Source organism: Magnolia sinica, chromosome 5, assembly GCF_029962835.1.
Source record: "Magnolia sinica isolate HGM2019 chromosome 5, MsV1, whole genome shotgun sequence".
NCBI lineage: Eukaryota > Viridiplantae > Streptophyta > Magnoliopsida > Magnoliales > Magnoliaceae > Magnolia > Magnolia sinica.
Genome location: NC_080577.1, coordinates 2,151,952 through 2,224,040, shown reverse-complemented (window position 1 = coordinate 2,224,040; position 72,089 = coordinate 2,151,952). Strand labels below are relative to the sequence as shown.

Genomic DNA, 72,089 nt, shown 5'->3' with positions numbered 1-72,089 from the left:
ACATATGTTTCATGCTCCATAATAATGCGAAATGAATGCCCAACTCTAAGTTGTTTAAGAACAATAGTATTGAGTTTTTTGACCCTTTATCTTACTATTAGTCAATTCTATTTCTCAATAAGGATAGAAAGTTATATAACTCGACTTAGTAATTGATGCTTAAGAGGGGATCATTTTACATAGTGAATAACTAAATTCCAATTAAACTAAAAATCTTTATGAGGAGTTAATAAAACAACATCAATTCAAATTTTAGATCTTCAAATTGAGAAAGATATTGAGAGGGATCAATAATTCTTATTATTTCTTAGATTTGTAGATTGAACTCAATTAAGTATGATCTTTCACTAACTTTTTTTTTCCAACAAGAACATTGTTAGAAAATAATCTTTGGATACACCGAAAATAAATAAAATAAAATAAAACGAAATTAGTTATCACTAGGCTGAATCACGTAAAACGATACGTTGTCTTTAAAGCGTGATTTGCCCCTTATCAAATACTGATGGGTTACAGGTGAATTACTTCCACGATAAGATAAGCCTGTTTAAATTTGGCGTGCAGCAATCATGATGGGTCTACTATGGAGCAATTTAATGCAGTAGATCTGTTCTGGTAGAATCAGATAGTGGAAATATTCACAGTATGCAAAATGGAGATTTAGAATGTATCTGATGGGAGAGATTGTGTTAAGATGATAAGATTTTGGACCGGAATGGTACAGTTTATATATGCACTAGATAGTGGATCGTGTGGACCGTTGCTAGGTGGCTATCAATGGTTCAGAACGTTTGTAAAACATTTCTAACCGTTGACCATTAATTGCAGCCGTTTTTGGTCATCAGATCACAAGATCTGACCGTTAGATCATCATAGCCCGTTCGTCGTCACGATGCGCATGTATAAAGTACAAAGTGCGCCACTACAGCCACACGCCCGAGCACGCGTGCGTGCGTTTCAGTGCGCAACCCGAGCATCTCCATCTCCAAAACATCCAAGTAAGAATACTCCTCACAAAGCCACATATAAAACATAAAAAGTTTTCTACCATTTCCGATGTGGGACTAAAAGCACATATCGCACTTTTGGATTTGAATTTCCCGAAAACTATTTTTGCAGCAAAATTCTGAAATTTTAAAAATTTTGAATATTTTCAAAAAACCATAAATTTCAACAATCGTGATTTTAAAATGGCTGGCATACAAATAAACCTAGCTTTTTGAAAAATAATTTCTATAACAAATAGGTGGTTTTTTGTAAAATTTCCTAAATTTAAAAATGAGTGGCCTACAAAGAAAAGAAACAGTAAAAGATACGTTCCATAATCAATGGCCAAAAAATAATAATAATAATGAAGTTAAATTAGCAAACTGATGAATACTCTAATACAAGAGTTTCATTAATAGTCGTCCTTCATGACGTGGATGCCCATCTTGTGAATGGTTCCGTTCACCGAATGGGCTATGGTCCTGATGTATCCAGTATCAATGCTTAATTCGTCGCGATGTATTGGGGCGTGGATTGGGTACTACCCCATCAGGACCCAGCCATAGACCGACGGTCCTGTGAAGGGATCAGTGGGCCCTCCTTGATGTATGTGTTTTATCTACACCGTCCATTCATTTTGAAAAATAATTTTAGTTGACGTGACCAAAAATGAATTAGATCAAATAATCAAGTGGATCACACCCCAGGAAACAGTGGGGATTGAAGTTTACCACCCAAAACCTCTTAGGTGCCACATAAGTTTTGGATCAAGATGATATTTATCTTTTACCTTCGTCCAGGTATATGTGATCTTTTGAACAGATTAGTTGGAAAATAAACATCATAGTGGGCCTAGGAAGGTTTCAACGGTGGGTTCATTGTCATCACTGCTTCCTGTGGTGTGGTCCATCCAAGCTTTCGATCTGTCTCCATTTTAGGTGCATTCCCTAAAATTATCTTTCAAAATGGATGGATAGATTGGATAAAACACATATGGCATGGTGGGCCCCACATAACCTCTGACAGAACCGTCCATCTGTAGTTAGGTCCTGGTGGGGTTGGTATCCAATCCGCTCCCGATGTATTCGGGCAAACTTCTCTTACAAAAGCTAAACTTCAATCATAGTTCACAATTTCAGAAATGGTGGTGACTCACATGGCGTACGTGTCTGGATTGTGGAACATAGATCGAAAATGACATTTATCATATGATCTTAACCATCTGATTCTCCTGTTGAATTTGGACTGCTGACCACTCTAACTAACCATGATATGTAAATGACTGTGATCAAATGGACCATGGTCCATCCACAATGTGTCCCGCAATATGGATGGTCCAGATTACTGTACATGAATGTCACCCATTCAATGCATAAACACCATCTTCAAATGGAGGTAGACTAGCACGGTAGCGTTGGTGAACAATCAGGAAGGGAGTTGGGAAAGGGCCGCTTTTCCCGTGAATACATTTCAATGGCCAGAGTAGGCAACCTAACACTCAGCTGCCGGTCAAATTAGGGGAACGGCAAGTAACTCGCGTAACCACCCTAAATCGTAGCTCTCAAGCTTTCAATTTACATGGAACCACCTTTGATTTGGTCAGGTGGACCCGATATTTCAGGTCTGTTGATTAGAACCCAGATCTAGTTAGTACGATCTTATTGGTGATCGTATTGGATTGGGTCCATCATGATCTGATTGAAATAAACGGTAAGGGCTAGTGTGGTCCACCCAAAATATGTACTTTTGGGATGATCATGCCCAAGTTCGAACTTGCATTTTTGGGTTTTATGGTTAGGTCTAGTTGCTAAGTGATTGAGATCTATCATCAATGTGGACCCAAAATTGGATGGACCATCATACTATTGCGTGCACTTAGGACTGGCTTCGCTAGTGACCCCTCCAGTACACACGTCGGTGCTGGTCGCTAGTGGAAAAGACGTGTGCGCCCTACCGTGATGTATGTGTGTTGTCCCCATCATTCATCCATTTTGAAAGAGACAGATCTAGATCTCAAGTAGACCCATCGTAGGAAACAAGGGTGATTGAACGCCCGACCAATAAAAACTTCTCAACGGCTATAAAAGTTTTGAATCAAGCTGATATTTGTATTTTCCTTTTATCCAAGTCAGCTAATTAATTACTAGATTAGATAGAAAATAAACATTACGTGGGCCCTGAGAAGTCTTTAATGGTGGTCATTCAATCACCACTGTTCATGTGGTGTGCCGTCCACCTGAGATTTGGTTATACTTCATTTTTAGACTCAAACCCTAAAATGATTCAGCAAAATGGATACATGGCGTGGACGAAACACATACGTTATGGTGATCATTTTATTAGTGTGACACGTGTATAGTATCTACAGGGAAGGCTTAATTGGCCAGTCCTTACTGTGGGGCCACTTTGATGTATGAATTGTAAATCCATGCCATACATCCGCCTTGATGGATCCCTTTATGGCATGAACTTAAAAATGAGGCAGATTCAAATATCTGATGGACTATATAAAAGGAAATAGTGCAGATTGACCATTAAAAAGAAAAAAAATTGTGGGCCACATAAGTTTTTTATTAAACTGATATTTTTTATTCCCCTTTATCCAGATTTTTTTGACCTTATCAACAGGTTGGATGTAAGATAAACATCACATAAACAATAAAGTAGGCCTAGGAAGTTTTTAAGGGTGGGATGTTCCATTGCCACTGTTCCTTTCCATATTATCTACCTGAGATTTGGATCTGTTTCATTTTTAACCTCATGCAACAAAAATGATGGATAAGATAGAAATCGGACACATACATCAAGTTGGACCTTAAGGGCCTATTTGACTTCCAAAGCTGGGGTAAATACTCAGAAAATGAGTAATTATTACCGTTTCATCCGTTTGAAAAAATATTCTGCATTGGAACTGGTCCAAATAGTTATTTAAAATTTTTGAACCTAATATATCAATTCCGTCCATATATTTTACCACAATATTTTGAGATATGAGCTAAAAAATGAGGATGATCCAACACTCAAGTGGCTCACACCGAAATAAATAGTGGACTCACGAAATTTTTAACAGTAAGCATTCGATTCCTGTTTTCGTATGGCATGGTTCACTTGAGTTTTGGATATACCTTATTTTTTTGCTCATACTATAAATTCAAAAGGAATAACGGATGAACGGGGTGGATAGACGAAATGCATCACAGTGGAACCCATATATATTTTGTCATGTTTTCGTAAGTAGACAAATCAAGTACCTTGTAAATGCACGGGAAATAATTATTATTCTTTTACCAAACAGGCCCTATGGTAATGGCCCTCAGGTAATGGCCACACCCTCTTGGGTCCCAATAGGGGCCCACCTAATCCACTCCCTACTGGCCAGTGCCAAGGTAGATCATGTGACGTGACAGTTTTTTTGGGTTAAAAAAAGACATGCAAAATCAAGATATTTTCCTAGTCTTTCTTTCCATCATGCCGAGTTGACTCAGACTAGATTAAATCAGATCCAATTCACACCAGTCTCCTCTAAAATATTCTTGATTGGACAAGTCGTTCTCAATCCCAATTGAGTGGAAGCTATTGTCAAGACCCGAGTGGATCTGATACCGTCAAATAATAATAATACAACTATGATTTAAAGCTCTCGAGCCAAACCCACTTGTGTTTAATTTCAATGCCAGCTAGCCGGACTGGACCGACTTTCATGCCCAAACAAAGAATGGGCCTGGCCCGTACTTGGACTTATCAACATTTAATATTCAATGCTTATCCTTAGACTGAATCTACGAGCTTGGCTAGCCTAACTTTCAGATTCTTGGGCCAAAAAACAATTCCAATCGTACTGTCTAGCCGTTGGTTAAATGTGGGCCCGGTTTCGAGGTGGGTGCGATCCTTGACAGTGGGCCCACAGTGATGTACTTACCTTACATCTTGTTGCCCATCCTTATTTAAAACTCATTTTATGGCATGTTCAAAAAATGAAGCAGATCCAAATCTCAGGTAGACCATATCACGGGAATATCTTGACTGAATCTCCATCATTAAAAACTTCTTGAGGCCCATCAAAATGTTTATTTGCCATTCATAAGGTCAGAAAGACCTTGGTGAAGAGACCACACAAATATAATCTTGATCCAAAGCTTTTGTGGCTCACAAGAAGTTTTTAAGGATGAATTACTACTGCTTCCTGTACTATAGTTCACCTGAGATTGGTTTTTTTTTTTTTTTTTTTTTTTGGATAATGCTCTAAAATGAGCTTTCAATGTGGATGGACAGCCTGAATGTAAGGAAAATGCATCTAGGTGGGCTCCACAGTAAGTGATCCAACCACCTCGGTGCATATAGAGATCCACCGAACCCACGCCCGTTAAATGTGCTTTTGCAAGTTATGTGAAGCATTACCCTCACTTTCATTTTAACCATTCATCCATTGGCCATGGATGGTTAGGATTGTCCAGCAAGAGTAATTATTGTGCTAAAGGGTAGATGCGATGGACGCGGACTATCACGTGGTGGTAGTATGGTAGAAATGCTCCCATCTCTGGCGAAACAACCTCATTTGGCAGGCCAGAAAGCAACACACTTGTATGGTATAAACGCTCATGGCAACGCGCATGCACGGGAGGATTGGTCCATCCGGGCAAGTGCCTCTCTGGTTGGTTCAGCTTGCTTACACCTGCATGTCAATCCAGACTCCTGGATAAAATAACTTGCTCTGGGATATAATTAGTTAGGTGCAGCCCTCACCGTGTGGCCCACCTTAAGATGTGTATGTTATATCCATGCCAGTCCATTTTGTCAGATCATTTTAGGACATGAACCCAAAAGTAAATTATTTAAATACAAATCTCATATACACAGTTAGTATAGAAAGCAGTGGTGATTGAACATTAAAACTTCTTATAAGCCACCAAAGTTTTGTATCTAATTGATATCTGTTTTTTCTTCCCTTCATTCAGATTTGTGCGACTTTATCAACAAGTTAGATGGCAAATGAACGTTACCAAAACATTTTAGTCAGCCTTAGAATAATCTTAATGGTGGAACGATCAATCACCATTGTGTCATATAATTTAGTCCACATGAGATTTGTATTGCTTAATTTTTCGACCGTGCTTAAAAATAATATGGCAAAATAGATGGAGAATGTGGATATATAATACATATATACAAGTCATTATATCTTCTCGGGTGAGGCTGGCTCATAGCATATATAGACTATGATGGATGTATTGTACAACCAACTAGAGACTTTTTTTTGAACCATGTTCACTTCATTAATCATTGTAAATATGTTGTCTTCTAGTACACTAGTATTTTTCTTAAGGCTTTTGTGGTTACTACAAACTCAAGTAAAATGCCCGATCTTTCTGCAATCAAACTAATACATTTTGAATTTTCCATTCTTCTTCTTCTTTTGAGGATTCTTTTCCATTATTTTTATTAGGTTTCTGGGATTCATTCTTCTCAAGGTTATTATTGTTTTGGAATGACATTCCTACTGCATTAATCTTGGATGAAGATGCACCACTGGTATCTTCTTTCTTGTCCCAATTGTAAGATTCTTCTTTGATTCAATATATTTTTGAATTTTATTCTAAGGTGAAGACTTCGGATTTATACATTAGTTTCTTCCTTTAGTCTTTTCGGGAGGGGCATTTTTAGCTATTATGGCCTCAACTTGAAAAGATTTAGATAAGTCAAATTTTTGTCTTTATTTTATTTATGATCAGTTGCAATTATTGGATATAAGCCAAAAGAGACTTATTATCAATCATTATGAAGTCAAAGTACCTTTTTTTTTTAAAAAAAAAAAACTTTTTTTTTCACACGCACGCAATAGTGGAATTTCACCACCTATGGGTACTCAAACCCTTGACCCGGTGTTGAAACTCCTAAGAGTCTACCACCCGAGTAAGAGTAAGGACCCAGTTAAAGTACCTAACAATTAGGAATTTCTTCGTTTCTTCTCAAAGTACTTGGCAATTATGAATTTCTTTATTTCTTCTTCTTCGGCGTTATACTTGAATTCCAACTCATTTTAAATTTCTTTATCCAAAGATGTTTCTATGTACAGGTCATATAAGTGGTCAAATAAGGCGTTCAAGATATAACCACGACACAACAATTCATCTTCTTGATATTTGGTTCTTACAATAATCTATTCGGCAGTGCCATTGTCAGTTGCTTCTAAAAGTAATTGTAGGTTCGGGTCAATAATATATAAGATCTTTAGAACATTGAGAAGGAACTTCAACTTATCTTGCCATCTGATGAAGTCGGTGTGTTGAACCAGCCTAGCTTTATTAAGTCTTGGTTCATCAACTTGATTGATTCAACGCTCTTAGTATTCTTGTCTAATCACACTTTAAGATTGTTGAAAATTTTTTAAAAATAATAATTTTGAATGCCAAAAAATGAAATTGATTAGATTCATGTTGAAGCACATATTAGATACATTGTTCTTAAAGCGTGATTCACCCACTCTTCTCGGTGATTAGAGATAACCAGCGAGCTGTTGACGAATTACTTTTAAGATATGGCAAGCTTATCTAGTCATGTGTATAGCAATCACAAAGGGACTACCTCGAGAACTCAACTAATACTGGCATTGTCTCTGACAAACTTAGTAAGTTTTCGGACTCAGTAATTCAATAAGTTTGAGAACTCAATTTTATTAAACATAATTAACTTAGTAAATAAAAAATAAAAAAAAATAAAAAAAAAGCTTTTGTTTTTGTAGAAGAGATCAAGCTGGTTTATATAGATAGAGGGAATGGACCATTGCAACTAAACGTTATCTCATTACTCTAGACATAACACGATACAAACATGCGAAGTGCAAAGTGCATCTCCATGACCACACGGCCCGTGCATGTGTTTTGGTGCTCAGCACGAGAACAACCAACCCCTCTTTTCTCCAATTAAGCTATTCACAATAAGCTTTATAAATTCTAAACTTTTCCCATCTCTAAACTGTGGGGGACCCAAAAATAAAAAACTAATTTTTTATTTTTCTTAAAAAAAAGCTATTGAGGGAAATAAATTTTGATTTTTTTATTTAAATTTTAAAAAACATATTTTTAATTTTCACAACAAAAAAGAATTCTCGATGACTATTGGCAAGCCCATATCTCTACCAAGTGAGCCGTCCACCCAAATTTCTGAAAAGAGTGGTTCCACCCGTCACACGAGGTGCATATTAGGTACAATTAATTAAGTCGAAACAACAGCTTTGCCAGTTCCACGCAAGCCCACGTGTGTGATCTAAGCTTTGTATCAGGCAACTTACGACTATTTAGGCCTTATGGTATAAAAATCAGGTAATTTTACACCTCAAACCTCATGTGGACCACATCAAAACAAATGAATGGCTGAAAATATTACTCTCAATTTACTTCTAATAATTTTGCCCAACTGAAGAGTAAAATCGTTGGATTTTAGTTAGAAGATAGAACATCGTTATGGAAAGCACTTGAGAGAGAGAGAGAAAGTGAATGTAAAGTCCGGGTTGCCACCTAAACATGGTGGCGGAGTTGCCCATGTGTTCAGCCCCGTCAACACGGTAGAAATAGAATAAAGAAAGGAAAAAAAGACTAAAGAAAAAAGAAATGTTGTAACTACTCAAGAGAGGTTTGATTGAAGGCTTGAATGGCAGCACGAGTGCAAACATGACACATGTGAGCAAGATCCAGGCCTACCTACTAAATGGGCCACATCCAGGTTCATTTCATAGGTAGAGTGTCTAAGTCAGTGCTGATGATATCAGCTGACATTAGTTGGAAAAATATATAGAATATAAAAAATGAAATAATACATACACATTTGTAGGAAATATTAGTATTTCCTCTTTCATACACCAATTTTCTGTGGATCCCACCATGATGTATGTGTTAGATCTATACCGTCCGTCCCAATTTTGAATATTAGTTTAAGGCATAAATCCAAAAACGAGACAGATGCAAAGCTAAAGTGGACCACACTGCAGGAAAGAGTGGGATTGAATGACTACCGTTGAAATGCCTTCCAATCCAATTCCCATTTTTTGCTGTATTGTGGCGCATTTGAGTTTTGGATCTGCCTCAATTTTAGTCTCATAGTCTAAAATTATTTTACACAAAATAATGTGAATCTAGCACATAGATCATGGTGGGGCCCCCCAAAATTCCACATGTGAAAATTTCCGGTTTCTAGAAGGTGCAGTGCACAGCAACCAGATGCATTGATTTGGTTGAATTTTCGTGGCCTTGCAATGATGTATTTATTAGATCTGCACTCACCATTCATTCCAGTAAATAATTTTAAGACACGAGACAAAAAATAAAAGCACATCTAAATCTTAAGTAGACAACATTAGAGGAAACAATGGGAATTGTATACATATTGTTGAAAACTTTATTAAGCTACAAAAGGCTTGGATCAACATGATATTTGTGTTTTCCCTTCATCAAGTCCGTGTAACCTTATGAACAGGTTAATTAGATGAAAAATTAATGTCATTGGAAGGTTACAACTATAGTTTTTCAATTTCCACTGCTTTCTGTGGTATGATCTAGCTGGAGCTTCGGATCTCTCTTGGCTTTAATGCCCATCCTTAATTTTATCTAGAAAAAGGAATTAATAGTGTGGATCTAATAAATACATTGTGGTGAGGTTAGACGAAATTCAACCAAGTAAAAACATGCGGTTGGTGTGATGTATCTATGCATTTTTATTACGGAGAGAATAAAAACAAAAGTTTTGAAGCAGGGAATTTTGGTGGGCCCAACATGATTTCTATTATATCCACACTTTGTATTTAATTTGCAAGATTATGTTTTGGCATGAATAAAAAATGAGGTAGATGAAAATTTCAAATAGACCACACCACAAAGTTGGAGTTGGACGCATACAGTTGAAAACTTCTTAGAGCCACAGAAGGCTTGGATTAAATAAATGTTTTTGTTTTCCCTTCATTTCATCTGGATCCATGTGACCCAATGAATGGGTTAAATGGCAAATAAGCAGCATAGTCAGCCATAGGAAAGTTTCAACGGTAATCCCTACTACAGTCAGCTTAAACTTTGGATGTACTTAATTTTTTGGATAATGCCTTTAAATTGATATGAAAAAATGAGACAGTGTGGATCTAATACATACATCATAGTAGGTCTATAAAAGATCAGCACATCAAAACGTCCATTGATGCTTTGTGCAGTTGCAAACCATTTGTGGGGAGAAAATTTTGGTGCATGAAAGAAGAACTATGGAAATATTTATATATTTTCCATTTTTATTTTTTTTATATTTCCTCAATGGAAGATGGTAGCAAAAAGCAACGACATAGGAATCGCCTCAGCCTTCAACACAGACTATCTGCACTCAGTCCATGTTCCTCAGGCCAGCAAAACCATTTGACCATTTTAGATTAAAATGCCTACTCTATGTACCGAATCATTTCACAATAAAACAGGTGTAACCAATTCTCATTCTCCAAATAACGAGGACATGGAAATTCAACCCCCATTCTCACGTGTCAGTCCACATGTTGAATCACATGCGCCAACCCACATGTATGAATAATTGGTTGGGTAAGATGCTCAGGAGTTCAATTCTTGTGTCCGTCATGATGTCATTATAAAACACCCCCTTTTAACATGTACCAAGCTTTCCTGGCCTCTACAGCAGTATTTGATTGGGGCACCACCTGCTGAGATGAGTGTTTGAAAGTTATTAGGTCAAGTACATACTTGATATGTCCCATCTCTAGTAGCAATATGTGGTCCAATTACATCCCATCAGGTGAGGCCATACAGCGTCTGCAATCCACATTAGCCCTTTCCTTTCCCATTATTAAAAATATTAACAAATGACATCATTTATTCAAAAGTCATAGGTTTTCTATTCTTGGAAATACCCTTCAACCTTAGAACTTTCTTAATAACTTGCGCAATTTTACAACTAATAAAGATAAAGTTCTCTACCATGGGATTTTATACTTACACGTGGATTTATTATTATTATAATAGAATATGGCTAAGTTGATGAGCTTTGTACCTTGATTTTAAGCATATATATGGTATGTTCACAAAGTGATTACCCAATAAATAGCCCCTATCTATAATGAGTGTGACATTAACTAGAATCCTTGACACGTGTATTTTGTCCCATTACATAGGGCTGCTATTCATCGGATCACAATTTCTTCCCTCAGAGTAAATAAAACTAAAAGCTATGGGAACAAAAATATATAGCCTATTGAATGTATGCATTTGTATGGAAAATATACGAATAAAATAAACATGATTTTAAAGGAACTCTATACCTATAATGTATATTAAAAAGGCAGTAGCAACACAAACAACAATGATAATCAAGAATCATTATTAGGTCATGGCAGGTATGATGTTGCTATCTTTAATATAATTCAAGCTCCGCGGTGTGAAGAATCGATGTGGAAGGCTCTCAATGCATTGATCCTATAATACAAAGGTCCAACGAATGCATTCTCATGTTATGCATAAATTGTGGAGAAATTCCAACTCCAAAACTCTATAAAGAAAAAACCATCTTCATTTTACCTTGAAAATAATAAAAAATTGAGAAGAAAACAATCAAGTTTTAGAGACACAAAATGAAAAACATTACCAGGTTGCATTGTAAACTCTATGGGCAAAAGAAGAAACCTTTTTAGAAATATATATATATATATATATAATGTGAGTTTAAAGACATTAAAGGAAAAAGATTGTTGGGTTGTGTTGTAAACTCTAAGAGCATTAAAATATATTTATAAAAATGTAATTAAAGAAAAACAATAATGCAGGACATGGAAAATTAAATATGATATGCAAAATTTCAGGCTTAGATCCTACCGATTCAGAAACAATCACACAAATTCCACATCCCACATGAAAATCCAAACATTCAATTAAAGGGGAATCTATGCGGGTCCAAGCCGACACAGGCTAGGACTGGACCAATAAAATTATAAGCCAAACGATATCAAAGGGAAATAAAATCAACTACTCATGCATAAAAATCAGTCCCTAATCCAAGGGATTCCCTAATTTCAATTCAAGGAACCCTAAGGTGATAAAAATGGACAAATCAATTAGGGATCATGTAATATAGGGTTAGGATTCATGAAAAAACGGCTATGAGAGGATAAAAGAGGATAAAAACCTGAGCTAAAAGATGATCCCGCGTGTGGACAGCAACAATGGCCCAGACGGACATGCGTGTGATCCCCGGTCGCACGTGTGTGGGGCCTACTATTCAGAAAAAGGCCACCTTGGCCCTGGTCGGCCAGGGATGGACTCCAAAACCCCCAAATCTCAGCTCGATCCGATGTACGGTTTGTGCGTGGTGCTCCACCGAAGTTTCAGCTCTCCTGCAGGCCGAAATCTAGAAACCTGCTTCAATGAAGAAATCTGATGCAACAAAAGAACAAATTCGAAGTACGGATGGTGGGGGAAGATAGAAAAAAAGATGATGGAAGATGGGGGTGAATTGTGATCGATGTGGCTTCGCACCACGGTAGTTAGCCCTTCGAAAAGGGAGGGCTTCGCACCCACTTTTGAAGTCTTCCACAACTCACGAAGAGAGCAGAAAAATAAAGCAAGAATTTTTTATTAACTTCAATTAATGAAAAGAACTACAAAGGGTGCCTATTTATAGGGAGAATCCTATACCCAAAAACTCGCACCATGTGCGACACCTATTACTTGGCGATGAAGTAAATTAGAATAAAAACCAAACAAGAAAATCTAAAGCGTTCACAATGTTCTAAATAATAACAATAAGCAAAATCTAAAATATAAAATTAATCCGACGAGTGGGCCACGATCATGAGATCCCATGGTGGGCTTTTCTTGACTATCGGGCCACTTTTCTAAACCAAAACTTATCTTTTAAGTAGGAGACCCTCTCTGGATGTCATCATCGAGCCAGATCGATGGTGGGGTCCTCCTTCTGTGTACGCACGTGCGTATGGGTGGTGGTGTGCAGGCGTGCGTGTGCACGATGTCCTCATCAATTCTCCCCAAGTGCGAAGATTTTGCCACTGGCGAAATAAAACTCCTGAACCGCTCTAGGATGTCGGAATCAAGTCTCTGAAGCTCCTCCTAAGTGAGCCACGCGCTATCCGAAGTTGGGCGTGACTTCCATTTAACTAGGTATTTCTGAAACCCGCCATCCGACATGAAAATTATCTCATGGTTCAGGATATCCTCTATTTCCTCTTTGGGTGTGTGAAGGCTAGGTATGGGAAGCAGAGGCTGGGATGAAAGGTCGGGAAGAGTAGGTATAGGAGGTAGAGGCTGGGAAGAAAGGTTATAAAAAGTAGATATGAGAGGTAGAGGCTGGAAAAATGGGTTGGGAAGGGGCTATAGTCCAAGGGATAAATATGTGGAATTAGGATGGGTGGGCAAAGGGCCAAACAAAGTATCAGTGGTCCCCTGAAAAGTAACTAAATCCTCCACATCGGATGTGAAACTAATTCCCATGGAAAGTGGAAGATCTACCTCATACACATTGAGACCATTTCGTTTTATAATTTTGACGGATCCAACGCTACACGCGTGTAACTTACGAACGGCCCTCGAAGAATACCGCTCAGGCCTGATGCAGACCATCACAGAGTCCCCAATATTGAATCCTTTGAAACCTTTATACTGGTCTGTAGAAAATGTGCAATGTTCATTTTTAGTCATGATCTTCTGCCTGATTTCTTGATGCCATGAATAAATGTGATGCGCAAAAGACTTTGCAGACTCTGACGGCCTATGGGACAGTGACATAAGGACAAGATCAATAAGTTTCCTAAGTTTATAATCAGTATCGACTTCACGAGGACTTAGACCTGTGAACCTATCGACAAAATTATTCAACATAAACTCGGTTGTAGGTATTACGGTGTCTTATGTTCTGATATGCTCTATATCCCTCCTAGGGGACTCATTTGGTAGATCATCAAGACAAACATCACGAAACTCATCCACTACCGGAATGACCTCAGTGAGTAACTCTACACTAACATCTAGTGCACTCTCTCCAGTCACAAGGCTGCACATGTTGTACCGCTCAAAATAGTGGTCTTGATGTCCCTCATGAGGTTGGTATACGGGTGCACGCCCATAACTGATTCATTGGCCAACTTCATTCATTGGTCTATCCTTCAGGCCACCTGCTGAGATTGGACATCTACCCTAATGGTGGGGTTTGTCCTGGCGATGGTCTTTAGTCGGGTAATGCGTTCATCAAGCTGCTCAAAGCATTAGCCCATTTCCAAGCGCTTAATCATAAACTCAAACTTATGGGACAACTTGTTTAGTAACTTTTACAATTATTCCATGTTTAGTGTAGGGTGCCAACCAAAATTCAGTAATATAGTTGTCAAAATATAAGAGATTTTTTTTATTTTTTATTTTTTAAAGAATCTACCTAGTATCTAAAAAAATGAAAAAGGAAAGTTTTTAAAGAAACAAATTAGGAAAGCTTCTAAAAAAAAAAAAACAACAACCTAATTTCTAAAGAAAAAGAAAAAAAAGAAAAAAAAGGAAAGTTGCTAAAAATAGAAAGTAAGTTAATTTCTAAAAAAGAAAAAGGAAAGTAAATTAGTTTTTAAAAAAGAAAGAGGAAAGGAAGTTAGTTTCTAAAAACAGATTAAGAAAGTTTCTAAAAAATAAGTTTATAAAAAAAACAGAAAAGAAAAGTTTCTAAACCTAGAAATAGAAAACTAAGTTAATTTCTAAAATAATTCAAATAAGGGGTAATAGAAAATTTCAGCAGCTTATTTCAGGGTTTATGGACCTCTAAACAGCCATATATGATGAGAATTGATGCGTAATGGATATAAACAACCAAACCCTAAACATGGAATGAATTCCCCTACAAGAACCCTAGGCTTTGATACAAAATTTAATGTAGAACATGGAAAATTAAATATGATATGCAAGATTTCAGGCTTAGATTCTACCAATTCAGAAACAATCACACAAATTCCGCATCCCACATGAAAATCCAAACATTCAATTAAAGGGGAATCTATGCGGGTCCAAGCCGACACAGGCTAGGACTGGACCAATAAAATTATAAGTCAAATGATGTCAAAGGGAAATAAAATCAACTACTAATGCATAAAAATCAGTCCCTGATCCAAGGGATTCCCTAATTTCAATTCAAGGAACCCTAAGGTGATAAAAATGGGCAAATCAATTAGGGATCATGTAATATAGGGTTAGGATTCATGAAAAAACGACTATGAGAGGATAAAAGAGGATAAAAACCTGAGCTAAAAGATGATCCCGCGTGTGGACAGCAACAATGGCCCAGATGGACGTGCGTGTGATCCCCGGCCGCACGTGTGTGGGGCCCACTATTCAGAAAAAGGCCACCTTGGCTCTGGTCGGCCAGGGATGGACTCCAAAACTCCCAAATCTCAGCTCGATCCGATGTACGGTTTGTGCGTAGTGCTCCGCCGAAGTTTCAGCTCGCCTACAGGCCGAAATCTGAAAACCTACTTCAATGAAGAAATCTGATGCAACAAAAGAATAAATTCGAAGTACGGATGGTGGGGGAAGATGGAAAAAAAAGATGATAGAAGATGGAGGTGAATTGGGATCGATGTGGCTTCGCATCACGGTAGTTAGCCCTTCGAAAAGGGAGGGCTTCGCACCCACTTTTGAATTCTTCCACAACTCACGAAGAGAGCAGAAAAATAAAGTAGGAATTTTTTATTAACTTCAATGAATGAAAAGAACTACAAAGGGTGCCTATTTATAGGGAGAACTTTATACCTAAAAACTCACACCATGTGCGACACCTATTACTTGACGATGAAGTAAACTAGAATAAAAACCAAACAAGGAAATCTAAAGCGTTCATAATGTTCTAAATAATAACAATAAGCAAAATATAAAATATAAAACCAATCCGACGAGTGGGCCACGATCATGAGATCCCATGGTGGGCTTTTCTTGACTATCGGATCACTTTTCTGAACCAAAACTTGTCTTTTAACTAGGACACCCTCCCTGGATGTCATCATCGAGCCAGATCGATGGTGGGGTCCTCCTTCTGCGTACGTACGTGCGTAGGGGTGGTGGTGTGCGGGCGTGCGTGTGCACGATGTCCTCATCAGACAAACATATAATTAAATTTAGGTTATGTAAAAGAGAGATTATGGATTTGGACAAGATTAAGCCCATCAAGATTCAACTCAAAGCCTATTTGTGTGCCTGAATATTTGTCAATAAATAAACACCTATTTATTTAAACAACTTTAAAAATCAACGCTTTTTAAGAACTTCTTTTTCTTTTTCTTTTCTCTCTTTTTTTTTTTTTGTTAGCTTGTTAGTACACCCCACTGTAAGTTCACACTTCGCTATTAGCTACCACCACTTGGAAATTGATACCATGACCTCAATGTTAAAACGTGGAATCTTTCACTCATCTACCACCTGAGCTACTGATTGGGGTGTAAGCACTTCTTACTCTCTCTCTCTCTCTCTATTCAATGTGAGACTAAAGTTGTTAATTTGAAGAGCAAGATACAGCAAAATTCATTTTCCCTTTTCTTTAGAAGTTTTTAAAATGGTCTTCCATGCCCAATTTTTATGCAACAAGCAAAAAGCACGAGATCCTTGGGATCAACATATTGTGCACATGAAATCCATTCCGTCCATCAGCTGATAACCATCTCGTTCATTGTACATGTAAAAGATTAACTTAAATGGGCAATATTAAACGGAACAATGTTAAATTTACATCTAAAAACTTTACACTTATTGAGAACAATTTTCACATCAACACCCAAAAGAGAAGCCCTCTCAAATAACAACCCAAGTTAGGTTAAAAAAAAAAACTGGTATCAAACTAGTAAAGTTTTGATGTATATCATTACAATACTCTGGAAATCCATTCAAGCAATTTTAAATGCATGAAAACACATTTTCATAATTTAATGAGATAGATTGCTCACATGACAGGATTTAATTGAACCACTTGCTACTGTTGGAGATAGGCCCACGTGCATCTTGTTTAAGAGATGCGGATTAGGTACTACCCTTCCGGGGACTTGGTTAGAGACAGTCCTGGCGGGGGCTCTGTGGGGCCATGGTGATGTATGTGTTTATCCACACCATCCATCCATGTTTACAGATAATTTTAGGGAAAAGTCTAGAAAAAGATGTAGATCTAAGCTCAAGTGGACCACAGTAAAGGAAGCAGTGGGGATTGAATGCTTTCGTTGAAAGATTTTTAAGAGCTAAAGAAGTTTTGAACAAAGTTAATATTTATATTTTCCTTTCATCCATATCTATTTGACCCTATAAAGATGTTGGATGGCAAATAAATATCACGGTGGGCCTTAGGAAGGTTAGAGCTGTATGGGCATCATTGTCAGCACTTCCTTTTTGTGGTGTGGTCCACTTGAGCTTTTAATCTATCTCTTTTTCGAGCTCATGCTATAAAATGATCTGTAAAAATGGATATACGGCGTGGATAAAACAAATATATCACGGTGGGGCCCACAGAAACCCTACCAGGACCGTCCGTCTCTAGCCATGTCCCAGACCGCCTGTCTAAGAGTGGTGCATTTGTTCGTCTGACGTGACATTTGAGCTATACCAATGGGAACCCACCACGTCAGAGAATCCGGTTCCCTCTTAAAGCGGGGTAGTACGGTATTTTGAAGCAAAAAGAGAGGCATTTTCGTCAAAGAAAAAGTTAAGGGCAGATTTATCTCTTGCTTTGTACACATGTCGTGTTTATACGTCGAGAGCGCCTCGTATTTAAAGAAGGGAGGCCTTCATCTTTCGTCACTTTTTATCCTGCACTGGTTTTGCGAACTAGGGTTAGGGTTGTCTTTGTTGTTCTCCCTCCTCCTCTTGTCTCCGGCGCCTGATGCTCTAGGGTTTCCAGATCGGAGAGAGAGATGAAAGAATCGGGCGCGGATCTGTTCGATCCCCGAACGATCATGGATTCGGATTTCTCTTCGAGCGGTGGAGATAAGGTCGTCGTCGGGTCCGATCGGGACTTCGCCTTCGCTTTCAATAACGACATCTTCTCCGATCGGGTCCTCCGGATCGAGATCGCTGCGGAGCTTCCCGAGTGCAAATCCGATGGCGAGGGTTGCGGCAGTATCGCCGAGTGGGCCAGGAATCGCAAGAGGAGGAGAGAGGAGATCAAGAAAGAAAATGGTAACGGACGTTCGTTTTCCATTTTGGAAAATTCCTCCTTGTTTTCTTTCAAGTTATCCTTCTTTTTCTTTTAATTTATGATTCCATTTCTTGTTTTTTTTTTTTTTATAAAAATGCTACAATCAGGTGTACGCACATCTCTATTGCACACGCACGTGTACTATGATCGACGCCGTTGACTTTGTAGTCCACCATGTGGATGGTCGATATTCTAGAAAGCAAGGCAATTGATGGTGGTAACCATTTGATCATTGGCCTGACAAGTGGATTGCTAATCTGGAATTGAGTAATTCGTTCCCTGAAAGGGGATGCAAATATGTCAAAGAAAAGAAGAAAGAGATTGTGGGAAAGAACACAACAATTCTCTAGGCAAATGCTACAGACCGAAAAAAAAACTCTCCAAATCTTCTACCAAAAAACCAAAGAAAAAAAAACCGAAAACTGAATTTTTTTTCTATAAATATAATAATAATGCATCACACCTTCATAACATAGCCCAAACGACCCCAGAATTGCATGATCTTGAGCTTGTTTGAAGGCTTACCCAATAGGCTATTAAATTGGACGAATTTCATTTCATTTGGACATCTTTTGGTACCCCAAAAGTGGGCCACCAAGAAAGTAACGAAAATACAAAACAAAATTTATGAACTAAATCATGATTCAATCTCACCCTAAAGACTAATTAAATGAATAAAACCTACGAATTTGATGACTATAAGATTGATCCCATAGGCCCAACAATTTGACCGTTGATGTCATCCAACTGATCATTGAACCATTGATTTGGTCCAGATCATCAATCAAGACAATCTGAATTGTAGGATTGATAATATCTTTGATCAACCAGCTTTTGTGGCCATTTCGTTGCATCATCAATCAACATTCCACGCCTAATGGATTAAAACTCAAGCCAATTCTATGGTTAAGAGTCATCCTATAACTATGACTTCTGACATGTAGACCATCAATATAGTGGCCTAGTGGATCAAACAGCCACATGTATGATTGGGTTGGCACTATATAGAAGTTACGAAACAGTCTGCATGATAGCATCTTTTCTTTTTGTTGGTTAAAATTAGTGCTTCAGTATGCTTTTGCTACACTAAAAGGGATTATTAGCAGCAGTGCAACACATCGACGGTACACATGGCGTAGATGTGCATAAATCCAGACCATCCCAATCATGGGTCTCATTGTGCAAGCTGTCTTTAGTAGGACATGCACAATGATCAAACACTTCAAGACTCGGGATTTGTAAAGCACAATTCAAAACTTTGAAATTAGGGATTTCTTGGAAAGAAATAAGAAGGGATGTTAGTTTTGGAGTGAGAAAATGTGGACATCAATCAAGAAGATACGTTGTTATGTCCTCTCATCATTTAGAATCTCAGTACTGGATCAGCACACATGGGACAGCTATTTCAGGCATTAGATGTTTCATTTGTTCGGGAGTGTGTTATATGAGTTGGAAAATATTTTAGGGCATGTTTGGTTGCACCAAATATCATGAAATTATTTCATGATATTTGGTGCAACCAAACCCACTCTATACAAGTTAAAAGCATGCTGGAATGAGATATTCATTTGCTCAGCACTAAAATGAGTTGCAATTTAAAATACACTATGCATGTGAATGCGGTAAAATTTTGAGATCAAACTGCCTGTTGGTTGCATCTTTTTTCCTCTTCGTCATTCCTTACATTAGTATTTCTATTTACACTGTCTTCTGCTCTGCTTCCGTGACATTTAGTGACACTGTAGCGTCCCTGCTGCACCCACAGTCTGTTTTCTTTGAACTAATTTGTTTATTCACTCTTGTTACACCATTTGCTGGTTCTGCATGAGCATCAATATGTGGGCTGCATCTTCTATCTTTTTGCCAGTATGCAATGGGAACTGACTGTTGATCACCACTGCTTTTTACCCCTCATCTCAGCTGTGGAGCTTTCTGTCCACCGTGAGGATCATATTTTGAACTGCGACCAGCCTGACACTGTAGATGGCGTGGTATATGAAAATCAGGATGAGGATGCTGAGGCAATGATTGAAGAAACGCCTTCAGGTATTAGAATACTCTGCATTCACTCATTACTCTTCGTTACCTACCCACCCACACACCCAAAAAAAGAAAAAAAAAACCGGTGGGAATGGATGGATTCCTGTAAGTTGCATGTTGCACAAGCCAGTAAATGCCCACTCATTTCAACATCACTTGTATCTGCATGAATGCCAGTCCGTGGGTTTTTTGTTCCTTTTTCCTCACCTGAAGCTGGAAATCGTGGTTCGTTTATATATTTATTCATTTCCTAACTATGAAGCTGGAGACAGCTGTTAATTTCAATTTCCTGCCTATTTACTGGAATCTAGAGTGAGATTGTGTTGTGTGAGCATTAACCTTGTTATACAGAAATGATGGATTTTTATTATTAGAGTTACTAGAAGAGACTATTAAAAAAGGGCAGGGGGAAGGCCCAAAAGGATGTGGGTGGAGGTAAAATGGACCTGCAGGCCTATGGTTTTAACTGAGGATATAGTCTTTGATAGAGTGGGATGGTGTAACTGGATTTATGTAGCTGACCCCAGTTATCTAGGATAATAAGGCTTGGATGATGATGATGATGATGATGATGATGATGTACTAGACCTGGAAGAGGCTATATCAAATGACTATTAAAAAGGGGCAGGGGGAAGGCTGAAAAGGATGTGGGTGGAGTTAAAATGGACCTGCAAACCTATGGTGATGCAGGACATAATTTAATACTAGCATGCAACGTGAAGATTATGAAAGAGTCCATAAAGTAATTCAATTAACAAAATATGCTAACCCACCAAATAATTAAGAGCAAATAACATGAAATAAAATCTAATTGGACTTAAATCACATCCCCACATACTAAGAAATCACACAATTCAATTAAAATTAGGCCCGATTGAAGGATAAAACTTTCAATTTAACATAGGCATGTTCCACACTCAATGAACATATTTGTAGATTTTATGATTAGGGTTAGGAAGGGAAAAATCTGAAAATTGGAAAATTATGGTTATTGGGAATTTTGTATTAGGGTTTTTTAAAATTGAGGAAAATAGAAATTTAGGGATCTAGGGTTTAGGGTAGGGTTATGGATGTGGAATCAACGGGTTTTAATGAGGGAAGCAATGGAAAATCAAATGATTGAGCGGTTGTCCATACGGTCAGCTTAGGGGCTCTCACGTGTGGGTTGTTGGCTAGGGTTTTTGGGTCCTCAATGGTTGATTTCAGTTGTGGTTGAAGTTGGATGATGAAAAGTTGAAGAAAAAAATGATTTGGATGGTCTTGGATAGGATGAAGAAGAGAGATGAAGTTTTTTTTAAAGGGAAATACCTCTTTCGACAGAAATGAAGAGAAAATGAAGATGATAGATGGAAGCTTGAATGGGGAATTGAATCACACCACACCCAAGCTCCAAATTATATGGAGTATTCTTCAAATCAGATGAAGAGGAGAAAACACAGCTCTTTTCTTTTTCAAAATAATGGCATTGGAGCTTCACACATCCATCTTTCTCTTTTATAGTCTCAGAAAAGTCTTTTTACAAAAAGACGCTTAATAAATTAAAGGTTGTTCCTAATTCCCTAATCTAAACACAAATATAAGGTATACCAAAAATAACAAGCATATAAACAATCTAAACAACTAAACTATTTTGTGGCCCATGGAAGTCCACGATCAAGATGTCCGATGATGATGATCCAATGGTCTGATTATCATGTCCGCTCAATCCAACGGTCTGATGTGTCCATCAAGCTCCTATATGCAGCCCACGTGCATCTTCTCAGTGTGGGATCTTTAAAGATGCACGAACATGCACATGGAATCTTCAACGTGGCTAGGAATGTGAATTGGACCACGTGCGCTCCATGTAATGGTCTTTTAACCATAAAGAGACTAGCTCAACCCTCCTCTGGTGTGGTGCTTGGATGTCCTCATCATATGGTTTTAACTGAGGATATAGTCTTTGATGGAGTGGGATGGTGTAATCGGATTTATGTAGCTGACCTCAGTTGGCTGGAATAATAAGGCTTGGATGATGATGATGATGATATACTGGAACTGGAAGACACTATATCAAATGACAGATAGAGAAACTAAAATCCTGAGCTTCCAGTTTTGCAGTAGAAGACATAAATCTTGAAAGAAAGAGCTGAATATGCTGTTGTGTGGCCATTAAACTTGGAATTGCCGCCCGAATCAAGTTCTGTTTATTATTCCATGCTTGTAAATTTGTCTACGGACCAGTCCTCATTGGCAAATTCTTACGAAAAGGCATACCTTCTATAATAATCATCATCATCATCATTAGTTTTGGTGACTGAAAGGATATTCTTTCACAATAAACCTGCACATAGCCACCAAGCGGTAAAGGTGAATGCAAATCCTGAAGGTTTTATGCACTTTTCTTGTCCACTACCAGAGCCTATAAGCCTGGTCAAATTGTTTAGGACTTGCACTTGCATGGTATTAAAATGATCAGAATTTTGATTTCTGCAATAAAATCTAATGGTATCGTGATCCTTCCTTACCAAACACGCATTGCAGACCCAAAGCAAACCAACACAATTTTCAGTTTCTAGTTTTTTTCCCCTTATCATATAATTCTGTGTGCAATGCTTTGTTATTTGCTTTGTAGGCGATGAAGCTGCCAATAGTAATGATTCATCTTGGAGTATGGATTGTTCTACTGTTCTGAGAGTTAAAACGATACACATCAGCTCACCAATTCTAGCTGCCAAGAGTCCTTTTTTTTACAAGGTAAGATCTGAAGTTTATTTATGTCATCATTCCATCGTCCCTCTCCTAAACAACTCAATTCCCTGCTACTCTTTTGAAGCTTTTCTCAAATGGCATGCAAGAAACAGAACAGCGACATGTTACTCTACGAATTAGTGCCTCAGGTAATACAAAAGAATTATATTACTATTGCTCCTCTATTTCTCCTTCATCATAACATACAAGCTTTATTATTTGAGTTCTATTTTTCTAGTTGTTTGCTGGCATATGCTGCTATAAAGTTTGTTGCTTCTATCAAAACTTCATAATCAGTGCATAACTGTCTCCGGCATTTCTTTTTTTACCTGAATTGTAGTTTCCTTTTATTATATAATATTAGGCAGTGCAGTGAATCAGCGTACATCACAATGTTTTATATGCTTCAGTTTGGGTAATTGAGCATGTTATATAGCCATGCTCATCTACATGTGCAATATACAAGCCATACATCAGCTGATCAGCTGATCACATTACCTGGGCCTGAAAATTAGGTTGGATAGTCATAAGGTGGGCTAGTGTAAAAGACTAAAAAAACACGTTTCAGCCATCCATTTGTTTCATACACTGTTTAATCATGACCAGTGAACCAGCTTGACTTTCGGGTCGCATCTTTAGTGTAACCCGACTGTTCAGATCTTGCAATTTTTGTTCATATCGCAGCGTGCCACTTGTATAATTATGTACACACATATTATTGATGTACATACATGTATACATACACGTGTGCAAACTTGGTCTTAGTGTGCTTCTAATAAGAAAAATCAGCATGTAAGTTAATTGTGCAAAGAAACACTAAGCCTTACGAATATGCAATTGAATTGGAAACTAAAAGTTGGCTGCCATAGCTTTCGAACGGCTTCATGTGGTTTACTATGTGCTTGTTGTACCTGAGTCCTTGAGTTCATAGACTTCAGACTGCTGAGATACAGTTGAGTTGGGTTTCTCAATATGCATAATCTTGTATTACATTGTATACTCTTATGCATGGTCGCATGTTGTTTTTGTGGTGATCAAAAGCCGAAATGCGGATTCAGTGGAATTAATTTGCTACATTTTTATCCCTGATACAGAGGAAGCTGCCCTCATGGATCTTCTGAATTTTATGTATACTGAGAGTCTCACGACAACTACAGCTCCTGCATTGTTGGATGTGCTAATGGCTGCAGACAAGTTTGAGGTTGCTTCATGCATGAGGTACTGCAGCCGGTTGCTGAGGAACTTGCCCATGACACCAGAATCTGCATTGCTGTATCTGGAGCTTCCCTCCAGTGTTTTGATGGCAGATGCAGTCCAACCTTTGACTGATGCAGCCAAGCAATACCTTGCCACACGGTACAAGGACATAACCAAGTAAGTCCCTAGTCCCTTCAACTCCTTGTTCCTTTTCATTTGACCTTTTGCTTTCTAGGACAGAATTCATCCTTGAAAAGTATGGGTTTGGTGAAAGAATTTGGTGATGCATTAGCTGTGAATCCAGAAAATCCAGAAAAAGCTAATCCATGGAGATTTCCATGATAATGCGAGACACATCTCGCTGTTGACCATCGACCTTGGTTGGAAAAGCTAACAACCTACAGTGACACCTGTCCTTTCTCCGTTTCCACATGGACCAATTCTCAGAGGGGGGTTTTCCACATCCAGGTTTAGATGTCACCACCATTCCCAAGAAGTCCCTAAGGAAACAAATGAAATTTCTTTTTGTTCTTTCTTCTTTTCACTTTTTAACGAGTGAAGAACTACTAAATAATTTGCATAAATTCATTATTTATTCAAAAAAGATCTTCCCTGTAAATTTCACAAGTGGAAATTTTCAAGTTGGAGAATTTCGTAAGAAATATTAGAGAGAACAGAAATTACCCCATTCTTTTGTGTTATTTGCTATTACATTGTTATTTATTTGAGGTCCCAAGTACAACCGGTTAGACCGCAAGTATCCACCCGATGGACAACTTCAACCCCCTATTAAGTGCATGCCACGCCCAACCCTTCCAATAGGTTGGCCCCACCATGAAAATCACCTAGTTCAAAAAACAGCCCCACCTACTCATCAGGTGGGTCATACTATAGAAAACAGTATTGAGCCATTGATAAATAGCCCCCCAATGAGTGGATGTGACTGATTTTTGCACTAGGTGATCCTCAGGTTTGATGTTTCACCCACATGAAAGGTTGGAAGTTATACACTGGGTGGATCTTAACTTGTGGCCAAACCAGTTGGACTTGAGACCTTCTCGTTTATTTGAATGGCTTTATTCTGTGCGATACATAGAATGCTCTTACCTGAGGCACATGCACGTGCATGTTTGCAAGATTGCTGATATTCAAAATGCTGAATGGTGTCTTTGGCAGAAGATGTTTTTGTCTTATCATTAGCTCTGTCAAAGTATGGTTGGAACCTGATATAGAAATTCTCCAGAAAAAGACCATCCAATCAAACAGGGTGAGGCGTGGGAGTGCTGGTTCTCCCTTCGTGATCCAACTTGTGACATTGGCTCACCCACCATTTTCCCAACCGTGGTCTGGTTGGCGTGGAGAAGAGCACACATTTCAGTCTCTATTTTGAATCATTAATCCCAGCTGCCATCTCCTCTGACAAGTTGTCCAATTATCTCTACCTGCAAGCTTGTCTCTGGGTCTCTCTCTCCAAGTATCTCTACCTGCAAGTGTGTCCGTGAGTTGCAGTGTTTTAAATAGCGGTAGTATGATGCGTAGCGCTCAGCCCTCTATAGCGTGTAGTGTAAATACGTAGCGTGTAGCGTAAGTTACATGATACTTCTATTGTTTAATTTAAAAATAGGACAAATATAATAAATAGTGAAAAAAAAAGGAAAAAAATATATAAAAAAATGCCTAAGAGATGATTCATTTTATCACTTATAAGCATGTTCAAAAAAGTTATTAGTTATCATTTATCAAAAGCCAATCCACATATATAAGCCAAATCAAATAATTATCACATCAACAACTTTCTAAGCAAACCACTTTAATTAATAATGTCTAATTGAAACCACAATTCTCAATTATGAAAAGAAATAAAAATCCCATAGGTTAGAAGTATCAAGTATAATACAAGTGTCACATTCCTCAACATTAGAAACAAAGAAAACGTGAAAAAAATAAAATAGTAAAAAAAATACATTGTAACTTACGCTAGACCCTTGTAGCGTACGCTACAGGGGATTTACGCTAATTGGGACGCTACGTAGTGCTACGGCCAGGCTATGCTACGTAGCATATGCTATGGGCGCTATTTGAAACATTGGTGAGTTGCGGACTCAAGTCAAAACCTGAGTCACTTGGCTCTGTGAGATTTTGAGCCGAGTCATTGGGAAGCTTGCTTGTTAGAGGGTCCCAAGTCAAGAAGACTCATCGAGTCTACTCATTTAGTCATTTACCCATTTAGATTTTTGGGTTTTCTGCGTTAACTTCCTAAATGATAGATTATTTGCAAATACCTACATAAAAACAAATGCATTTGCAAATAACTGCATCTATAATTTGTGATTACTGCAGATACCCATTTTCAGTTAGTCTTTTTTAATGGCTGTTAACTTTTTGACATATTTTGAAAAAACGATGAAACTACCCCTACTGAACATTTCTCTATTTAATTCAAAAAACCTAAAATGAAATGATTTTGTTGTGCATTCCATGTGGAGGAGAATAAAAGGATTTATGTTCTTCCTGTGGAGGAAAATTGTAGCATTTTTGTCATTTTATATTGGTTACTAACGGAAGTTAAGAAAAACTAACCGGATGTGGGTATTTGTAATAATGGCGAATTAACTATATGGCTATAAGCTACGGTCCACCCAATGGTTAACATCTGACCTGTTAAGTGCATGTAAAATCCATCCCTTCCAATAGGTTGGCCCCATTATGATAATTACCTAATGCAAAATTCATCCCTATCTACTCATCAGGTGGGCCACACCTTGAAAACAATGTGTAACCATTGATACATAGTAAAATACAAATGTGGTGCACTAGATGAAAATTTGTGGCCTATTTTTGCACAAGTTGATCCTCATGATGGAGTGAACGAATTGGATGGGTCAGATGTTGCATACACATGAACGGTTGAAAATTATTCACTGGGTGTTTCGTAACTTGTGGTCCAACCAGCTTGTTTGCAAGTGCCTATTATTGACCTGGGAATTTGCAAAAACCCTTATTTTTTAATAGAAACATTATCATTTCACTAATGAATATCCAATTGAGTCGACCTGGCTGGACTGCCTGTCTAGTCTAGATTTTGGGGTCTTAATGCTTGTATGTTTCTGATATAAAAGGAAACTCTCCAGGTTCCCAGATGAAGTGCTGAACTTACCCCTTGCTGGAATCGAGGCGATATTGGGAAGTGACGATCTTCAAGTGGCATCGGAGGATGCGGTCTATGACTTCGTGCTGAAGTGGGCCCGGTTACAGTACCCCAGGCTGGAAGATCGGCGTGAGGTCCTTGGATCACGCCTCATCAATTTCATCCGTTTTCCTTACATGACCTGCAGGAAGCTGAAGAAAGTCCTCACCTGTGCTGATTTTGACAATGAGGTTGTTACCAGGGTTGTCCTTGAGGCCCTCTCCTTCAAGGCCGAGACGCCGCACCGCCAGCGGGCCCTTGTCTCCGAGGAGTCCACCAACAAGCGCTACATCGAGCGGGCATACAAGTACCGTCCCGTGAAGGTGGTGGAGTTTGAGATGCCCCACCAGCAATGCATCGTCTACCTTGACCTTAGGCGAGAGGAGTGCGCGAACCTGTTCCCATCGGGCCGCGTCTACTCACAGGCCTTCCACCTGGGCGGCCAGGGCTTCTTTTTGTCTGCCCACTGCAACATGGACCAGCAGAGTTCATTCCACTGCTTTGGGCTCTTCCTGGGGATGCAGGAGAAGGGCTCGGTGAGCTTTGCAGTGGACTATGAATTTGCGGCTAGGACAAAGCCTGGGGGTGAGTTTGTGAGCAAGTACAAGGGGAACTACACCTTCACGGGTGGGAAGGCAGTTGGTTACAGGAACCTGTTTGCACAGGCATGGACAAATTTCATGGCGGAAGACAGCGTCTACTTCATCAATGGCATGCTTCACCTGAGGGCAGAGCTCACCATCAAGAAGCAGTGAGTGGATGTTGGTTCCAAAAATCATGAGTTGCCTGCAATCTGCTGCAGCTGCACACCTCCCCATATACATATTGCATACAAATAGGAAGGACGGGTATGGATTGGGTGGGTTCTTCTCCTTTTGCTTTTTGTTTAGATGCTTCTTCTTCAAAGTCAAAAATCATTGTATCGGGTACCAGATCATTCACCATTTGATACAGCCGCACAATGCTCTCTGGACAGGGGCTGTTTTGGGCTGATGCAGCGCACAGGTGTATCGTTCATGGACAACACTGATAACATATCAGGCCATGTGTATCGGTTTCTGACGGTACCTTGCTACACTTATGACCATTCTTTTTTATAAAAGAAAAGGATCTGGTTTCAGACGGGTGTGGGGTATTGTTTTGTGTAATTTTGAGGAAAAAACGGATTGTTTTTTCCCCCACTGCTGTTGTTGGAAGATATGTAAATCTGGTGACGAGTATGGAGAAAATTCCTGTAGCTCTTGCAACGCTTTTTTTTCCCCCATATAAATCCCTTCATCTTTCGTTCTTCTTTTTTGTTTTTGTTATATATATATATATTCACTTGGGGAGTTATTTCATGGTCTGGCTGCGCAGGCGGGCACATGGTAATGCCTGAATCTCCCGAATGCAAGATTGAGATGTTGATGTGAAAGAGCTCTTTTTCACCGTCCCCTTGGTGGACTAAATCTGGTCAGTTAAGATCTGGCCCCGATGGGTGGCATCTCTATTACGTTGGGATTAAGTAAGCTATTTTAGTATGCTTTTGGTAGGCTACATAAATACTGTGTTTCTATTCACCTAATATAGTTAGGGAAATAGCTCTCTACTTATTTCGAGCCTTCATTTTACAGTGAGCTCCCACAATATGCTTATGGTTCGATTCGTAATTAAATAATAGTAAATTAATTAATTAATTAATTTAAAAATAAATGATTTTTTTTTTTTAAAAAAAAAAACAACAGAAAGAAAGAAGAAATCCAACTATTTTGACGAGTACTCTATTAACTAGGGGTGGCTGTCTAGATGCTCCAGCAGCCTGTAGTACTGAACGGATTCTGACAGGTGGGAATCCAACTTTCTGGACTCAATTAAAAAACCCGGCTGAAATTCGGGTCTTTAAGTCGCACGAAGAATGGGTTCATCAACTTGGACCCGGCTAATTTCAGGTTCAATAGCTTTAATAGAATATTGTTTGTGTGATTTGGTTATTCTAGCAATGGATTAGGTCTGCAAATCTCACGCATGTAAGAAGCCCATTTACCCAAAATGCATGTGTCAAAATGGGAATTTAATCCATCCATCCATGCACTCGACCATGTAAATGCTCTCGACCTCAACCCAACTAGAAACTTGGATATAATTTGGATGGTCCGGGTCCACCCCCAAATCCAATTTTTGAGGGAGGAAAAAACGTAGTGAATCCATGAAACCTTCCCCTTCCCCTCCAAAACCACGTTAACCCTGGAGCCTAAGGCTCATCCAAAACTCAGGTAGGCCACAATATAGTGAACAGTGGGAGGGGATGCCTTAACCATTATTGTGGTGGTTGCCTTGATGTTTATATGCCATCTATAAGAAAATTTGACATGGAAAGAGTGTCAGTGCCCAAAACTGCACATCCAGTCATCCATGCTGACTTTATCATCATAAGATGATCTTATCCAGGCAAGGCCGTAGCATGCCGAATGGACCCTACCACATGTTTGCAGCTCACCCCTATATGTAAAACAAAAGGCAAGCATTATCTAGCATAAAGTAGTTGTAAGCTAACCAATGTACATGGTTACAAGCAAGGGCCGCACGCTCAGTTGTTGGGGCCAGATAATTATAAATGGCTGGCCGGATTGCTGCTGGAACGGTTCTACTCATTCTCACGGTGGGCCAGCCCCGGTGTAACGATGACAAGGAACTGCAGACCCACTCATTTAAACGCCCCACCTGTTGCTCAACCGTCCAGTCATCAACACCAAGAATGAACTTGGGTTTTGTTTGGACAACATTCCACCACACAAATCAATGCCGTTTGGATTCTTCATCGAGGCCTTTTTAGAGTTAACAATTTCAGATGGATTTCAAAACGGGCCACAAAATCAAGGTGGTTTTCAATCGAAATGGGAGTTTTATATCAGGACCCAATTTGGGCTCTAGCTTGCATATGGATGCCATCCAATTCATATCTGAACACATTTTAAGAGGTGGTGATTGACCACCTCATACATGTCACAATTTTTTAATCCAAAGGTCAGTATGCTTCCGAGAGGCAGTGGCACCAGAAACACGCCCTTAATTATGTCAACAATCCTCAGACATCCAAGTGGATAACAAAAGTATGCAGGGATGGTAGAAACCCATTGTCCCAAAAACAATCCCCCGAACGCAATAGATAAAGCATCACATAGTAAAAGCTACATTCCATTAGTTTAACACATCCTAACAACAAGTAAAACCACAAACCCAACAACAAAGGCCCCACTCCATAGGGGCTTTGAAGAGTACTTGAATTTCATACACATCAAACCACAGATCAAGAGCTTTCAGTTGTTTCAAGGGCCCAATCTTTTAGTAATTACAAACTCAACTTCATCTTCTAAAAGTCCAGATTCATGGATCAATGCCAAGCAAGGTTTCAAGTATCATCCCAACTGGTATGTATCAATATCTACAAGTATCCCCATGATGCAGGGCGATGTAGTGGTATCAGTGGTTAACAATACGTTTACATAACACACCAATTTCAAACCTAGACACATCAAGGGGTTTCTACATCACAAATTTTCCCATAATGTAGAAAACCTCAGAAATGAAATCAATTTCCATGGAAAAATTACTTTTCCCCCCTTTGAGAATAAAAAATTAAATAAATAAAGGTAAGTAGCCTTGGAAACAAATTTCCATTTCCCAGATTTTCAAAATTTTATGGGCATTCATTTCTCCCAGGTAAAGATATTAAATCTTTTTTTTTTTTTCACATAAAAGTCTCACCAAGTTTTGGCTTTCCTCCATCCGAAAACCCCCTAAAGAAGAACAAATGATGCCTCCTGTTGTTTAATTAGTTGGTTGTATTCACATAAGAACCTTTTGCTAAAATACATTCCAATGGGACTTAGCTGTTAGATTTGGGTTTTCCTCAATGACCCAAACCATTAATGTGACAGGGCTCCCCTTGGATGGGGGATGCCCAAAAAAACTCTCAGATCGAATATTTCTACTGTTGGTGACCATCCATGTTGAAAGCAAAAGAGCCAAACCATCGAAGGGTTGAAATAATCCCAATTGAGAGCTTTTACTTTATATCCTATAAAGTCATATAAAGTGAGACTCATTATACAAATGGTTTTCAATCATTGGAAGATGACCCAGATTCAAAGGCTAAAGTTCCAACCTATCCAATTGCAATACATGGGGATGTATTCTAGCACCCCTCTTTAAGAAAAGGGTTTTAACAGTTGTTCTCCTTCTGAACTTTGATGTAACTAGGAATTACAAGGGGAGGGAGCTAAAAGGTATGGCAGGAACTCTTACAGTCCTTTTCCAGTTTTTTCTTTCCATGTAATAGAAAAATGTTTCTTTAGAACATAGATGAGGGTTTGTTGATAGATATAATTTCTTTCTATCAAGTGAACAATGTTTTGGTAAAATAGTAATAATAACAACTAATTTTCCAATATGTTGGAGGAGATGCAACAAGGTCTAAGGCAAGGACAGACCCAGTATTGAGAACTGATGCAAGTCCTAAAAATACCTAATGCCAGGGACAATCATCGGAGAGTAAAAACCAGGCCAGAATGCAATGTCATATCTCTGTATCAAATTTTGATAAGAGACTAGATCTGATAGTCTGTTAAACAATGTGAGTCAGTGTTCTAAGCTTTGCATGTCAAGCCTAAGAAACAATATGGGTCTCAGTGTCCTTAGTTGAGCTTAACATACACATTGTGTCAATATATGTTCTTAGCTATGTATGTATGTTAAACTTTAACACAGATGCCCATCCAGCATGTTGAAGGGTGCCAAAACCATATGTTTTTAGATGCACTTGGACACGTAGATGCACCTTGTATGTGCACAGTAAGCTTATGTACAAAGATTTCTACTGGATCTAAAAAAACTGACTGCAGTTATTTTTAAAAAATTAATGGTTACACTTTATTATCGACTACATGCACAAATTATCAAACTTTATGTTAGATCTTACTGCATATGTTTCAATAAAAGGTGGCAGAATGTCATGTTTCTTTGGGAGGTTCTTTAGTGTGGAATATAACACTCCTAAGAAACCTTAGAGATGATGAAGCAAGAGACTAGATGGCACTTAACAGACGACACACTTAAGAGGCAAAAGATTTTATGGTTGACAATCTTCGCAAAATTACAACGTGCTGTGAAGTGGCAAATGTGAGGTTTTGGGTATTCATCCTCTTACTTGGGTTTGCCACTGTGTATAGGTAAGCCCCCAAAGCATCTTTGGGAGATGGTCTTAGAAAGGATGGAGCAAGAACTGTCTCTGTGGATGAGTAGACACCTCTCCCTTGGAGGCAGGCTGACCTTATAAAGGTAGCCCTTTCAAACCATCCGCTATGCTACTACTCATTACTCAAGTGCGCCAAAATAGTGATTTCGAAGATAGAGAACCTGAGAAGGGACTGCAACAAACGGGGTGGCATCGGAAAAACAAAAATTCCATTTACACAATTGTAATGAAGTGTGCAAACTGGCTTTGGAAGGTGGAGCAGGCATCGGGCAGTTGGAGGACATGAACAATGCTCTTTTCGGCAAGTGGATCTGGAGATTTGGGTGTGATGATTCATTCTTGAGGCGGTCAATTATAGCAGGCAAATATGGCACTTCCCCTTTCAGCTGAAAATCTAAGTACTCATCTTTGTACAAAGCCTCGGCCATCTAGAATCTGATTGTGCAGCTAGACCCGCAAGTTTGGGATGGTTATAGGATCCGTTTTTGGGACGATGCCTGGTTACCCTAACCTCACAGCCCTCAGCGTTTCGGACACCATTTCTGTGGCGGACTGTTTTTGCCGATTGGAAGGAGAAGGGATCTGGCTTCCCCCTTGTAGGGGTGACCTGAATGATATCAAGCTAGATGAGCTTTGCAAACTTCTTTCTCATCTTCAAGGTGTTGCGCTGGTCCCGGAAGAATCAGACTCCCTTCGTTGCTTGAGAGAAAAATCAGGCTCCTTTACTGTTAAATCCTTAAATGATTGTATTCGCCATATAAGCCCCTTCTCAAATGTTCATCGTTGTGGTCATATGGTGCCCCACCAAAGGTAGTGGGCCAAAATCAAATTCTCACTGTCGACAACCTTCACAAGCATGGGATGCCCATTCCTAACATTTGTGTCCTTTGCAAAAAGGATGCAGGATCTGTCGAGCACCTTTTCCTTCGCTGCCCTTTCATTGATGAGAATTGGTATGATATTTTCCAATTTTATACCTTTCTTGGACCATGCCTTTTTTTTCGTCTTGGCATGATGGTATGCCTGTGGTAATAAATGGAGACTTGTTGCTTGTTGATTTATGGACCATTTCGGGGGAGCAGAATGATCACTGTTTCAGGAATATTAATACTGTCTAAGGTGTTCTCCCTCACAAGGGATTGGGATCCTCACTGAGGTTTTTTTTTTCCTATCCTTGTTCCTGTGTGTTGTATTTTTCTGCCTTCAGGCTTTTCTTAATATAATTATTTGCCTTTCAAAGAAAAAAAAAGATCGACATGTATTCCATAAAATTCTTTCCTAGATGGGATAACTAAATGCCTCCTTACTCTCCACCTTTATATGCCAAGTTGCCAACCCATGCCATAAACCTACTTGACATGCTTTAAGGTGAAATAAGATACTTGCCAACCAACAGAAATGCCTACGACATCTAACAATGAAACCATTGCCAGACAATAAAAAAAACACTGACCTGAAAATCATGCTCATTCAAGCTCTTTTATGCTTTCTACACCTTATTTCAATGAAAGCATGCGGGACCCACGAAACTCCACATTTTAGTGTTGAATCCCCCCTCCTTACTTTTCTTTCTATCCTCACTCATATATTCTTATGGGTAGCAACCACTGTTTTAAATATCGACGATATCGGCCGATATATCCCACGATATATCTTGTATCCCACCAGTGCGATACGAAACGCACAAGTAGTGCAATATATCCCACATGTTCGATCTAGTGAGCATTTTCGAATTTTGATGCTCTTATTTTCTGTAAATCATGTTAAAATAGTGTCAAATTGTTACAAATTCATGATTTTTCATGTTATGCATGAAAAATCATGGATTGGGAGCTTTGATTTCGAGATTTGAAGGAGATGGGCCGAGTTGCAAAAAATTGAAAAAAATTCAAAAATTTCAATTTCTCGCAAATCGTTTGCGATCTGTGATCAAACATCACATCAAATATGTCTGTGACCTAATATAGTGATTCTTCTTTCGCTTTTGAATGTATTGTTTGTGTTTCCACACATCTTTTTACATTTATAAATTATATGAATAGACATCGAATATACTTGCATCAATTTAGTTAGACAACGCATAGATTAGGACCCCATACAAAGAAAACATATTATGTGTACTCGTTTTTGTAATGTTTTGATTTATAAGTGTGTATTGATGTCTTTTTTAACAATCACCAAAGTTTCATCGAAAAATTCAACCAATTTCCCAATGTTTCCCTATGTTTCCAACAATAGCGATACATCACACGATACAACCGATATATCCCATGCAATAACCGATATGTATCCATATCCCAAGAATGCGATACGTAACGCGATACCGATATTTCGAACACTGGTAGCAACAGAAGTTCAGTCTCCAGCATGTTAAATCTTGCCAACCCTGCCCCATAGTTGTGTTTCAGAGTCAAGTAGCTGGGCGTCAAGTAGAAAGCAATTTATTGACCATTACGTCTATCACTAGTCTCGACATGGGTCAGGGGAGAGAGCCATCTCCACCAGAACTTGTAAAATTGAGTTCTGAAGCCATGATCTGCACTCCAACAGAGCTAGTAACTAGGGTTCTCAAGCCATGATCATCACTCCTACAGAACTAGTAACTAGGGTTCTAAAGCCAAGATCATCCCTCCTACAGAACTTGTAATTGGGTTCTAAAGTGCCATAATCATCACACCGACAGAGCTTGTAAATTGGGTTCTAAAGCCATAATCCCCACCCCAACAGAGCTTGTAAAATTGGGCTCTAAAAATCCACAATCGACACCCCAGCAGAGCTTGTAAAATTGGATTCTAAAGCCATGACCCCCACTCTAACAGAGCTTGTAAATTGGGTTCTAAAGCCATAATCCCAATCCGACAGAACTTGTAAACTGGGTTCTAAAACCATAATCCCCATTCCAACAGAACTTGTAAATAGGTTTCTAAAGCCATTATCCCCACTCCAACAGACCTTGCAAATTGGGTTCTGGAAGAATAAAGCTTAGATCAACAAATTATCACCAAGTGCTTGTCTGGATCATTGGACAAGAAAAGCGTCCAATGATGGATTCTCATGGATTCCATAAGCACTATTGAATTCCATTTTTGGGTGTCTTGTTTAGATAGCAAAGGGAAAACTCGCATTTGTCTCACAAATTTCAGCTCATATCTTGTTTGTGAGAATTTAATTACGAAAAAGCTTTGATTGCTATTTCCAACAAGTCCTAGCAGAACAAAGTTTCAACTTGAATTTTTTTTTTTAAAAACGACATGGGAACCAAGAAATTTCTGGTGGAGAGCAAACTACAACCCATACGACTCCACAAATGGAACTAAGATCACAGTGACAAATCTTGTCGTCGGCAATTTCTCGGCCCAGGAATCTCTGGGGAGATCTTCAGAGATCATCTGCAAAATTCGCTGAACATTAAATATTTATTATCAATTACTAAATATTTTACCCTTCAAAAAAATTTACTAGCTATTTTTTTTTTTAAATGAATATAAAAGTATCGACTTAAATATTTTATAATCGTGAAAAATAAAGAACTGCCAAGATTTTGAAAATCTAGCACTATTATCAATAATATCGTTTAATCAAAAGTCCGTGATAAAATCGCAATATTTGTGGCCGCAATTAAGATGTAGGCTGGGATAGAAAACACCTACAGCAAATAGAAGTATCTATTGTTTATAGAAGGGCGTAGGCCTTGAACAATATGTGCAGCTCAAAGATCCATTGAAGAGTCTTGAAGAGCAAACAAAACAAAGATCCCAATAATAATTCTAACACACCACAACCAGTTATGCAAGCAATTTTGACACACCGCGTCAATTTGAAAACATTAACAAAAGAACTACAAGCACCAACCTCATCATCATCACCACTGTCAACATCTAAAAAAGAAACGGAAAAAAAAAAAAAAAAAGATCCACCCAGTTAAAGGAGAGGAAGGAGGAGAAGGAAAATTAAATTATTAAACCCAAATCACCATAACATCATAAAACAACAATCATCCAATCTCATCCACATGAAAACCATGATGAGTATATGGGGTGTATATGTATTCCAAAGAAAAACGTAAGAAAAGGAAACAAGTGTTAATTCGCTGTAATTATTTCATCCCATCCATAATCAAAGCAAAATATCAAAGGAAAAAAAAAAAGAAGATACTAGCACAGAGACCACATATTACCAAAGAGTGTGAGAATCACCACACCAAACAAGCCCTAGATCTTGTCGATGTCCTCATCCTCAAACTCGATGTAGTCGTCTCCGGCCCCATCGTCCTCCTCGTCGAGGCCGGCAGTGATGCCCTCGTTGAGGCGGGTATTCTCCGGGAGCTCACCGTAGGCCTTCAAGAGACGGGCCTCGTCGGGCATGTACTTGAGGATGACGTCAGCCTTGTCGTCCTGGTAGTCGCGGAGGCCGACGAGGATGATGTCGCCGGCCGCGATCCAGACCTTCTTATGCATCTTGCCACGGATGTGGCAGAGCCGCTTCGTGCCGTCGATGCACATGGCCTCGCATCGGCCGTTGCCGAGCATCCGAAGGACCTGCGCATATTCCTGCCCGTCTTCTTTGAAAACCAGCTCCCGCTTCTCATCGTCGGCCTCGTTCTTCCCCCTCTTCCTGTTCTTTCCTCCCTTTCCCTTGTTCTTCGGCATAGCTACTGCAGCTGTTGCTTTTGAAAAATTGCAGAAACCCTAACCCTAGATGTCTTTTCTCTTATGAGAAATCGTAGAAAGCCTAACCCTAGCTCTTCTCGCTGCTGCTCTGCTTATTTTCTCTACCACTCTCTGGTCTTTGACGTATAAACGTGGCGACACTCCTTTACGACACCTGGTTTACGCAGCTGCGTAAAACGCTCACGATCTGTGGGACCCACCATGTTGCATATGTAAATCCATTCCGTCCATCTGGTAAGAAAACTTATTTGAACCGTACATTGAAACTTTCTAAGCTCAATAGAAAACTCCTACCCCAGTGAGATTAATATATATCTCGTCCTAACTTACATGATTAGGGGGTTTGATGAAAGATGTGTATGTTTGGCATCCCATCATCATTGTTACCTGTGGAGTGGCCCATCTGGATTGTTTTTAGCCCGATGATGGAACCTGGAGTGGATTTTACACATAAATACAACTAGTGGGCCCCACAGATTGGGATCTACGTGTACGATTTAGGAACGCAACTGTGGTGGCTGCTGCATGCGATTGTGACTGTACATTCAGCGAGGTGGACAGGGCATTGATTACTGTGTTTTTAAGATGGACCGTACATGTCGGCTAGACAGGTCAAGAGTCTTGTTCGGGCAGGTTGGAGATTAACGGTGCAAATGGATCGGGTCGCGGGTCGTAGGACCGATAAGGGGGCTTGGGTCCAGATGTTTGGCCCAAATCGCCTAAATGGTTCGGGTTTGGGACCTTTTAAAATCAAGCTCGACCAGATGTTGACCTGACTTTATATGGATCCAATTAGGGCCATCCTTCGATGGACCCGACCCAACCACAACTCCCGCCAGACCCATCTAAGACCCGGGAAAAGTAAATGTGTCCCACCAAGACCTGATTTTTAAATGAAAAACGATTGCGTGCCTGGACCAAGTAGCCGCACACAAGTCACTTTCTCTAAATTGGGAAAACGATTTCACTTGCATGAAATCCATCCCGTCCATCAGGGACACCTCCACCTTCTTTGGCCTTGATACCAAAATCGGGCTAATTAAATACTCGATGAGCTACCCAGTATAAAATCATAGAAAAACCTCGAAATTCATGTGGTGTGGACCACTTTGAGTGTCGAAATAGTGTGATTTTTTGTTTAATAATTTCATCTAGATCAGGCGCATCAATGAATAGATTGGTTTTTGTTTAATAATTTCATCTAGATGAGGCGCATCAATGAATAGATTGGATGGAATATAAACGCCACAGTGGACCCTACACAAAATTGACGTGGTGGATGCCCATCCCAACTATTTTCCAATGGTGTAGCCTACTTGAGTTCCAGAGCAAATTGGTTTTTTTTTTTTTTTTTTTTTTAATATTTGTTCTAGGCTGAACACGAAGGATCGTACCCACGTGGCTCCCACTCCCAGTTACGGTTTGAATCAGCTTACCTGGCAGGGCCTATTCAAAATTTCAATTTTGATTGTTGTCGGCTAGCCTATTTATAACCCTATTTGTGTTAGGTTCCATGCAAGTGGTAAGCCCCACCATCAAGATCACGTCACACAAAATCCAGGAAAGTCCGCTCATCATGTGGGTCATACCTTTATGTTTTAGTCAGGCCGTCGGCCGTCCATTAATTCGCGTGGCCAACCTGATGAGATTTTTGAAGGCAGGAATTTCCGGGTGTAGGTGATCCAGTTCTCGCACCCAAAAAGTCGGGCACGGATTAGGTGAGGCAGGGGTAACAGCTTAGTGGGTGTGGGGCCTACCTCAATGTATGTGTTGTATATCCACAACGTCCATCCGTTTTTCCAGATCATTTTAACCGATGGTTCCAAAAATGAGGCAGATCCAAATCTCAGGTGGACCACACTGTAGGGATTGAATTCCCACCAGTAAAAAGCTCCTGGGGGCCACAAGTATTGGATCAGGCTGCTACTTGTGCTTTCCCTTCATCCAGATCCAGGTCTATGTGACCCTCTATCAACACATCCAAGTCTATGTGACCCTATCAACACTTGTCTGAAACAGTGCACTTCTGCAATATTTCTATTTCCAGGGTTGAAAATCAATCAAGATGAGGTAAATGATACTACGCAGCATATGACACTTGGCATACATTAAATCCGAATTAAACCGACTAAGCCGTGGAATTCACTGTCGCTGAGCCACGGTTCCAAAATCAGATTGGTTGAATAATCCTGACCTCCGATTCATGGACACTGGCTTGTTGAAATAAGACCATTGGATATTTTTATTTTTCAACGCTCCAACACACGTCCACCGATACCACAGTCAATCAAACAACTGAAATTTTTGGTTCATGATACATCTAAACTGGGACTATAATCCGGACAGTTTAATATACCTTGCTTATACAATGTGTACACAATCTCTTAGTAATTTCTAGGTGCCTGCGTATCATCCATCGCGCTCTGCCAGAGTATCAAAGTTTGTTATCTCTTTTCACTAACAAAAGCTATATTCTAATTTAATATGCGGGTTCAGGCCTAATTCTCATATTTCTTACAAACTGTTTGATGTTCCCAGGATTGCGTTCGTGCAAGGCCCATGTTTTGGTGGGGCCTGAATTCCGTTGGGAGATGAGAATGCAACAAAAATCGCACCACGTTGAAAGAACCTTGATGTTTGATCCGAGGTCGACAAATATACAGTGTGGAGTAGAACAAAGTAGCAATCTACATCCAGTGAGAATGTGGCAAAGATCGAACAGCAGATTGCAGAGAATCCAACATTCATGGTGGCCCAATCAGATCAAGAATCTCCCTCCAAACTTATGGACATTACATGCATGGAATCCTTCTTTTTTGGTGCAAAATCCTTAATTCCTCCAGTTCATGAGGACAAGAATCTCTTTGGCATTTGATTCATTTCTAACTAATGCTGGAGTGGTGCTGGCAAATATGCATTACAACCTCATTCATGCATGGAGAGGCATCCCACGGATGTTAAGGAATTGTGCTGGCTGTGGTATCATCATCGTTCCGGAACAATGCCTTTGAAACAGAACCACATGAATTGATCCCATAATTCGCATGTTTTCTATCATTAACCTCGTTCATGCACCCATGTTTCGGCCCTGCCATTGGAGTCTCAAGCACCACATCGTTGCAACCACGCGACCGTTTCCTTCTATCCGAAGGCTTGCAAAGAGATCCTGTATTTGCTCTCACCACCCTTGGAATTGGATTCTTAGGGGCCCAAACTCTCCGCAAGTCCGGCCCCCAGCTTGTGAAAGATGAAAACCTCCTAGCCCTCTCTCTTCTTTCCTGAGCTTCCATTAGCCTACGCTCTTGCAGCGTATCTCTAACTTCATGCAGACTCTTCATGTCACTCTCTTGCAGGCAAGGAGATTCGTCTTCTGCCGACATGTTGTTCTTCTTGGAAACTCCTGTAGTTCCGACACCTGCATTTCCCCCAATGTCATTTTCTTCTTCACTAGCTTGATGCCCATCATTTTTGTCGCTGTTGGGTAAGGACCCAGAGGCTTCTAGGTCATCATCCTCAAATGACACGAACTCCATATGTGTGTAGATCCGATGAATGACATCACATAAAGAGTGAGCATACCTGCAACAATCAGCGAGTATATGATTCAGTTTAGTGCTTCCCCAAACCTCCTGAAGGCAGATGGAATACCTCATCACATGACTTCTCATCATTATCATACCAATTCCCAAGTTGCAGTAAAGATATCTATTCATGAATAAGAATTGTAGTAAAGAGATCTATTCATGAATAAGAAAAAGAAAATTTGTGAATGGTGGTTGGATTGATGATTAAATAGATCTTGGGTCACAAGTCACAACATAAAGAAAGCGAAATTCTGGGTTCAGTTCTCCACCTTAACAACAGAAAAAAGGATTGATCGAATTCTATGATTACCATAGCACAAGAGGTAGTGATACTCTTCGCGGTTGTTGTTGTTGTTGTTATTGTTATTGTTATTATTATTACATGTACCAGCCAACTGCCTATATAAACAAACAAAATGATCAACTGCAACATTTTCACCACAATTGTCGCGCAAATGAGTTGTGGGCCAAACAAGGTAAGGCGTGTATGGTGGTCCAGGGTGGATGTCATGAACATCAGTGGACCGACACACCTCATTTGCACTAAAATTATAGTGAAAAAATTTGCACAAAATAATGACATTATAAAAATAAAAATTATCATGGATGGTTATGATGCACTTCAAGGTAACACTCCTACCATGTCATCGGAAAAAGAAGCAGTTTTAGAAACATCTCATTGCAATGAACAGATAACCACCACATAATGATTAAACAAAAGAGAACTGATCGCCTACAGGAAACGGTGCCACACAACTTGTGGTACTCTTTTTCTTTTTTCTTTTTGAAAGATACAACTTGCTAATAATAATTCAGCAAAATCTCACTATGTGAGATTGATTGAGGAAACCATTTTCCTGCCTTTGTGAGATTAGGTTTTGCACTCTTATTATCACCCAGCATAAAAAACTATAAATACAAAACAGTTTAGTATTCATCAATTTCTATTATTATTTAAGACTAGGCTCTTTTATTCCACTTTTCTAGAGTACTTGAGGATGGAAGTCCAATATGTCATATTGCATATTTTCACATCCTGTGTAAATAAGTTTTTAGTATAACAAATTGGTGCCATAGAAGCAAGCTTCAATTGCTTTTTAGAATAGGGTGCTCATTTGGGCGAGCATGAACCAACCCAACAAACAAGGTAAGGATGCCCCTCAGGACATCTGAGAACAATTCGAGCATATGAAGGGAAACTCTCACATATAGTTTGTTTTCTGGGGGTGAGGATCCTAACAAGGCCCCCCATTGACTTGGCCCATGCCCGCCTAACCTAAGTTGTCAGCCCACCTTAGAATGCTTATGACCAGACATCCTGACATACCAAGAGATACGAGAGGAAATCACCATGATCAGTACCATATCTGTATCGAAGAGATGTGACAAAGTGTTTAGATCAGTGTGCAATGTCCTAATCAAACGCCTAGTGGCATAAGCAAAGCCGATGATCCTACCTATAATCATATGTACGGTACACATGGGCATGGAGAGGTCAGCTCCTCAATAGATTTCTTTGCTAACAAATGGGTGGTAGATTTGTTCTTTGTATTGGAATTTCGTATACATCTCCTTAATGGATGGTGATTCTCTTGTTTTTTTTTTTTTCTTTTTTTCTTTTTTGTCAATTAAACATCATCACACACACACACACACACACACACACACACACACACACACACACACACATATACATCTCCTTAATGGATGGTGATTCTCTGTTTTTTTTTTTTTCTTTTTTGTCAATTAAACATCATCACACACACACACACACACATATATATAGAGTAGTGGTCTCCTGCGCACGTACCGCAAGAGACTTCCGTGCGCACCAAGGCGGACTTGCTTAGAGGGTATAGCCAGGGTGTGCTCCATCATATTGTATTCATGGAATCCACTCCGCCCATTATTGGCGGACAGGCTAAAATTAGCCCTGAGGCTCATCAATCAGTTATATTCATGATTTAGGTGTGGCAAACAAAGGAAACAATGGAGAAGGGAGTAACTGCCATTGAATTTGTACTGGGCCTACCATGATGTTTATGTGAAATCCACTTCAACCAGTATCCACCCAGTGAAGATTCATACATCTGAACCAAATTTTATGGCCGTTAAGTGATTTATGTGGCCCACACTGAGTGAAACAGTTTAGATGGCAGGCATCCCATTCACTATTTCCTCTATACATGTGGATGATGTTTGAGTTTGAGCCCTGTTACCAAATTGCCATCACACTCCATATGTTTGGAGTGGATTTCACTTACACATCACATTAAGCCACCCCCACCCCTCCCTCATTTTTCCCACTCATCTCTGCATGTTGACCAAACGGCCTGCCAGCATAAACTTCTCTGTGGGTAGGTGCTAGAAGCATAATGTGGGCCCCACTATAATATATGTATATTTTATCCACCGTTCATCCCTTTTTTCATATCATTTTAGGGCATGACCTCAAACATGAGAAAGATCCAATTCTCAAGTGGACCACACCACTGGAAAAGGCGGTGATTAAATGACCCCCATTAAAAAATTTCCTGGAGGCCTTACAAGTTTTCTATTAAGCTGATATTTGTGTTTTCTCTTCATCCAGGTTTGTATGACTTAATCAATACAGTCCACCTAAGAAGTTTTTAATGTTGGGCGTTCAATCACCACTGTTTTCATGTGGTGTGGTCCAGCTAACATTTGGATCTAGCTCAGTTTTTAGCTAATGCTGTAAAATGAGTATGATAGAATAGATGGACAGCTTGGATAAAACAGATATGTTATTTTGAGGCCATGACCACCAGCTAGCAATCCATGTCCATTAGTAGGCAATCCACGTCGAGGGGGTGTTGTGAATCTTGTGATGAGTATGTGAAGTCACCCAAATAGCTGATCCAGGCGGGTAATATGAGTAGAAACAGTGCATAGGGGCACCCACCATCCAAATGTTTTTGCATGGTGTGGCCCACATAAATCACCCATGGGCCTAAATTTTTTCCCCCTCTGCATGCATTTTCACGAATCAACTAATGGTTGGAGTGGATTTCATGTACATATCACGGTATATCCTGTAAAGATTCAACAATAGGCATTCACTCTCCCACTGTTTCTCATAGTGTGGTTCACCTGAATCACGAATATTTCTAGATTGTCTTACTGCTAAATTTATATTGCAAACCAAATGATTGGAATAGATTTCATGAACTTATCATGGTGAGGCCCACCTCATCCTACCTAGCCCTACCCATCTAAGTGAGTCAGCCTAGGTGCGCACAAAGGCATCTATGGTACGGTGCGCAGGAGACCACCACTCTATATATTGCAGATAAAGTATTATAGTCATGACCTCAAGTTTATCTCTACTACATATAAGCAAGTAGCTATGAACAATTCCACTAACACAATTAATTCTCGGAGAATCAGGAACTTTGGTTTTTAAAAGGACATGGGAAAGCCCCTCCCTCCTCCCCTCTTTGCATTATATAAAACCGTCCAAACAGACATGCACTTGTTAGTTATTAATCTGGAATGCAATAGAGGAATTAGAGTAAAAACTTGAAAATGATGCATGGAATAGCAAATGTCATACATATTATATTCATACATTAACTAGCAGGGAAAGATCGACGCTTATTGATTGATTGTCATAAAAGAAGTAAAAACTTTTCACAACAAGCCCAGACCAATTACAAAGCTATGCACCTTAAGCTTAACATAGAAATGCATCTAGGTACATTAAGTGCGTGTAACAGTGTACGTACATGATGAAAGTGCGTCAAAGTGCAATGCACTTATATGCAATTTGTATATTAAGCTTAATGTACAAAGCATTGTATTGATCCAGCCTCTTTCAATATACTACAGCTCTTCTAGCTAAACAGGTAAAAGGAAATGCTTATGCATCTTCCTGCTAAGACAATCTAGATGTTTTTTGCTAAGCCCACATACAAGTAAAACATTGCCCATTTACAAGCAACAACATATGCAAATATAGAAAACGTGTGTGAGATACAGATAACTGAGCTTTTCTTCAGGTGGACCGCACTGATTATATGACTTATATTTCTGGTTTAGAAACGGGCTGCTTCAACCCTCAGATAGGTGGCCCCAATGCACAAGAAAAATTGCTGGGTAAACAATTCTTTTAGCAATCCTTTGTTTTTAAGAGTATCCCCTTTTGGTGCTCAATGGCCCACACAGGGAGTGCAACAGCTTGGCTTTTAGGCCAGAAGATCCAAAAAGTGTGGACCACCTGGTGGAAAGCTTGAATCATGCACAGGTGTGCATATCAGCACATGTGCTTGCGTGTAGATGGATAGGGTCTTAATCCTACCTATGTGTGGGCTTAGCAAATCTCAGACAACTTAAGCATATCAGTTGCAGCATACCTGGTTTTTATTGTCCTTCCCGCAAACTCAACAAGACTTTCACCACCAAACATGCCCCCTTGCAGATTGAACTCGATGTTCTCCAGGAGCGAGCAAATATCCTTTACCATCTTCTGTTTTGCAGGCTCTCCAATGCTTGCACCAATATTCGACTGGAGCATCTCCATTCGAAACAAAATCTGCAGTTCATGTCTTATGTGCATTGAGGAATACATGATACCAAATATTTCAAACATTAGAATGGAATGTTATAACTTCAACTGAAAGAATATAACCATCTTGCATCAATAAGGATACTCTCGAACTTTATTTTCTGAAGCGTTAATTATAGAGCTTGAATCAGATGCAAGGGAGGACGAAGATTTGCAGGCTTTGTATTTTGCTGCCAAATCCCTGGGTTTCCTCAGGAGAAGTTTTTCCACTTCAGAGGCAACTTCCTCATCATAAGTGTCTCCCGGTTTCTCAGGGAAGAGATTTTCAGTAGCATTCCTTTCAAGTTTCACATAGAACCAATGAATACACAAATTGACGAGGCGTTCTGCTACAAACCCCAAGTCAACTTCTTCAGAATTAAGACTCTGCTGAATCTTCTGCGATATACTTCCAAAGAAAGATTCTGAAGTTTCCAAGCTAGAAACTGCTGGAGCCTCACTGTTTGTGGATCCACTGAGAGAAGTATCCCCAACTGAAGGTGAGGATGAAATGGGTGGTTCACTTTCTTGCTGGGAACCAATGGCATTTTCTTCCACTTCTTCTTTAACATCCAGCTGTGCCTTTAGTTCATCAGGTTTGATTCTTCGGTGAGAACTTGATCTCTTCATCTGTTTCATCCAACATTTCAAAAACCGCAACTTCTTCGAATTATTACTTTCCCTAGCAAAGTACACCTCTTCCAAATTCATTTCGGAACCAATATCATTAGTTGTCCCCTCATTGGAGGGGGTAAGGACTGCTTCACAGAAGGAGCTCCACGTGAAGTCTAGAAGCAAATTAGATTGCTTTTTATGTCTTCTTCTCTTACCATCAGCAGGTCCAGAGCCCTCGCTATAGCTAGAACCCACACCTTGAGAATTAATAAACACGTCTGATCGGTTCAAATCCCCGTTAGCTTCAGACAAGTCATCATTTGTCTTATTAACAGACTTGCAAAAATCAAGAGAGAAAATGGCATTGGAATCATAGCCAACTCCTCCATCTATTATAAAGAGAACAGCAGAGTGAATCGTCAAGGGCCTTAGGATTCCCATGACGGAATCCCCGCCGCCGCCGCCACTGGAAATAGACACAAGTCCCCAATACCTTTCTCTATACAGAAAACTCAGAAGAAGCTGCCAAGCAGGCTTCCCTGCTGTAAATTCGCTCGCCTCTGTCTGAAGAATTTCAAGCACCTTGTCAGCAAAAAATCTACTCGACATATCTATCTTTTGATCCTTACCACATTCTCTGGAGGACCCACGTAGAAGAACAATGTCAGACACACCATTGTCAATCTTTGCCACCTCAACATCCCCTTTCCACACATCCTTAACACGGATCACCATGAGACCATCAACCCCATCTCTCCAAAAGAGCTTCCTTTCATCACAATCTTCAGCACATGAGTTCGTGTGTTCCAAAATCCAGGAAATATCGGCAGATCTTCCCCTTGGAAGCTTCAAATCGAACAATTCAAGATCACAGCACTTGCAGTCTAAGGGTCTCCCATTCACATCTGAGATCTGAAGACTCAATTCAGCACAGCCAACTTTCCGATAATTATTGGAGGCTGTCGAACTCCCAATGTTCGGATAAATCAATCCAAAAGGAAGGAGAGCAGAACCCAAAATGATGGCATCCGTAGAACAAAACCCCCAACCCAGGTCCTTAATTCCCCTTTCAAGAAACCCACACCCTCCCTCACAATCTTCATGGAAACTAACATCCACCCAACAGAAATGGATATCCCTACTGACAAAAACCTCTTTCACAGCCCCAAAATCCCGAAAGAAATCCTGACAAAACACATCCGCGCTGGCAATTTCCTCACCCATAAACTCAGACACGCATTCCAAAGACCGGGCGAGCGGCGAAAAGAGAATGACCAGATTCGAACGAACGGCAAAGACATCGAGACAAGACGTACCTTTCGGATCTCGAATCCGAGGCTCCCAGGCATAGTCGTGGGTGATCTGGCGGAGCGATCCGGAGGTGAAGGACGCGCGGGACGGAGAGACGCGATCGCCGGCGACGTCGGGGGAAGGGAAGTGACAGGAGAGGGAGATCAGTGTCTGGGAAAGAGAGATTAGGGTTTGGGATGGGGAATCGAAGGAGATGAAAGTGGCAGATTTGCCGAGAAGGCGGTGGATTTTGGATGTGGAGAGGAGAGGAGAGAGAGAAGAGAAGAATAGCTTGAAAGCGAAGAGAGAGGAGGAGAGAGGAGAGAAGGAGAGGAGGGTTTTGGAGGAGGAGAGAATGGAGGAGATGTAAGGGTTAGGGTTTTGGAGGTGGAGGAGAGGATGGAGATCGATGAGGAAGACGATGCGCTGCGTCTGATGTGAGGGGTCTGACGCTTCCATCGGTTAGATGCGGAGGGAGAGGGAGAAGGGGCTGGCGGTGGTGTAGGGGTCGGGTGGCGGGCTTTTTTAGAGTTTTAAGTTTGAATTCTGCGTTATCTGCATTTTTTTTGCAGAAATGGAGGGAAGATCTGCGTTTGGGATCATTGTATCAAATCTCGTTCTCGGCAATTTCTCGGTACGGAAATTTCTCAGGAGATTTTAATTGTGAAGCCCTGCAATGAAAATTGAAGATTTACGGCTAAGTTATTCGAAAAGTCAGATTTTCTCGACAGAGATTTCTACGCAAAATTATTTAAAGATTAAAAAATTCACGGTATGCGACTAGAAATGCTTTTTCAATACCAACTTGATTTGAAATGCTTTGGAATCTAAATCACAATAATACTAAAATAAAAATAATACTTATTGATATCTGATTGCCTATACCAGCCTACATGTACTTGAAAAATCAAGCGATGATCCTCCGATGTCAAAGTTAAAATAAGCACACTTTGAGTTTAATCAAATTAGAGTAATAGTATATAACTATTTTCATAGGTAGTGTTCTTATATTATAATCTTTTGGTAAATCTTATGTATATAGCAATGCATCTACTAAGCATATACATATTGTAGAAGGGATCTTCTCCTGGATGCATTATGCTAATCTTGATGAGGTTTTTAACAAACATCTCGGGGAGGTAAATTTTTCCGTATACAAAGGGATATCCCCTAATAATCAGGATCCAAAGACGTCGAGGTTGATAGTCAAGGCCGATCTCTAAACCGCTGGCCGAGTTCTTACTGACCTAGGCTGATAACTAAAGTCAGTGACTGAAGTTAGAGTTGAGTCCTGAGGTCTAGACCCTTGGTGGTCATCTCTCAAGGTTGACTTCATTAGTTGCTCTTTGGTTGAGACGGTGTGGTGCCAACTAGATGACCGAAATTACCACTTATGGTTGATGCTTGGATTAGTCTTGGGGGTTCATTCACGACCTCTCATCCGGCCTATTGACCTTGTATTACTTCTGTCACGCACCAAAATTCAGGTACCCGAATAGGGTGCCTAAGACCCGAATTCCAAACTCGTAACTTAAAAATAAATTATTTTTTTTTTTAAAAAAAAAAGAGGTATAACAATTAAATATGCATTTCATTTTCTCCCACTATAGTCCACAATTTTAAAATCCAAACGCATGATAAGATGATTAATTACATAATCTGTTATTACATTGATGCATAATTATTTAACTTAACTTGAAGTAAGAAAATGAAGTCAAACTTTACTACATTCATAATTCTAAAATAAAATAAAATTAATCATATGTATAATGACATGCCACGTACATCCAACCACATTTAATGCTCCACTACTAATAGTAGTATCCTGCATATTCAAAATATTTATAACCTGAAATGGTTAAAACATAATGAGTTGACAACTCAATAGGATCACATGATTCCGAGTTGAAGACTCACAAATATTACCAAATTAACCTTGACATATTAATCAAAACAAGGTGATCATTAAATTTAATTAAAATCATAATTAATAATTTGACATTCATGAATATGAAATGAATAAATTGTTTGACATAACTTTTCTAAAAATACTAAGATTTGGAGTAGACAAAACACCCATTTGTGTTGATTCTTTTAGGGAATGACACACGACAGAGCACCGGTGTTGATCCTTTCAAGGTATAACCCTCGGTAGAACACCGGTATAACCTTTTACGGATAAAAGCCCAGGGCAGTGCACCCGTGTGTACTGATCCTTTTATGGAATCACCCAAGGCAGAGCACCCGTGCCAATCATTTTGGGAATGACTCTGGGCAGAGCACCCATATCGTGTCGATCATTTCGGGAATGACCCTGAGCAGATCACCAGTAAGAATCATTAAATCTTTACATTAAAAAAAATAGTTCACATAAAATGCATCTAACTTACAAGGAAATATGACAGATATAGCGTCTATGTTCATTTAATGAATATTCATCATCACCACTAGATAATATTAAATGGAAAAAAAAAATATTTGTATTGGTTCAGTCGAATAAAGAATATCTCAATGTCTAGATCATATAAGACAGTTATTTTTGAATTTTTCAACAGGAAATGATCACCTACTTGTTGTGATGTTAAAACACTCTGGTATAGATATGAATTTTCGTAGGATTATTCTCTGGATAACAAAGTCTGCTACAAATCTAATTCGATGTAACGATCACGAACAAAATTGAATTTGTATGCTATGATTGGTCCGATAAGATAAGATTTACCTATGGTTTCAATACAATTCTCATAATTAAGGTTTTTATCTGTACAAAAACTTTTGAAAATAAATGAATAATTACAAGCTAATTGACTTAATGAGTTGGCTTATATTACAATTATACATTGCTTTCAAAATAACTATCTGAGAAACAATTTACCCATTACAGGATGTAAATATACATACTAAGACCCTGTATATTAATTAATGGTCAAATTTATTTTTAATATGTACTGTAATTCTGATTTACATATATCAGACAACGGTGGTATAGATGAAGAAGACGATCATGTCAGAATCTGGATTGATGCATTTTGCAACACTGACAGCTGTGGATGGTTCTTACAGACCGTACAAAGCTTGTAGGCTCCACAATTTGAAGTTTCAGATTGATTTTGAAGTTAGAAGGTGCAGCTACTAGTTGCATAAAATTGAGAAATAGGAAAAAAATGATTTTTAAAGATCTTAATGGTGGGCTTTTCAATGGCTGTGAATTGATGAGTGAGCGGGTTGGTATCAATGAGAAAAATCTCCACGATCGTAAGAGATGTGATTTGTATATAAAAGAGTCTGAGAGAGAAAGGAACATGAGAGCGTGACTTCGTGCACAAGGCAAATTTCTGCTTTCAGTTGTTGTAACGGTAAGAAGTGGGTAGTGATGTAGGGTCTACCATAATAGCTGAGAGAAATCAGGCCATTAATCAGGTTTCACAGGTCCTGGTGCTAAAAAAATTTAGTTCAAATCAAGCTTCAAGGTGAACCACATAAAATGTTTTTACGTAAAAGATTTCAAGGGCTAGAGTTAATCGAGGGTCCGGGTTCATTGGACGGTTTAGATTGAGGAGTGCGTCCCACCACGATGATAGCATGCATGGTCAGATGGGTTTACGTGTGCAACTGTACCGCGAAGAAGAAGGGAAGGAGAGAGAGAGAGAGAGAGTCGCGGAGGAGAGATGGGCTAGTTCGTGGGTGACATGCGTCAGCACGTCACTTTGTTTTGTTTTGTTTTTTTAAGAGAGTGTGCCCCACAGGAATGATGTAACAAATCCACACCGTTCATCAGTTTTGCCCGACAAGGTTAGGGCATGTGCCCAAAAGTGAAGGCCATCCAAAGCTCATGTGGGTCACACCATAGGTAACAGTGGAACCCACTGTTTAAAAAAAATGAAGTGTTACAACTTCCATCTTATTCTAGTTAATTGGTTAGTTCAGTTTTATCGACAGCAATACTAATCCTTAGGGCCTGTTTGGGAGCATGGATTTGGACCCCCTTAGATTTGCAATCCTCCTGGTGTGTTTGGCACCTTGGAGTGTGAATCAACTTTAATCTAAAAGTAACTATCTATGGTTTATTTACACGGGTTTGAATTTAATTACCAAATCAACTTTAATATCTATAATTAGTGAGATATATAACTTTTGACACGATGGTTGTGATAAGCCCGTTGAAATATATGCTTTACTAGAAAATGATGAAATTTCAAGTCTCGAATGGGCCATAAGCACAAGAACATGTCTAAGTGACTAACCATCGATTTTTAATGGTTGATTTACATGGACAATGTTTGGACAGTGCTGGTCATCATTAGTGGGTCATGTGCCTAATAGAATGATAGTGTATAGTGACACACATGTTACACTTGCAACTATTAAAATGATTTTAGGTTTAATCTAAGCTCTCACCTTGGATTACAAACCCCCTCAAAGAGGGGATTGGAAACCCCATGGATTTGAAACCCCCACTTTATGCTGCCAAACAACCAGGGGATTTGAAACCCCCTCAAATCCCCTCCAATCCACTGTGCCAAACGACCCCTTAGTTGTGTTTGGTTGAAATGCATTGAAATCCAAATATTTGATTTAGGCATTTGCAGTTGGAATGAATTGAATTCTCCATATACATAATACTTGAAATTTATTAACTTTTTATATTCCAAATTAATATGTGTGTGTGTGATATTTAATATAAGAATTATAACGAGCCTATTGAAATATATATTTTGGTAAAAATTAAGAAAATTTTGAACCTTGGATGAGCCGCAAATGTAAAAATCATAAACAAGCGACTCACGTTTCTAATATTTCGTTTAAATGTCCATTTATTAGATGGTTTAGATCATTTTATTAATGTGATTTTAGTTTTGCATCTAATAATTTGATTATTTTGGGCTATCATCAATATGCACATGTATAGTAAATTAGTAGTCTAGTAACACCTTTGTTATATGTGTATGTGTTTTGTCTTAAAAAATGAATTTAAAAAATATATATATATATTTCATTTGAATTATATGAAAATCATAATATTTTATTGAGATTTCAAAACACAGCGAAATAAGTATTTGCAATACCTTTATTTCCATGATCTCTAAATGAATTTTACAAAAATATACTTAAAAGGGAATTTTGCTGATACACACACATGTGATTTATATTCAAATACTTTAAAAAAAAAAAAAAAAACGACCTCAAAAAGTCAACTCATTAAAAAAAAAAACGTTCTCAAAAAGTCAACTCATTACCATTCCACTTCCTTCTTGAGAAAAACGCTTGGGTGAGCGTGTAAGCAAATGGGCTTTACTTAGGTGGGCCCCATTGTATGCATGACCTAAGCTATTTTGGCTAGTAGCTTGGATGGGCCCACCATGATATTTATATAAAATTCACCTCAACCAGAGGGTGGGTCAACCCATGTTAAGCCCAAGGTCCAAAACCAACTTTGTTCATGATTCAGGTGGTTCACGTGATTGGAAACAATGAACTTGGCAATACTCACCCTCCAAATTCTTTCCCATGGTATAGTCTAACTAAATCACCAATAGACTTAAAATGTTAGACACGTCATGCTTAAAAATTGCTGTGCATCCATTGGTTGGAGTGAATTTCATATAATCATCACAGTGGGCCTTGTAAAAATCACATGCAAATATCTTCCTTTAATATATCAGCAAAAAACTCTATTTTCTTAGGAATAATTAAGAGAGGAACCTGCCCTTGAGTTTTAAATTAGGTCTAGGGCCTATTTTTTAGCCTTGGACCAGGCAGAGGGTAGCTAAGTTGGTGGACGAGGGAATCGATCTTCCACATCAAGTCTCCTATGCACGTCAGGCAATAGTCACACTTCGAGTTTCATCATTTTCAAAATATAGGCCTGGCATCTCCCTCTACACTAACTTGTGGCCCTGTGCTTGGCGAGTCTCAGCACCACATTCTTGAGGTGATGCGGCATTTCCTTCAGTTGCGGCTTCCTTGTGCTTCCCACAGCGGAATATCTGTGGTGGTCGCGGTATGCTATAAATGCACTGTCCATTACTTCTGCTAATACTCGGGCCTAAAAAATGAAGTAAATCTGAAACTCAAGTGGGCCACACAACTGATTATGGAAACACCCACTGCTAAAACTGTCCCAGTGCCCACTATGATTTTTACACACCATCTAAACCATTAAGTTACTCCCACTAGGTGTGAAGTGAAAAAGTGACCCCACCAAAGTTTCCATGGTGGACGTCCAATATCCACCATTTCTTATGGCATGCGCCACTTAACTTGGATCTACCTCATTTTTTTACTCATGTGGCTAAACTGATGGACGGAGTGGATGTCATTCAGACATCTTGTCGGGCCCCACATCTGCCTAGCAGAAGGGGCGCGGGCAATTCATGTCTGTTTCCTTCCAGCCCGTCTTTGCTCTGTCGACCTTTGGCTGCTTGGGGCCCACATTCTCTGCAAGTATGATCCAATCAATGTTCAAACCCAAATCATCATAAAATTAAGATGATCCAATCTCATTCAAATGAAAACCATAAGCACTGTATAAACTCTCCATACATTCCAAAATATATAACCCTAAGAAAAAGTAAGCTTAATCCTTAGATCGTCTTGAGGCCAACTTTCACTCTTTTTCCTGTACCTGCAGTATAACACCAGCTGCAGGAAGCACAACGGGCTGCCCAACAGATTCGGTGACTGGCAAACCAATACAAAGTTCAGTTATTCAGTAATAACTTTTGTAAGGGCCCGTTTGGATACCACTTATTTTTTCTACTTACAGTAATAGATAAGGAACTTATTTGAAATAAGTAAGTTTGGTTTATAATTAATTATAAGTAACTTTTTTTAAAAAAAAATTAGAGTTACTTAATTACTACACTTTAATAAGTAGAAATAAAGATAAGCTACTTGAGGCATAAGTAGCTTATTTTAAGTAACTTACTATCCAAACACCCTTGAGTGGAAACAAATCATATGATACAAACACCCTTCCACATCAACGGTTCACCTTTTGTGTACTGCCGTCTATGGTCCGTGGCTAGAAATTCATCCAAGAGGAATGATCCTAGCCGTCCTTTGATTGGAAGGTGAAAAAACCATAGGTTGTCTATATCCTATGATTTGCTTTTTCTGTATTGAAAGTGGATATACTTACTACAAGAAATAGATCGCGTCCCAAGAGGCCATATGTCATCCACAGGGAGCTGGTCATGAACGAGAACAGGGACAGATGGAAAGGCATGAATTCAACGCTTTCTGTATCTATTACTCGCCTCTGCAATTCATATTTCCATAACAAAATCATAAGCTTTTTATCATCCCTAATGTGTGTGTATGTAGTGTACGTGCTTGCGCAGAGAGTACGGCTATACCATTCATCCACATTGGCCACAAGAAATGGATGACTTATAAATAAGGATGTCAACGGCCGAGTCAGGGCCTGGCCAACCTCCATCCAAGCCCGGCCTGCAATATTTTGAAGTAAGAGGCCGGACTCCAGCCGCGCATGGTGGGTCAGCCCACTTAGAAAATGTTGACCGAGTCTATAAAGAATTTTATGGGATTTTTAAATTTAATAATTCTAAAAGGATTTGGGATCCTCTGTTTGCTGTGAACAAGAAACTTCTGTTTTGCTGCAGCATCGTAATTGGTCTGGCCATTATTGATATTGTCAGCACTACTGCATTAAATGTAGTGTTCGATGATATGACCCAATCAAATTGCAACAAATATGAGTTTATGTGTTGGTGGTGGAGAGGTCGGCACCTATGTTCTGGCTATGTAGTGTTCCATTTCTCTTACATGATTAGCCCTACTTAGAAAATGTTGACTGAATCTATAAAATTTTTTATAGGATTTTTAAAATTACGGATTCTAAAAGGAATTTGGATCCTCTGTTTGCCATGGACAAGAAACTTCTGTTCTCGTGTAGCATCACAATTGGTCAGGCTATCATTGACATTGTCCACACTATTACATTAAACACAATGTTTGATGATGTGACCCAATCAAATCGCAACAAACATGAGTTTTTGTGTTGGTGGCGTGAGAGGTCAGCACCTATATTCTAGCTCCGGAGTGTTTTCTTTCTCTTATGTGGTTAGCCCTACTTAGAAAATGTTGACCGCATCTATATATAAAGAATTTTATGGGATTTTTAAAATTATGTATTCTAAGAGGAATTTGGATCCTCTGTTTGCCATGGACAAGAAACTTCTGTTTTCGTGCAGCATGGTAATTGGTCAAGCTATCATTAACATTGTCAGCACTACTGCATCAAATGCAGTGTTTGATGATGTGACCCAATCAAATCACAACAAACATGAGTTTCTGTATTGGTGGCGGAGAGGTCGGCACCTATGTTCTGCCTCTAGGGTGTTTCCTTTCTCTTATGTGGTTAGTTTGCAATTCCTCTCTGGTAAGCAGATTCTTCAAAGATGTGCGCGTGAATATTGAAAATCTGGGATGAAGTTAAAGTAAGAGGACGTACCATAGCTATGAGGGGAGACGCATACATGGCTACAGAGGACACGAGTCCAATGCATCCGACAAGTGCTTTACGATGACGATGATCATCAAATACCAATGTTGATACTGATGCAGTGGTGCAAAACACTACAGCAACGGTCACCAACATCAGCAATACCAGCTTCTGCAGCCACCCATAAGATAACGATTTCATTAGTACATGAGTTTAAAAAAAATAAAAAAATAAAAAAAGAATCTTGCCTTTCTATTAGTTGAGGTGAACCAGAAATAGGTGAGGATGAATGAGAACTCTAGAAGAATCCCGAGCCCGTTAACGGTGATGATTGGAAAGTTCTCCCACCCGATGCTCACAACCGGCGAACCATATAAGGTATATAGAAGGCAATTGAAAAAAGCTATGATGTATGGGATGCAGGAAAATTCTTCAGTGCTTCCATTCCTAATGACCTTCTTGAAAGTTAATCTGGAAGAACATTTAAAAAAAACATAAAAAAGTCCTGAAATAATTTAAAGTTAAAACAACAAAATAGTAATAATCGACTGTTCTAATTACACAGGTGCTGCATAAAGCATCAAAGAAGTGGCATTTCCTGCAAAAACCACAGACCAAAGACAAATGATTATAACAATCTTCGACACATTTCATAAAGATATGAATGGCGTTTGGAAAAAAAAAAAAGAAAAAAAGAAAAAGGAGAGAATTTTAATACCCATTATCCCTATTGCCAACCGCAGTTTATCAGCCATTTTCCGCACAAAGTAATATCTGAACGAGGACCAAACCTCAGGAGAACTGGACAATCTTGAATGAGATTTTCATTCGCCATGGAAGGGACGGGTATAAATAGCGCAAATGGCTTGGAATCATTTGAAATATGAGCAATTATTTTAATCCAACTCAGAGGAGCCAACTGGATAATGATAGATGTTTAACGGTCCATTATTTTCTTTCTGATTTTTTTTATATTATTTTTTTAAAAAAATTATTTAATAGAAGGCAATGTTTTAATGTATCTTTAGAAGGTAATAAATTATTTACGATATTTTGTTTGGGCAGTCGCGGCCAGTTTTGAAAGTAAGCCGACTGCGTACTGAGTAATCTACGTGGGGCCCACCGTGATTTATGTGTTTTATCCACTCTGTCAATTTATTTTACTAGATAATTTTAAGTCTTGAAACCAAAAATGAATCATATCAAAAGCTCAAATGGACCACACCACAGGAAACAGTGTGAATTGAATGTATATCATTGAAAAATTCTTGTGTGTAATCTTACGAACATGTTAGATGACAAATAAAAATCAATGTGGGTCTTAGGAAGGTTTCAACGGTGGAAATCATTATTCTCAATGCTTCCTATTGTGTAGTCCACTTGAGCTTCGGATATACTTCAGTTTTGGGATCATCACTTAAAATGATCTGAAAAAACGGATGGATGGCTTGGATAAACCGCATATATTCACGGTGGGCCCATCAGAGTATTCCTATTACAATAAAAGCCTACTGAGTAGCTCATTAATCAATCTGATTTCGTTTTGAAATGGCACTTGAAGTATATTAGTCGCTCTCTGCGTCTAAGCAGCTGGAGTTTGAGAGATGGCATCTGCGTGCCTCATTTCCACGTGCGACGTATGAGAATGCTCCCATCACCACAAATCTAATATTCTCTGCTTGAATGTTCGGATTCCGATTCACTACCAGGTACCAGTCAGTGCTGGAAAAAGCCGTCCATGATGTATGTGTTTTATCAACGCAATTCATCCAATTTTTTCTAATCATCTCAGGACATAGGCCCTAGAACAAGGCAGATCTAAATCTCAGATTGATCACATCGGGTGATTGAGTGCCCATCATTAAAAACTTCTCAAAGGTATAAAAGTTTTGGATCAATCTAATATTTAAGTTTTCCATTCATCTAGGACTGGATGACCTAATTAACATATTAGATGGCAATTAAACATTATAATGGACGAGAGGAAGTTATTTACTATGGTCATTCAATCACAATTATTTCCTACGGTGTGTTTTATGTGAAATTTAAATTTCCCTCTTGTTTTTCACCCACGTCATGAAAAATAATTGAGAGGTAAATAAGAGACATATATCATAATAGGTACACAAAGCTTTTCCGTACCGACCATATAACTAATGAAGTTGACCCTGAGTGTTCCAAATGGATAACGTACGTGTTGCCATGTCATTTGCACAACCCTTTACTTGCTGGGCAGTGCACCACCATTAATTTTAGTAGTACTTAGAAAAAAAAGAATTTGTCGGATGCGGATTAAGTGCGCCCTGATTGCAGCCAAGTAGGTGCGGCCCTGACCATGGGACCTAGCTCTATATGTGTTATATCCACTCCGTTTAGCAATTTTGCCAGCTCATTTTAAAATATGATCCAAAAAATGAAACAGCTAAAAATCTCAGGTGGGCCACACTAAAGAAAACATTTTTGAGTGAACACCAACCATTTAAGACTTATTAGGGTACACCGTGATATTTATTTCGCCTCTGATAAGGTAAGAAATACACAAAAAGAAGTTTGATCCAAAATTTTTATGGCCCTAAGAAGCTTTTAATGGTGGGGATTCAATCCGTACAGCGGGATTGAATTCATCAAGGTCTGTGTGACCTGGATTACAGTAGTCCTGGAAGTTATTTATTATGGGCATTTAATCACTGCTTCCTGTGGTGTGGTTCACTTGAGATTTAAATCTACCTTATTTTTATGTCCATACTTTAAAATTAGTGGTAAAAATGAATGGACTGCATGGATAAGACAGATGGTGGGGCTCACATAGCTTTTCCAGCACCTGACCAGTACCAAGGAGGGATTACTACTGAAGCAGAGTCCCGAGTGTTCCAAAAGGAAAACCTACGTGTTTCCACGTCATTCGTACCCTGCCACTGTTCACTCACGTGTTGCCACGTCATTTGCACCACCGTTAACTCACGTGTTGCCACGTCATTTGCACTGCTGTTCCCTTGCTGGATGAAAGTACAGTGCACAACCATTCATAAATGTGTGGAAAGAAAAAAAGTTTATTCTGTTGGATGCCGATTAGGTGCGACCCGGACGCGGGTCCTGACCCTATATCCATGTATGTGTTATATCCACTCCGTCCATCAGTTTTTTCATCTCATTTTAAGGCATGGTCTAAAAAATGAAGAATATATAAGTCTCGGTTGGATCACACAAAAGGAAAAATATTTCAATGAGCACCGACCATTAAAGACTTCCTAAGGTCCACCGTCATGCTTATTTTTTATCCTACCTTTTGGTAAGGTTACACAGACATGGACCAAGGAAAAACACAAAAATCAGTTTGATCCAAAATTTTTATGGCCCCAAGAAGTTTTTTATCGTGGGAATTCAATCCCTATAATGTAGTCCATCTGAGTTTTTTTCTGTGTCATTTTTGATACCATCCTCTAAAATAATCTGGAAAAACTGATGGACGGCAGATACATCGAGGTAGTCCCCACAGACAGGGGTGCACGCATTTGGCTGGATCTAGGGTCGCACCCAATCCGCAGTAATTTTATTCCACAAATAGGCCATTTTGGGTCGGAAACGGATTTGCTAGTAGGTGCTCTGTGGGACCCACCATGATGTATGTGTTTCATCCATTCTGTTCATCCATTTTTTAAGATCATTTTAGGCTTGATCCCAAAGAGAAAAGGGATATAAATTTCAGTTGGACCACACCACAGGAAAACAATATTGATTGGATATCCACCATTAAAATCCTCCTAAGGCCCGCTGTACTGTTTATTTGACATCCAATCTGTTGATTAGGTCATACAGACCCAGATGAAGGGAAAAAAACAAAGATCAGCTTGATCCAAAACTTTAATGGCTCCCAAATAGTTTTTAATGGTCTAAATTCATTCAACACTGTTTCCTGTAACGTGATCCACTTGAGATTGAGATATACCTCATTTTTGGTCTCATAACATAAAATAATCTAGAAAACTATATGGACGGCATGGATGAAACACATACATCATGGTGGGTCCCACAGAGCACCGACCACCAGCCATTGGCTGGTGGCAAGGGGAGTAGCCAATCCGTTTCCTGGAATGGAGGCTACTGGCACCGCGACAACGCACGTGTTGCAGAGGAAGACGATTATACCACTAGTCGTGCTGCGGCAAGACACTTTTCCTGCTGGAACAGGGGTTATTTGTCAGATAGCTCTGGACTTTTTAGAAAAGTTAAAAAGCAAAATAAAATGGCTGAGATGCTTAAATTTTCTTATTTTTTATTTAGTAAATAAGTATTTATAATTAATAGTTAATCAAACTTAATTATCGTAATAAGTAGCTTAATTATCAGGATAGTAAAAACAGTTACTTTTCTGTGCCTATTTGGATAGTAGAAAAAAAAAAAACACGCACACACCCCCCCCCCACACACTCGTGTGAGTAGTGGGATTTCACCACCTATGGATACTCAAACCCTTAACCGGGCGTTGAAACTCCTAAGATTCTACCACCCAAGCAAGAGTAAGTATATAGTAAGTTGCTTAAGATAGGTTACATATGCTATTAGGAACTTATCTTAGTTTTTACTTGTTAAGAGGATGAGTATGTTTGGTAAATAACCAGCTTCTTTTCAATAACTCATAAAAAGTAGAAAAGTTAAAAAATTTAATTAGAGTAATTAAGTATTTTTAAGTATTACTTATCTACTATTGTAAATAGAAAGTTAACTTATTTGGTGGTATCAAAACGGGCCCAATTGAACTGCTAAATCAATTATCTACTTGCGTGGGTAGTTCTTCAACTTATGAGATGCACTCTCCCACCTGAGGAGACTCTAGGCCAGAACTTCTCTCAACTATAAGAGAGGCAGCTGATGTAGGTCATGGACTTCTTGATCACTCGTTGGCACTACCTAAGTTTGCAAAACTAAAAATTAAGAGACAGTTGCAAAGAGGATACTATCAATTGTTTTGAAACTCTTACTAGATTGAAATTGTAAAATTGTAAGACTACCTTAGACTTGTGAAGTTGAAGACTACCTTAGATAAAACTAGTACTAGGGGTGTACATGAACTGAGTTAGCTTGGTTAGCTCGCTCGACTCGATATGAAAAAGCTCAATTTAACTCGATTGGAAGCTGTTTTTTGGACCTGGATTTCGAACTGAGTTCGAGCTTGCTTGAGCTCGACTCGACTCAAATCCCAACTTCAATCGGACTCGTATTGAACTAGTTCGATGACTCCGTTACTTTGATATTGATGCTTCCTAGAGCTAACCCTTCTCTATAGCACGTACACTACGTAACGCGCACACACCACATACCCACTGCTTGTGCACAATATGTGCCTTGCAAAACATCAATCTACTCTTCTCTATTCTCTTCTCTGATGCGTACGTAAACAAAATTCATGGCCCAAAGGCAGATCCTTAGAATATAAGAAGGTCAGGTATTGAGTATATCTAGGTCCAATATTAGAAATAGATGTTGAGATGGACAAACCTGCAGGGAACCATTTATCAACCATAACCTCTTTTGTGAGGTCTCCTCTTATGTAATATCCCGAGGGCAGAGTATTTCATCTTATATAGATTTTACCGTGTGGTGTGCTTGCATTAGCATTCTATCTCATTTTAGGAACGGACTCCAATCACACATCGAGATTTGGTACATACGGACCCACTGAACTCGGCACTGATGGTTCATTCGTAAGCGACAAGAATGGAAACGTATTGGCTACTCCCCCTGCCACCAGCCATTGGCTGTTGGTTGGTGCTCTGTGGGCCCCACTATGATTTATGTGTTTCATCCATTCCGTCCATCTATTTTTATAGATCATTTTATAGCATAAAAGAAAAAATGAGGTATATCTCAATCTCAAGTGGACCACATTACAACAGATACATCACAGTGAATCCCACAGGAGCACTCGTCGTACAGCTTACTGTCCATCGATACAGATGGATAGCGTGGATATAAGACAGAGATTACGGTGTGCCCAGGAAGCGGATTGGATGGTGTACCACACATCAGCTATATAGCCGGTGTAGGTACGTGTCGTGCGAAGAGGGAAACGGGTTGGCTACTCCCCCTGACACCAGCCTGGCGCTGATGGTCGTTGTTCTTTGGCCCCACCATGATGTATTTATTTCATCCATTCCGTTCATCCATTTTTAAATATCATTTTAGGTACTTATCCCAAAAATTAGATATAAATTTAAGGTGGACAACACCACAGGAAAACAATAGTGATTAGATATCCATCATTTAAATCCTCCTGAGGTCCACTGTACTGTTTATTTGGCATCTAATCTGTTGATAAGTTCATACAGACCAAGATGAAGGGAAAAAAAAAAGATCAACTTGATTCAATACTTTTATAGCCTGTAAAAAGTTTCATTCAACACTGTTTCCTGTAATGTGGTCCACTTGAGACTGGGATATATTTATTTCTTTTACTACCATAAATTGATCTAGAAAAATAGATGGACGGAATGGAGGAAACACATACATCATGATGGGGCCCACATAGCACCGCCCACAGCCATTGGCTGGTGGCAGGGGAAGTAGCCAATCCGTTTCTGCGAAGACGAGCGCTTAGGCTCCTCGAGCTCCGAGTTTTACGAGCGGTTCAAAGGAGACCAAAGTTATATGGGCCTATAATGACTTATTTATTATATCCGCACCATTCATCCATTTTCTGAGATCATTTTAGATATTATAAAAAAATGAATTATATCCAAAGATCAAATGGACCACGCCAAAAATATTAGCGGAGATAATGATTTTCACTGTTAAAATTTTTGTAGGGCCCACCGTAACGTTTATTTTCGATCCAATCTGTTCATAAGGTCAAAAATACCTGGATGAATGGGAAAAAAAAATTTCATACTGATCGAAAACTTCAGTGAACCCAAAAGGGTTTCAATGGTAGACGTTCAATCCCCCAACATTTTTTTAGTGTGGTTCACTTGATCTTTATATATGTCTTATTTTTCTTCTCAAGACTTAAGACGATCTCAGAAAATGGATGAACGGTTTGGATATAATAAATACCTCATGATGGACCTACAGAACTTGCTGACGTCAATACATCAGCTATATAGCTGATGTGTGGTCCACCAGCCAATCCGCTGCAGTAATCCCCGCATCCGCATTGTATCGACCGTCGTCATGTACATACGTAACATAATAACTCTCCCGAAACACAACGCCCGATCCTCCTCCCTCTCCCCTATTTCGTTCCTCCGTCCTCTCTCCACGTGGTGTTGCACGTGCCACATCCGTAGCACATGTAAAACTTTACGTGCTAGTAGAGCGGCGGGCTATATCACCGTTCGCCGGTGACGGGCAGGAGCTTCTGTCTCTTCCCACTCATGGAAGAGATTAGTGTTTCTGCAATAGGTTATTCTTCTGTTGCGCAGTGGATAGGGCCAGCGGTGCAGTGATCTAGACCGTTGGTATGTTGGGTACAACCTTGGATGCGAGATGCTCCAAAAATCCCCATTGTTTTCTATTTGCCTGCAATGGTCGACATTGGATATTGAAAAGTGCAGGTTTACTGATTTAGATGTTCTTATGAGGTAGATATTCTTTAGTGCATGGTCTATTGAAGGATTTGCACAATATACAATGATGTAGAGCGGGTCGCAGACAATTACATGGCCAAGATGGATCAGAAAAGGCCCGGTCGACGACAGAAGTGATCCAGACCATCGAACCTTAAATCGGGCGTATCTTGCAATCCGGAATGAGTTATCTGACGTAAAATATATGATTTTGGGGTAGAACGAGCTACTGAAGCCAACCAACCCGCTACGCCGGGTTGCGCAGCCCGGAATTGCGAAAAACCCCTGGATTGATGGTCGTTTCCCTGTTTTAATTTCGTTTTTACTATAAATAGTAAGTTTTAGTTTGATTATAACTCTTCATCCGTCGGGCTTTAGGAGTTGTGCCCAACGTGAAAAGAGCTTAGAATAATTAGGAGAACGGTTTGGTGAAGCCAAATAGGACACTTACTATTTTTGGCCGAAAACCTTGCGCACTAGTAGACATCACGACCGTCTATAAATAGTAAGTTTACTATTTATAGTAAGTCGCGGATTCTAAGAGTTTGAGTTGTAGTTTGCTTCTAATTTCTTTCCCATTGCTTGGTAGCCCTATTTAAAGGGTTGTGAACTCGTTTTTATTCATCAATTAATCAATTTCGAATTTATTAGAATTTATTTCTATTTTCTCGCTTTCTTTTCCTCGTGGATTCGAGAAGTCTCGTGAGGAGTCCAGAGAAGCTCGTGGATTCTGGGGTAGTTATCCTCATCACGTTCATCCTCCTGCATCAATTGGTATCAAAGCGAGGATTTTCCTCGGCCGATGGCAAACAACGAAGGTATGAATCAAAATCCCGTGGACGGTGATCCAGGGATTCGTTATCTTTGAAAGAATGGAAGCTTTCCAGGAGAGTCGATTGACCATGCAAGGGCTACAGGCAACTCTCGACCGTCTTGCCGATGCGCTACTTCCGCCCCGAGCCCTAGGCGGTGCTCCACCACCCATGGTGGCTCCACCACCCATGGTTGCTGCACGACACAATCCCGATTTTCGTAGAGCACTACCAATGGCAAACCGTAGGGCTACACCAGATGATTCAAGTTCTAGCGACGAGGACCTTAATGAGGGTTTTGCTCGACGACCAATCCATGGAGGTGATCATCTAGATCGTCCGAAAGAGACTATCGAGGTAAGGTGAACTTCTTACTTTTAACGGTTTATTACGTATAAAAATTTTCTCGTGGCTAGTCAAAGTAGAGAGATATTTTGATTACATGGACGTGCCGATCATAAAAGGGTAAAATTGGTAGCATTTAAATTAAAATCTGGTGCTTCCGCATGGTGGGAACAATTACAACTCTCACGAGCCCGCCAAAACAAGGCGCCCATTTCATCATGGCCACGGATGAGACGTCTTCTTCGATCTCGATTTCTCCCTGATTATGAGCAGATATTATTCCAAAAATATCAAAATTATGGCTAAGGAGCCATACACAGATTACACCAAAGAATTTCAACGGTTGGCTACACGAAACGATCTGCAGAATCTGTCACAGAAGGTGGCACGATTAATAGGTGGGTTGCGACCGATAATTCAGGATCGAGATCAGATGTACCCAGTCGGGACCGTGGATGAAGCAGTTCAATTGGCTGGTAGGGCAGAAACATAACTTGCAAGAGCTCCTGCTCGTCCATATCCTTCAACTCGACCCCCATGACGGGTCCCACGCAGGATGCAGTGCTGCTATGAGGAAAAGACATAGTACCTCAACTTCCTACAACCGCAAACCGTGATACAAGGAGCGGCTCATCCAAACCTCAACGTGCAGCACCCACAACAGCGAGTCCGAGTAGGATTCCAAAACCTTATGCTTGGCAAAGGTCGAATAATTGTTACTGTGGCCAACCAGGCCACTTATCAAACACTTGTCCTCAACGTCCTGCAGCACACTTGACTATAAACGAAGGAGGCACTGAAGATGAGGCTACAGAAGAAGACCATTGTTTTGATGAACATGAACAAACCACTGAAGAAATAACAGGTGGCGATGAAGTGATGAGCGAGGATCGTGGTGAATTTCTAGTTGTGAGGCAATTACTGTATGCCCCACGAAAGAAATTACATCTACAATGACATAATATATTTCGTACTCGGTGCACCGTCAACGGAAAGGTCTATGATGTGATCATAGACAGTGGTAGTAGCGAAAATATCGTCTCGAGAGTAATGGTGGATAAGTTGCGGCTACCAACGATGAAGCATCCTTCCCCATACTCTATTGGCTGGATAAAAAAGGTGAATGAGACCAAGGTAACTGAACAATGCACTATCTCGTTTTCAATTGGCAAAAATTATAAAGATCAAATACTTTGTGACGTGGTCGATATGGAAGCTTGTCATATGTTACTCGGTCGACCCTGGCAGTCGGACCGTGATGCGACCCATCGGGGACGAGATAATGTCTACGTATTCGTCAAGGATAGTCGAAAAATAATCCTTGCCCCTATGGCACCAGAGAACCACCCTGAAGCCTCTAAAGTGGAGGGGAGTTCCCTCTTGACCATTCGGGATTTCATGGAGGAATCCAAGGAAACTGGCGAGGTATACGCCGTAATAGTAAAGGGCGAGGAAGAGGAACCCTCAAATATCTCTCCAAGTTTAAGACTGTTGCTAAACGAATTCAAAGAAGTCTGGCATGGGGATTTACCTGATGGATTGCCCCCCATGAGAGACATCCAACATCACATAGACCTCGTCCCTGAGGCTAGCTTACCCAATCGCCCTCATTATCGGATGAGTCCGAAGGAGTGTGAGATACTTCAGGGGCAAGTGGAGGAATTGATCCGTAAGGGTCTCTTGAGAGAGAGCATGAGCCCATGTGCCGTACCAGCATTATTAACGCCAAAAAAAGATGGAAGCTGGCGCATGTGTGTCGACAGCCGAGCAATCAACAAAATTACCATCAAATATCGGTTCCCAATACCACGGTTGGATGACATGCTCGATATGCTAGAAGGGGCTAAGGTGTTTTCTAAACTAGATCTAAGGAGCGGCCATAGATTCGTATTCGACCCGTTGATGAGTGGAAAACGGCATTCAAGACTAAGGAAGGGTTGTATGAGTGGTCGGGTCATGCCCTTCGGCCTATCGAACGCACTCAAGTACTTTTATGCGTTTAATGAATCAAGTTCTAAAACCGTCACTGGCCGATTTGTGGTAGTATATTTTGATGACATATTGATTGATAATCATAGCATATTTGAGATCGATGGAAACATCTCAGGCAGGTGCTACATGTCCTACAACTTAACAAGTTGTACCTCAATTTGAAGAAGTGTAGTTTTTAACTATTATTATTTTTAGGATTTGTTGTAACACGTCCAGTGCATTCGTGTGACGATGAAAAGGTGCGAGCTATTAGGAATGGCCGATCCCGACAAACATTCATGAGGTGAGGAGTTTTCACGCGGGTTGGCGACTTTCTATCGTCGATGTGCGAGATTTTAGCACCAGAGGTCCGCCTATAACAGATTGCATGAAAAAGGACCGTTCCAAATTCCAGTGGACCGATAAAGCCGATAAGAGCTTTCATGAGATCAAGCATCGTGTGTCCACAGGTCTTGGTGCTTCCTAATTTCGACAAATTGTTTGAGGTTGAGTGTGACGCTTCATACGTTGGAATTGGAGGAGTATTATCACAACGAGGCAGCCAGAGCCGGTAGCCTACATCTTACGCTCTCAGACAGCTCGTGGCTCGAAAGTCAAAGCTCTCGACTTATGAGCTTCGAGTTATCGCGCACGCGATGGCGTGGCGCATTATCTCGATTCAAAGAGAGTTTGTTTTTTACAATGACCATCAAGCATTAAAGTTTATTAATAGTCGACTAACGTGAATCGTGTGGTGCATGCTAGATGGGTTTGCTTTTTACAGAATTCACGTCGCTCAAGCACAAGTCAATAACAAGGTGGTGATGCACTTAGCGCCGCAGGCGGCATCACTACTAGTTACAATAAGCAACGAGGTAGTCGGCTTTGACCAACTGCCTCAAGGAGTTGTATGCCGAGGGATGAGGACTTCAAAGGTTCTTGGATGAAGTGTCAAGAAGTTCACCCCACTGACCTTCATATACGAGACGATTTTCTCTTCAAAGGGAATCGATTGTGCATCCCAAAGTTCTCTCGAGGGAGCATTATTCGGGAGCCGCATGGGGTGGCTTTGGTGGACACGTGGGGCGAGACAAAACGCGAGCTCTTGTGGAAGAGCGGTATTGTCAGCAGTTAGTACGTGATGTGGGAAAAGCCGCACAATGTTGTATGTTTGTCCGACCTCCAAGGGGCAATCTCAGAATACGGGCCTCTACACCCCGTTACCTGTGCCTAATGGTCCTTGGGAGGATTTATCAATAGACTTCGTGCTTGGTCTCCCACGAACACAACGCGGCATGGATTCAGTGTTCGTGGTGGTAGATCGTTTCTCCAAGATGGCGCACTTTATCTCATGCAAGAAGACCCTCGATGCAACACACGTGGTGAATTTATTTTTCAGAGAGGTCGTACGGCTACACGGGGTCCCCAAGACCATTACTTCCGATCGTGATACGAAGTTCATTAGCCACTTTTGGCGGACCTTATGGAATCGATTCGATACACGACTTCAATTCAGAAGTGCTTACCACCCATAGACTGATGGCAGACCGAAGTTGTAAATCGCACGTTGGGAAACCTCCTTCGCTGTATTTCAAGAGAAAAATCGAAGCAGTGGGATTTGGCCTTGTCTCAAACAGAGTTTGCATTCAACAACATGGTGAACTGCTCAACAGGAAGATCACCGTTCTAGATTATCTACGGACGAGTGCCTCGCCACACACTTGACTTGGTCCCTCTGCCCAAGCACTCAGGCACGAGCATTACAGCAGAACATATGGCAGACAAGATCATGGGCATCCATGCAAAAGTGCAGACCAAGCTACATGCCTCGAACGAGAAGTACAAGAAACAAGCGGACAAGCATCGGCGACAAAAAGTGTTCGAGGTGGGCGACCGCGTTATGGTTTATTTGCGCAAAGAGAGATTTCCAATCGGGACGTACAACAAGTTGAAAAATAAGAAGATTATACCCGTCTCAATCATTCAAAAGATCAATGACAACGCTTATGTTGTTGATCTTCCAGATGACATGGCAATCTCACAGACTTTCAATGTCGCGGACCTGACCGAGTATCATGAACCAGAGCATGACGAGAACTCGAGGACGAGTTCTTTTGAAGTGGAGGAGACTGATGTAGAGCGGGTCGCGGACAGTTACATGGCCAAGATGGATCAAAAAAGGCCCGGTCGACGACAGAAGTGATCCAGACCATCGAACCTTAAATCGGGCGTATCTTGCAATCCGGAATGAGTTATCTGACGTAAAATATATGATTTTGGGGTAGAACGAGCTACTGAAGCCAACCAACCCCAGAATTGTGAAAAACCCCTGGATCGACGGTCGTTTCCCTGTTTTAATTTCGTTTTTACTATAAATAGTAAGTTTTAGTTTGATTATAACTCTTCATCCGTCGGGCTTTAGGAGTTGTGCCCAACGTGAAAAGAGCTTAGAATAATTAGGAGAACGGTTTGGTGAAGCCAAATAGGACACTTACTATTTTTGGCCGAAAACCTTGCGCACTAGTAGACATCACGACCGTCTATAAATAGTAAGTTTACTATTTATAGTAAGTCGCGGATTCTAAGAGTTTGAGTTGTAGTTTGCTTCTAATTTCTTTCCCATTGCTTGGTAGCCCTATTTAAAGGGTTGTGAACTCGTTTTTATTCATCAATTAATCAATTTCGAATTTATTAGAATTTATTTCTATTTTCTGCTTTCTTTTCCTCGTGGATTCGAGAAGTCTCTGTGAGGAGTCCAGAGAAGCTCCGTGGATTCGGGGTAGTTATCCTCATCACGTTCATCCCTGCGTCAATTGGTATCAAAGCGAGGATTTTCCTTGGGCCGATGGCAAACAACGAAGGTATGAATCAAAATCCTGTGGACGGTGATCCAGGGATTCGTTATCTTTCGGAAAGAATGGAAGCTTTCCACCGGGAGAGTCAGTTGACCATGCAAGGGCTGCAGGCAACTCTCGACCGTCTTGCGGATGCGCTACTTCCGCCCCGAGCCCTAGGCGGTGCTCCACCACCCATGGTGGCTCCACCACCCATGGTTGCTGTACGACACAATCCCGATTTTCGTAGAGCACTACCAATGGCAAACCGTAGGGCTACACCAGATGATTCAAGTTCTAGCGACGAGGACCTTAATGAGGGTTTTGCTCGACGACCAATCCATGGAGGTGATCATCTAGATCGTGCTGAAAGAGACTATCGAGGTAAGGCTGAACTTCCTAGTTTTAACGGTTTATTACGTATAGAAGATTTTCTCGATTGGCTAGCCGAAGTAGAGAGATATTTTGATTACATGGACGTGCCAGATCATAAAAGGGTAAAATTGGTAGCATTTAAATTAAAATCTGGTGCTTCTGCATGGTGGGAACAATTACAACTCTCACGAGCCCGCCAAAACAAGGCGCCCATTTCATCATGGCCACGGATGAGACGTCTTCTTCGATCTCGATTTCTCCCGATTATGAGCAGATATTATTCCAAAAAATATCAAAATTGCAGACAAGGAAATCGAATCATCACAGTACACTTAAGAATTTCAACGGTTGGCTACACGAAACGATCTGTCAGAACTGAGTCACCGAAGGTGGCACGATTTATAGGTGGGTTGCGGCCGATAATTCAGATCGAGTTCGATGTACACGGGACCGTGGATGAAGATTCAATTGGCGGGTAGGCGAAACACAACTTGCAAGAGCTCTGCTCGTCCATATCCTTCAATCGACCCCCATGACGGGTCCCACGCAAGATCCAATGCTGCCACGAGGAAAAGATCCAAGACCTCAACTTCCTACAACCGCGAACCGTGATACGGGAGCGGCTCTTCTAGACCTCAACGTGCAGCACCAACAGCCAGTCCGAGTAGGATTCCAAATCCTTATACTCGGCCAAGGTCGAACAACAACTGTGCCACTTATCAAACACTTGTCCTCAACGCCCCGCAGCCGCACTTGACTATAAACGAAGGGGGCATTGAAGATGATGCCGCAGAAGAAGACCATGACTTTGATGAACTTGAACAAACCACTGAAGAAATAGCAGGTGGCGATGAAGTGACGGGCGAGGATCATGGCGAATTTCTAGTTGTGAGGCGATTACTATATGCCCCACGAAAGGAATTACATCCACAACGACAAAATATATTTCTTACTCGGTGCACTGTCAACGGAAAGGTTTGTGATGTGATCATAAACAATGATAGTAGCGAGAACATCGTCTCAAGAGTGATGGTGGACAAGTTGCAGCTACTAACAACGAAACATTCTTTCCCGTACTCAATTGGCTGGATAAAAAAGGTGAATGAGACCAAGGTAACTAAATAATGCACTATCTCATTTTCAATTGACAAAAATTATAAGGATCAAATATTTTATGACGTGGTCGACATGGAAGCTTATCATATGCTATTCGGTCGACCCTGACAGTCGGATCATGATGTGACCCGTCGGGGACGAGATAATGTCTATATATTCATCAAGGATAGTCGAAAAATAATCCTTGCCCCTATGGCACCAGAGAACCACCTTGAAGCTTATAAAGTGGAGGGGAGTTCCCTCTTGACCATTCGAGATTTCATGGAGGAATCTAAGGAAATCGGCAAGGTATACACCGTATTGGTGAAGGGCGAGGAAGAAGAACCTTTAAATATCCCTCCAAGTTTAAGACTGTTGCTAAATAAATTCAAAGAAGTCTGGCCTGAAGATTTACCTGATGGATTGCCCCCTATGAGAGACATCCAACATCTCATAGACCTCGTCCCCGGGGCTGGCTTGCCCAACCGCCCTCATTATCGGATGAGTCCGAAGGAGTGTGAGATACTTCAGGGGCAAGTGGAGGAATTGATCCGTAAGGGTCTCTTGAGAGAGAGCATGAGCCCATGTGCCGTACCAGCATTATTAACGCCAAAAAAAGATGGAAGCTGGCGCATGTGTGTCGACAGCCGAGCAATCAACAAAATTACCATCAAATATCGGTTTCCAATACCACGGTTGGACGACATGCTCGATATGTTAGAAGGGGCCAAGGTGTTCTCTAAACTAGATCTAAGGAGCGGGTACCATCAGATTCGTATTCGACCCGGTGATGAGTGGAAAACGGCATTCAAGACTAAGGAAGGGTTGTATGAGTGGCTGGTCATGCCCTTCGGCCTATCGAACGCACCAAGTACTTTTATGCGTTTAATGAATCAAGTTCTAAAACCGTTCACTGGCCGATTTGTGGTAGTATATTTTGATGACATATTGATATATAGCCAGGATGAAGCGGAGCACAGGAAACATCTCAGGCAGGTGCTACAGGTCCTACAACTTAACAAGTTGTACCTCAATTTGAAGAAGTGTAGTTTTTTAACTGACAGCCTATTGTTTTTAGGATTTGTTGTAACGTCCACAGGCATTCGTGTGGACGATGAAAAGGTGCGAGCTATTAGGGAATGGCCGATCCCGACAAACATTCATGAGGTGAGGAGTTTTCACGGGTTGGCGACTTTCTATCGTCGATTTGTGCGAGATTTTAGCACCATAGTCGCGCCTATAACAGATTGCATGAAAAAAGGACCGTTCCAGTGGACCGATAAAGCTGATAAGAGCTTTCATGAGATCAAGCATCGTTTGTCTACAACACCGGTC

At 40.0% G+C, this 72,089-nt stretch overlaps 4 protein-coding genes across 6 annotated transcripts; 1 reads left to right on the top strand and 3 right to left on the bottom strand.

The window, feature by feature from the left end:
* Positions 1-17,778: 17,778 nt before the first annotated feature.
* Positions 17,779-28,628, top strand: LOC131245089 (BTB/POZ domain-containing protein POB1-like). Of its 3 annotated transcripts, XR_009170773.1 has the most exons (7): positions 17,779-18,164; positions 20,104-20,229; positions 22,838-22,959; positions 23,039-23,102; positions 24,048-24,327; positions 27,270-28,196; positions 28,314-28,628. XR_009170773.1 is itself a non-coding variant. In XM_058244308.1 (6 exons), exons 1-6 carry the CDS (start codon positions 17,900-17,902, stop codon positions 28,090-28,092), a joined length of 1,668 nt encoding a protein of 555 aa, XP_058100291.1. In that variant the 5' UTR covers positions 17,779-17,899; the 3' UTR covers positions 28,093-28,628. The 3 variants fall into 3 exon arrangements, 2 of the variants coding, with proteins under 2 accessions (XP_058100291.1, XP_058100290.1); XM_058244308.1 differs by having other exon boundaries at positions 27,282-28,628; XM_058244307.1 differs by having other exon boundaries at positions 27,270-28,628.
* Positions 28,629-36,506: 7,878 nt separating this feature from the next.
* LOC131245090 (eukaryotic translation initiation factor 1A) lies at positions 36,507-37,348 on the bottom strand. The gene has a single exon (XM_058244309.1). The coding sequence runs from the start codon at positions 37,217-37,219 to the stop codon at positions 36,782-36,784; it is 438 nt and encodes a 145-aa protein (XP_058100292.1). The 5' UTR covers positions 37,220-37,348; the 3' UTR covers positions 36,507-36,781.
* Positions 37,349-40,087: 2,739 nt separating this feature from the next.
* On the bottom strand, positions 40,088-48,015 carry LOC131245088 (uncharacterized). The gene is made up of 3 exons (XM_058244306.1): positions 45,495-48,015; positions 45,198-45,389; positions 40,088-40,819 (listed from the first exon to the last, which is right to left on the bottom strand). Exons 1-3 carry the CDS (start codon positions 47,750-47,752, stop codon positions 40,198-40,200), a joined length of 3,072 nt encoding a protein of 1,023 aa, XP_058100289.1. The 5' UTR covers positions 47,753-48,015; the 3' UTR covers positions 40,088-40,197.
* A 5,754-nt stretch (positions 48,016-53,769) lies between these two features.
* Positions 53,770-56,695, bottom strand: LOC131245087 (bidirectional sugar transporter SWEET3b-like). The gene is made up of 6 exons (XM_058244305.1): positions 56,479-56,695; positions 56,322-56,358; positions 56,009-56,231; positions 55,770-55,931; positions 54,435-54,554; positions 53,770-53,974 (listed from the first exon to the last, which is right to left on the bottom strand). Exons 1-6 carry the CDS (start codon positions 56,513-56,515, stop codon positions 53,855-53,857), a joined length of 699 nt encoding a protein of 232 aa, XP_058100288.1. The 5' UTR covers positions 56,516-56,695; the 3' UTR covers positions 53,770-53,854.
* Between the last annotated feature and the right edge of the window lie 15,394 nt (positions 56,696-72,089).

What these genes read in the sequence shown, in the direction of transcription:
- LOC131245089 (XM_058244307.1), top strand. Translation starts at nt 17,900, where the DNA reads ATGAAAGAATCGGGCGCGGATCTGTTCGATCCCCGAACGATCATGGAT. An exon ending in GGAGATCAAGAAAGAAAATG is followed by an intron (nt 18,165 to 20,103) that starts GTAACGGACGTT and finishes CCCTCATCTCAG; the next exon opens with CTGTGGAGCTTTCTGTCCAC. An exon ending in GATTGAAGAAACGCCTTCAG is followed by an intron (nt 20,230 to 22,837) that starts GTATTAGAATAC and finishes TTTGCTTTGTAG; the next exon opens with GCGATGAAGCTGCCAATAGT.
- LOC131245090 (XM_058244309.1), bottom strand. Translation starts at nt 37,219, where the DNA reads ATGCCGAAGAACAAGGGAAAGGGAGGAAAGAACAGGAAGAGGGGGAAG.
- LOC131245088 (XM_058244306.1), bottom strand. Translation starts at nt 47,752, where the DNA reads ATGGAAGCGTCAGACCCCTCACATCAGACGCAGCGCATCGTCTTCCTC. An exon ending in TCAGAAAATAAAGTTCGAGA is followed by an intron (nt 45,390 to 45,494) that starts GTATCCTTATTG and finishes AATGCACATAAG; the next exon opens with ACATGAACTGCAGATTTTGT. An exon ending in GGAAGGACAATAAAAACCAG is followed by an intron (nt 40,820 to 45,197) that starts GTATGCTGCAAC and finishes TGATTGTTGCAG; the next exon opens with GTATGCTCACTCTTTATGTG.
- LOC131245087 (XM_058244305.1), bottom strand. Translation starts at nt 56,515, where the DNA reads ATGGCTGATAAACTGCGGTTGGCAATAGGGATAATGG. An exon ending in ATGCTTTATGCAGCACCTGT is followed by an intron (nt 56,232 to 56,321) that starts GTAATTAGAACA and finishes ATGTTCTTCCAG; the next exon opens with ATTAACTTTCAAGAAGGTCA. An exon ending in CGTCTCCCCTCATAGCTATG is followed by an intron (nt 54,555 to 55,769) that starts GTACGTCCTCTT and finishes TATGAATTGCAG; the next exon opens with AGGCGAGTAATAGATACAGA.